This window comes from Salmo salar, chromosome ssa04 (assembly GCF_905237065.1).
Source record: "Salmo salar chromosome ssa04, Ssal_v3.1, whole genome shotgun sequence".
NCBI classification, from domain to species: domain Eukaryota; kingdom Metazoa; phylum Chordata; class Actinopteri; order Salmoniformes; family Salmonidae; genus Salmo; species Salmo salar.
Genome location: NC_059445.1, coordinates 26,193,310 through 26,265,398, shown reverse-complemented (window position 1 = coordinate 26,265,398; position 72,089 = coordinate 26,193,310). Strand labels below are relative to the sequence as shown.

Genomic DNA, 72,089 nt, shown 5'->3' with positions numbered 1-72,089 from the left:
ACACTCTCCCTATGATGTCCATGTTAATTCATGCCTCAGAGATTTTTGGGCTAGATCGGCCCTCTTGATCTTCTAAAGCACTAATTATCAGCTTTTATGAGACTCCCAAAAAGTCTATTAACTCTGGTACAGACAGAGGCATTTCCGGACCGAGGCCAAAGTCATATCGACCCAGACACACCATTCATCTCCAATACTGACTAAGAGGATTTGTTAATTCACTTTTCGAAAAATCAAAGACGAAACTCTACCAAAGAGATTCACCACAGGTAAAACAACTTATTGTGTACTAATTCTACCAAGTTTGATAGAATGATATCTGAATGCTTGGATATACACTACAAGACCAAAAGTATGTGGACACCTGCTCATCGAACATCTCATTCTAAAATGATGGGCACTATATATAGTGTATTATAGCAACAGTAGGACTTACAGGTCTTGCTGAGGTAAGAGTGTTCATTCATAGCCTCGAATTAAACTGCCGTTTTTTGCCATGAGGGTAACACAGTTGTTTAGCAGGCAGGGTACGAACCCCGGTTGGTCACACACTACAACTGCATCAACCACATGTTGAAGTGCACCAAACGCCACCCACAAGGCTATGAAGCCAGGTAAGGCGTTCAGATACTTGTATTGGTACAGCATGTCAACCAAAAGGAGTTTAAAAACAAAATGGAAGGAGAGTTGGCAGTAAATGTGAGGAATTCAACTCTCTCTCCCGCTTTGATTCTGCCTGTAATTTTCATTGAACATAATTAAGAAAAGTGCAGATACTGTTTCCTTATTGTTTCAAATGCTAAGAGTAATTTATTCTGTTTGCGCCCCAAATGACACCTTATTCCCTACATATAGGGAATGGGGTGCCATTTAAGACACAGCCGTTATAGTTTTTTTCGGAAGGTGATGGTGGTTATGGTCATTATGGATGGAAGGGTTCCAGTTCAGAAACGGAATCTGAAGAAATGCCCCATACCTACAGTATTTCTAGACACTCTGTGTGACTCATCTTTTCAAATTAGACATCACACACACACACATATATCCACACACGCACACAGGTTCAGAAGCCGTTGGAGGCACCTGCCAGCCTGTCTGTCTAACTCACTGAGAAGAAGAAAGCTGCATATGAGATTAACTATCACTGCACATTGAGCCGTGTACAGCAGCTGAGCCCAGTCATCCTACAGACAGACAGCGAGAGGCATCCCACAGGGACTGTAAAGCACGCACTCCTCCTCTTCCTCTCTTTTCTCATTCCCTCTGTCAAGGGGATGACCTCAAACAGAAAGTGGCAAGTCCTGCTGTTACTCTTGGTTCTATTAAAGACAAATGTTTTTTTTTTCATTGTCAAGGTGTCAAAGCTTAGTGATGTGAACAAAGCTAATTTGCATACTACTTCCTGAGTAAAAAAAAATGTGCATACTACTTCCTGAGTTCTTTTTCTCTTGGGATGGAGGGCTGGAGGGATGTCGTTAGAGGGATGGAGGAATGGAGCAGCAACACCTGAAGGAATCAGTTCTGTCCTCCGGCACATCAGACCCAACCCGCCCCCCCCAAATGATTAATGAGCAATACACAGTGTACACAGAGCCACATGTGAAGAGAGCAGAGCAATGCAGAGTTCAGCCAGAACAACTTTGATTTCTGTTTGCTAGCCCAACAGTAAGGTTATGTGAACTGGCCCGAGACAAACATTTTCAAACGTAGAAAAAAAAACACAAGGATAACAAAGGTTTTCCCTGGTAAAAGACTCTTCAGGGCATGGGTTTAGGTTGAGTTGTGGGTTTGGTAATTAGATGGTTTGTTATTGTTAATGTTGCTGAAGCAGATAAAGGAAAGCAAAGCTCCGGGGGTTGAAAGTAAAAGGAGAGGGAGGAAGCGCCCCAAATGGCACCCTATTCCCTATACAGTGTAGGGGAGAGTGGGGCAAGTTGAGCAATTTTTTACATTCAGCATCACTACGTCAAAGGATATAGTTTTCTTTCTAACGAAGATATGAAAGTTTAATTCATGGGATGGGAGTGTGGTATACTGTATATCTTAAATGTTTGCCTACATTCAAGTATAGACATCTACGTTCAGCATCACTTACCCTTCCATTTCTTGACCAGTTGCCATATCTTGACCAGTTGTCTGGGTCAGGGATGTTGTTTCGATGTGCCAGTTCCTAGGCAAGTTCACTGCAATTGAGGCTACAGGGCCATGAAAAATTAAGTGGCCAGTGATTCTATGTCTATGTATATAGGGTAGCAGCCTCTAAGATGCAGGGTTGAGTAACTGGGTGGTAGCCAGCTAGTGATGGCTATTTGACAGTCTGATGGCCTTGAGACAGAAGCTGTTTTTCAGTCTCTCGGTCCCAGCTTTGATGCACCTGTACTGACCTCGTCTTCTGGATGACAGTGGGGTGAACAGGCCATGGCTCGGGTGGTTGATGTCCTTGATTATCTTTTTGGTTTTCTTGTGACATTGGGTGCTGTAGGTTTCCTGGAGGGCAGGCAGTGTGCCTCCGGTGATGCATTGTGCAGACCGCACCACCCTCTGGAGAGCCCTACAGTTGCGGGCGGTGCAGTTGCTGTACCAGGCGGTGATACATCCCGACAGGATGCTCTTAATTGTGCATCTGTAAAAGTTTGTGAGGGTCTTAGGGGCCAAGCTGAATTTCTTCAGCCTCATGAGGTTGAAGAGGTGCTGTTGTGCCTTCTTCCCCACACTGTCTGTGTGGGTGGACCATTTCAGATTGTCAGTGATGTGTACGCTGAGGAACTTGAAGCTTTTCACCTTCTCCACTGCTGTCCCGTCGATGTAGATAGGGGCGTGCTCCCTCTGCTGTTTCCTGAAGTCCACGATCAGCTCCTTCATTTTGTTGATGATGAGGGAGAGGTTATTTTCCTGGCACCACTCCGCCAGGGCCCTCACCTCCTCCCTGTAGGCTGTCTCGTCATTGTTGGTAATCAAGCCTACTACTGTTGTGTCGTCTGCAAACTTGATGATTGAGTTGGTGGTATGTGTGGCCACGCAGTCACAGGTGAACAGGGAGTACAGGTGGGGGCTGAGCACACACGCTTGTAGGGGCCCCAGTGTTGAGGATCAGCAAAGTGGAGATGTTGTTTCCTACTTTCACCACCTGGGGTTGGCCCGTCAGGAAGTCCAGGACCCAGCTGGACAGGGCGGGGTTCAGACCCAGGGCCCCGAGCTTCATGATAAGCTTGGAGGGTACTATGGTGTGGAAGGCTGAGCTATAGTCAAATAAGAAACCTTAGGTGCTGGCTTAAAGCCGATAGCAACCACCACAGAATGTCCAGTCAGGACACGAATGAGGCGGATCACCAGGTTAAGGGGGGGGGGGGTTAATGGAAGAAGATATCCACATTCACACTCACATCACAAACATCTGACCACTCATGGTTCAGATAACTGAGAATCGTGTCCAGTGAGAACTGACGTTGACTATGTGCTCCTGAAAGGAAAGAGGAGAAATCAAACATTTAGTCTATAGCACTGCTAGAATATGAATGACATGGCTGTATAAGCTAGCACAGGTAAGTATATAACAGCAAGGGTTATACACTACAGCAGGCATAAGGCCTACTCGCATGACAATAGACTAAACAGCTTGTACACATGAAACTCAGGCAAATAAGTTCAAATAAACACAACAGACAAGTATACGTAATATAATACAATGAGCATGAGCGATATATATATATATATATATATATATATACGCAATAGAAAATAGCCTAGCATCATAAAATGAGCAATGCTGATAAACTGTTAATCAGCTAACAGTCATTCTAAATGCTCATCCATTCCAATGCAAAATGCTAAGACTAGCGGGAGAGCGAACTAGCTAACAATCTCAACTTGTTAGCTGACACACAATAGACCGCACATCTTAGCTCCTCATAATATGACACAGATCTCAAGGCACTTACATTTAGATGCACACACAATTAAACATCAGACAGACCACGGGAGGACAGGTTCAGCAGGAGGAAAAACGGTGTTTTGCTCATCAGGATGGGGAAAGCATGTTTCTGACCACACAGTGTGCTGGGGTCATACACTAACTGAAACTGAAGTCCCGGGAATCAAGGTTGAACGAGATGCGGTGATAAGTAATTGGCATGATCTTAACCAATAGGACACTAACAAAAGTGGGGTCCTCTGAATGGGAAACTAAGCTGCCCCACTAGAACTAACCAGAAGGCACGGCTAGAATCAGCTGGCTGAAGCTGGACATTTTAACAAAGCCTGTAAAACTGGTTCATGAGATTCTTGATATGTTACTGACAGGCATGTGCCCATTAAGAAACGGACTGTTAAAACGGCCAAATCCACATAGATAGATGAGGAATGGAAGAAAAAAAACGGTATGGCTGTGAGGGATGAGGTTTAGGGAATGGCAAATAAGTCAGACAACACATCAGATTGGCAAACATACAGTCAATTAAACAATCACTTAACTAAACTAAACAAAAAGAAGAAGAAACTATACTATGTAGCAAAGATAAATTATAGAAAGAATGATAGAAAGAAAAAGAAAAAGTTCTGGAGTGCATTAAATGAAATTCTAGGCAGAAAAGCTAACAGCTCCAACCTTCACTGAGGATGATTGCTCATTCATAACAAAACCCTTTGATATTGCCAACCTCTTTAATAACTTTTTTGTTGACAAAATTAGCAAACTTAGGTATGACATGCAAACTTCATATTCATGCATAATGGACAAAATAATGAAAGACAAGCACTGTAGCTTTGAATTCAGCAAAGTTAGTGGATGAGATGAACAAAATTATTGCTATCTATAAATAAGGACAAACCAACTGGAACCTACAATCTGGATGGTTAATTATTGAAGTTGGTAGCGGAATATATTGCGACTCCTATTCACCACATCTTCAATCTAAGCCTAGAAGACCGAGTGTGCCCTCAGGCCTGGAGGGAAGCAAGTTCATTCCTTTGCTCCAAAATAGCAATGCACCCTTTAGTGGTTCAAACAGCAGACCGATCACCCTGTTACTGGTGCTTAGCAATCTTTGGGAAAAAATAGTGCTTGAACAAATGCAATGTTATTTTACAGAAAACAAATTAACAACAGACTTTCAGCATGCTTATAGGAAAGGGCACTCAACGTGCTCGGCACTGACACAAATGACTGAGGATTGGCTGAAAGAAATTGATAACAATACGATTGTGGGAGCTGTATTGTTAGACTTCAGTGCAGCCTTCTATATCATTGATCATAATGAATTGCTGAAAAAGAAGTAGGTGTTATGGATTACCATCCTCTGCCTTATCATAGGTGGACAGTTACCTACCCAATACAGCACAGAGGGGTTTCTTTAATGGTAGACTCTCTAATGCAAATTTGGTTGAGTGTGGTATACCGCAGGACAGCTGGCTTGGACAATTATTGTTTTCTATGTTTACTAATGACCTTCCACTAATCTTGAATAAAGACAACTCAACATTATACCCTTTGGCTACAACAGTAAAATAAATAACTGACACCCTGAATAACAGAGAGCGCCAGTCAGTTTTAGAATGGGTAACTAGCAATAGGCTGGTGCTAAATAACAAAAAAATGACTCGCTCAACCCTGAACCTCATCTGGATTTAAAATGGAGTAATGTGGCTATTGAGCAAGTTGAAGAGACAAAACTGCTGGGTGTCACCCTAGATATCAAGCTATCACGGTGAAAACATATAGACTCAATGGTTACTAAAATGGGAAGAAGTATATCCATGAAAAGGCGTTGCTCTGCTTTCTTAATATCTCAGTCAGCAAGACAGGTCCTACAATCCCTAGTTTTGTCCCACCTGGACTAAATCAAATCAAATCAAATGTTATTTGTCACATGTGCCGAATACAACAGGTGTAGTCCTTACAGTGAAATGATTACTTACAAGCCCTTAACCAATAATGCAGTTTTAAGAAAAAATAAGTGTTAAGAAAGTATTTACTAAATAAACTGAAGTAAACAATAAATAAATACAAAGAAAAATTAATTAAAAAAAGAAAATGAAAAAATAACAAATAACTAAAGAGCAGCAATAAAATAACAGTAACGAGGCTATATACAGGGGGTACCGGTACAGAGTCAATGTGTGGGGGCACAGGTTAGTTGAGGTAATTGAGGTAATATGTACATGTAGGTAGAGTTAAAGTGACTATGCATAGATAATAAACAGAGAGTAGCAGCAGCATAAAAATGGGGCGGGGGGGCCAATGCAAATAGTCAGGGTAGCCATTTGGTTAGATGTTCAGGAATCTTATGGCTTGGGGGTAGAAGCTGTTTAGAAGCCTCTTGGACCTAGTCTTGGTGCTCCGGTACCGCTTGCCGTGTGGTAGCAGAGAGAACAGTCTATGACTAGAGTGGCTGGAGTCTTTGGCAATTCTTGGGGTCTTCCTCTGACACCGCCTGGTATAGAGGTCCTGGATGGCAGGAAGCTTGGCCCCAGTGATGTACTGGGCCGTACACACTACCCTCTGTAGTGTCTTGCTGTCGGAGGCCGAGCAGTTGACATACAAGGCGGTGATGGAACCAGTCAATATGCTCTCGATTGTGCAGCTGTAGAACTTTTTGAGGATCTGAGGACCCATGCCAAATCTTTTCAGTCTCCTGAGGGGGAAAAGGCATTGTCATGCCCTCTTCACGACTGTATTGTGTTTGGGCCATGACAGTTCATTGGTGATGTGGACACCAAGGAATTTGAAGCTCTCAACCTACTCCACCACAGAACCGTCGATGAGAACGGGTCATGCTCAGGCCTCATTTTCCTGTAGTCCACAATCATCTCCTTTGTCTTGATCACATTGAGGGAGAAGTTGTTATCCTGGCACCACACTGCCAGGTCTCTGACCTCCTCCCTATAGGCTGTCTCATCATTGTCGGTTATCAGGCATACCACTGTTGTGTCGTTGGCAAACTTAATTATGGTGTTGGAGTCGTGCTTGGCCATGCAGTCATGGGTGAACAGAGAGCACAGGAGGGGACTGAGCATGCACAGGGGCCCCCGTGTTGAGGATCAGTGTGGCAGATGTGTTGTTACCTACACTTACCACTTGGGGCTGCCCGTCAGGAAGTTCAGGATCAAGTTGCAGAGGGAGGTGTTTAGTCCCAAGGTCCTTAGTTTAGTGATGAGCTTTGAGGGCACTATGGTGTTGAACACTGAGCTGTAGTCAATGAATAGCATTCTCATGTAGGTGTACCTTTTGTGGAAAAGGGCAGTGTGGAGTGCAGTGGAGATTGCATTGTCTGTGGATCTGTTGGGGCGGTATGCAAATTGGAGTGGGTCTAGGGTTTCTGGGATAATGGTGTTGATGTGAGCCATGACGAGCCTTTCAAAGCACTGCTATGATTCGGTAGTCATTTAGCATACTGCCCCAACAGATCCACAGACGACACAATCTCAATTGCACTCCACACTGTCCACTCACACCTATAAAATAGGAATACATGATGCTTGCATTTAAATCAAAGTAGATAATTGTAAGATTGTGTAATACATCAGTTGTGGTCTCTATAAGCTAAAACACAAGGTCCTAAACCTGGCGTGAAAGCGCATCCATGTAGCTAGTTCATCGGTGTTGCGAGTTCATCCATGTAGCTAGTTCATCCTTGTTGCTAGTTCATCCATGTAGCTAGTTCATCAGTGTTGCTAGTTCCACCATGTAGCTAGTTCATCCGTGTTGCTAGTTCATCTATATAGCTAGTTCATCCATGTTGCTAGTTCATCTATATAGCTAGTTCATCCATGTTGCTAGTTCATCCATGTAGCTAGTTCATCTGTGTTGCTAGTTCATCCATGTAGCTAGTTCATCTATGTAGCTAGTTCATCTGTGTTGTTAGTTAATCTATGTACCTCGTTGATCTATGTAGCTAGTTAATCCGTGTTGCTAGTACATCCGTGTTGCTAGTTAATCGATGTAGTTTCATTCATCTATGTAGCTAGTACGTCCGTGTTGCTAGTTCATCCATATAGCTAGTTAATCTGTGTTGCTAGTTCATCCATGTAGCTAGTTCATCTATGCAGCTAGTTCATCCATGTTGCTTGTTAATCTATGTACCTCGTTCATCTATGTAGCTAGTTAATCCGTGTTGCTAGTACATCCGTGTTGCTAGTTCATCTATGTAGCTAGTTCATCCGTGTTGCTAGTTCATGCATACGTACTCAATATAGTGTATTTTTATTGTTACAGAGAAGAAATCCTCATGCTCCCTGTATACTGTAAAAACCGTAAAACAAGCAGAGGTATTTGTTACTACGATCCCCAATTAGATGCTGCCGAGGCAGTGGCTACTCTTCCTCATGTCCAAACAAGGAAACAACAACACAAATAAAATACATAATATACAGTGCATTCGGAAAGTATTCAGACCCCCTGACTTTTCCAAAAAATTGTATGTTACAGCCTTATTCTAAAATGGATTCAATTGTTTTCTTTTTTCATCAATATACACACAATACCACATAATGACAAAGCGAAAACTGCTTTTTAGACATTTTTGCAAATGTATTAAAACTAAAAAACAGAAATACCTTATTTACATAAGTATTCAGACCCTTTGCTATGAGACTTGAAATTGAGCTCAGGTGCATCCTGTTTCCATTGATCATCCTTGAGATGTTTCTACAACTTGATTGGAGTCCACTTGTGGTAAATTAAATTGATTGGACATGATTTAGAAAGGCACATACCTGTCTATATAAGGATGGGGAGCGTCGCTGCACAGCTATTTTCAGGTCTCTCCAGAGATGTTCGATCGGGTTCAAGTCCGAGCTTTGGCTGGGCCACTCAAGGGCATTCAGAGTCTTGTCACTCTTGGGTTGTCTTGTGTGTGTGCTTAGGGTCATTGTCCTGTTGGAAGGTGAACCTTCGACCCAGTCTGAGGTCCTGAGCATTCTGGAGCAGGTTTTCATCAAGGATCTCTCTACACTTTGCTCCATTCATCTTTCCCTCTATCCTGACTAGTCTCCCAGTCCCTGCCACTGAAAAACATCCCCACATGATGCTGCCACCACCATGCTTCACCGTAGGGATGGTACCAGGTTTTCTCCAGATGTGACGCTTGGCATTCAGGCTAAAGAGATCAATCTTAGTTTCATCAGATCAGAGAATCTTGTTTCTCATGGTCTGAGAGTCTTTAGGTGTCTTTTGGCAAGCTCCAAGCGGTCTGTCATGTGCCTTTTACTGAGGAGTGGCTTCCGTCTGGCCACTCTACCGTAAAGGCCTGATTGGTGGAGTGCTGCAGAGAATGTTGTCCTTCTGGAAGGTTCTCCCATCTCCACAGAGGAACTCTGGAGGTCTGTCAGAGTGACCATCGGGTTCTTAGTCACCTCCCTGACCAAGGCCCTTCTTCCCCGATTGCTCAGTTTTGCCGGGCGGCCAGCTCTAGGTAGAGTCTTGGTGGTTCCAGAATTTTTCCATTTGAGAATGATGGAGGCCATTGTATTCTTGGGGACCTTCAATGCTGCAGAAATGTGTTGGTACCCTTCCCCAGATCTGTGCCTCAACACAATCCTGTCTCAGAGCTCTACGGACAATTCCTTCGACCTCATGGCTTGGTTTTTGCTCTGACATGCACTGTCAACAGTGGGACCTTATATAGACAGGTGTGTGCCTTTCCTAATCATGTCCAATCAATTGAATTGACCACAATAGAGTTGATGTGTGGCATGACCAGCCTTTCAAGGCACTTCATTATTACAGAAATAATTTCTACAGGGTGGCAGTCAATGTGGCAGAATGCTTTTGAGTTTTTGGGAACAGGAATGATGGTAGTCATCTTGAATCATGGAGATTACAAACTGGGACAAGGAGAGGTTGAAAATGTCTGTGAAGACGCCTGCCAACTGGTCTGCACATGCCCGCACCTGCCCTGGAATACCGTCTGGTCGCACAGCCTTACGAGTGTTGACCCATTTAAAAACCATATGTCAGCTTTGGAGAGAGAGAGATCACCCAGTCCTCCGGATCAGTATGGGCCCTCGTGTTGTTTTTGTTGAAGCGTGCATTAAAGGCATTGAGTTTGTCTGGTAGAGAGGTAATGTTGTGCAGATCACGACTAGGGCTTCCTTTGTAGTCCCTAATGTACTGTAGCCTCTACCACATGCGTTGAGCATTGGAGACAGTATATTATGATTCCACCTTGTTCCGTTAGGTCGTAGCGGGACTTCTGGTACACGTTTGTGTCCTCAGCCATAGCTTCACGGTTGGCTGGGATAGCCCTGTGAGCTGTGTGTGTGTGTGTGTGTGTGTGTGTGTGTGTGTGTGTGTGTGTGTGTGTGTGTGTGTGTGTGTGTGTGTGTGTGTGTGTGTGTGTGTGTGTGTCAGTGTATGATTGGAATCCATGGAACATTCATGCATCTCTCTCCCCTATGGCTGTTTCATCTTTAAACGCTGGGATGCTGGGCGTGCGAGAAAGCAAGCCACGTGTGAGCCATTTAATCTAAGTGCAGACACACTCCAAATCCCAATCCCCTCCCATATCCACCAAGTCTTGCCTAAAGAGGGAGTGGGTCTTGGAGTGAGTGATGGGGTATATTGGGATGGAGAAAAGTTGAATCATAGAAGGACAGAGGGTGCACCCATCTTCTGAAATAACCCATGTATTAGGACACAGACTTTTTCAAACGGATCTTTAAATGAGATTTGCCTGGCTAGACAACATCATAGCCAGCCATGCTGCGATTATCGTGTTGTTTTGTATATTTCAAGCTTTATTGATCGGACCCGCTTCTCATAGATTTGGGGCCCTGACAATCACAGAGCAGGTGTCTAAAAGAGTAAGACAATATTGCTCCGTTCATTTCGGCACGGCTAACAAGTCATTAATGAACCGGGTAGAAATAGCCACCTGTTTTTTTTTTCATTACTGTGAACCTTCGGAATTTGAGTTTATTATTTGTGTGGTGTGCCTTTTCATGGTGCCTCATGTATCTAATTCACCTTTCTTCCTGCTCCAGATGAGACAGATGTGCCACCAGACAAGACTTTTGTAAAAGTCACAAAATGCCACTGCTGATCTTACCATTTCACAGTTGCAAACACAAGTCAGCTTCATAACAACTATATCACGTTGGGGTCATCAAAACCGAGTTCACAATTCTGTATACTGACAGTCACAAATGACGAAAGCGTGACTGGTGGATTCTAATCTTTAAAAAGCATTTGGGTACTCTGATATTAATTCAGTGTTAAAAGAAAGGGAAGGGGAGAAAGGGAAGAAAATAGAGAGGGGATGACTATGGATGAGGAGTTAGACGGAGATCAGTCACTCCTCTCGCTCTCCCCATTTCCGCTCTCAGAAGTTGTTTCTTTATGCCTCCCTCCCTCCTACCCTCACTCTGTCTTCAGCATCCTCAGATAAAACCACAGACAGACTGGATGGATGGACCCTTCTCAGCCTTCGTCCCAAATGGCACCATATTCCCTATGCATTGCACTAACTTGACCAGCCCTATCGACACTGGTGAAAAGTAGTGCACTGTACAGGGAATAGGATACCATTTAGGGTACCGTCCTCAGACTGCTCCAGAGAAATCCCTGTCTTCAGAACCATCAAACGAGGGTGGTTTCCAATGCTTTTTTCTCTTTCTCTCTTCCTCTTTCTTTCTCTCTTTCTCTTTCTTTCTCTCTCTCTCTTTCTTGCTCTCTCGCTCTCTCTCCCGCCCTCTCTCTTGCCCTCTCTTTTAACATATTGCACTTGATCCGACTAGATGCTGACTGCCTCTGAAAACAGACATATTATTTACATCTCACGTTCTGTCACTCCCTCAATCTGTCTCTCTGTATCTCTCTGTCTCTCCCTCTCTTTCTCTCTCTCTCTCTATCTCTCTCTATCTCTCTCTCTCTCTCTCTCTCTGTCTCCCTCCATATATCCATATATCTCTCCATATATCTCCATATAATCTCCACACTGCACTCATCCACCTGGACAAAAGGAATACAAATGTAAGAATTGCTGTTCATTGACTAGAGCTCAGCATTCAACACCACAGTCTCCTGGGCCTGCCAAATAGTGTCCCCCTCTAGGTCACAATGGGATTAGATTCGAGTTCTACAGTTCCTTGCAAAAGTATTCATCCCCCTTGGCGTTTTTCCTATTTTGTTGCATTACAACCTGTAATTTAAATAGATTTTTATTTGGATTTCATGTAATGGACATACTCAAAAAAATAGCTTTTTTCAAAAAAATTCTAAAAAATGAAAAACGGAAAAGTGGTCAGTGAATAGGCAAAAATCCCAATGCCTAGACGTGCCAAGTTTATAGACACATACCCCAAGAGACTTGCAGTTGTAATTGCTGCAAAAGGTGGCTCTACAAAGTATTGACTTTGGGGGTGGGTGGGGGGTGAATAGTTTTGCATGCTATTTTCTGTCTTATTTCCTGTTTGTTTCACAAGAAAAAATATTTTGCATCTTCAAAGTGGTAGGCATGTTGTGTAAATCATATGATACAAACCCCCCAAAAATAAATTTTAATTACAGCTTGTAAAGAAACAAAATAGGAAAAATGCCAAGGGGGTGAATACTTTTGCAAGCCACTGTAGCTTCTGTTGCTAAGGCTGTTGCTAGAACTTGCAACATTCTGACCAGATTACGTAATGAACCAAAGTGTCTGTTGCTATACTGGTTGCTTGGTTACCTCGTAGAGGTCACAAAGGAAGGAGGACGCCGGCAGTCCGCGTAAAATTATTACCTCAGAATTGCTCTCCAATGACGGTGATTTGAACGGTGACAACCTGCTGGAAAGATAACACTATTTCTTAACAGATAGTTGTCTTTATATAAGAAAATATTGTTAAATAGGAATAAACAATTTAATCTGTTTTTAGGTAGATTTTATATTGAAATTGCTAGCTACTTATTTACCTCAGCCAGACAGTTTTATTTAGCTAACGCTATCTAAGTCAGCTAGCTAACTGATATTGTATGTAGCTGCTTTCTGTTTATCTAGCGAGCTAACTGTTATTGTAGCTGCTTAGTGTTTGCTTGTAGCTTGCACTTTAATGCCATCCCTCAACGACATTTTCTTTTATCTTTCCAACCAGGCGAAGTCCTGTGAAGGCACCACTGATCTCAACAAGAGGCGCAACATTCGTATGTGGGCCGAGAAATTCACAATTCAGGGTAACGTTAAGCAGTTAAGATGTGAGAGAAGGTAAGGAGGTGTGGCCCGGTGCAGGAGATGCGGCAAGCATTTTCATGTGTCTTGTTTGTCTCATGTCGTCAATGTGGGTGAATGTGTCTGTCCATCGTGTCCATCGTCCGTCATCTTTTTTGTCTGATGTTTTCTCCACCCTTGTTTTCACTGCTTGGCCGGTTCCCCACCTCAAGACGGTAGTTATTTTACTGCATTTTATCCTGTTGTATATTGTATGTTATTGTAAATAACCTTAATAACTTGTTGTACATTTGTATAAAGATGTGTTTTCTTGCAGACATTGACTGTAAAGTTGGAAGCTAGCTAGCTAATGAAGAACAACAAAGAATATCTAGTTAACAGAAGAAAAGAAAGAGAAAATCAGGACAGAAGAAAAAGGATATCAAAGTGAAACAGTTCTCTAAAGACACAAGAGACAATAATACAAGAAACAACACTTCTGTAGCTTGTCAACTATGTGTCTGTCTATCCCTGTTCTCTCCCCTCTGCACAGGCCATACAAACGCTTCACACCGCGTGGCCGCTGCCACTCTAACCTGGTGGTCCCAGCGCGCACGACCCACGTGGAGTTCCAGGTCTCCGGCAGCCTCTGGAACTGCCGGTCTGCAGCCAACAAGGCTGAGCTCATCTCAGCCTATGCTACCCTCCAGTCCCTAGACTTCCTGGCGCTGACGGAAACATGGATTACCACAGATAACACTGCTACTCCTACTGCTCTCTCTTCGTCTGCCCACGTGTTCTCGCATACCCCTAGAGCATCGAGCCAGCGGGGTGGTGGCACTGGAATCCTCATCTCTCCCAAGTGGACATTCTCTCTTTCTCCCCTGACCCATCTGTCTATCTCCTCATTTGAATTCCATGCTGTCACAGTTACCAACCCTTTCAAGCTTAACATCCTTATCATTTATCGCCCTCCAGGTTCCCTTGGAGAGTTCATCAATGAGCTTGACGCCTTGATAAGTTCCTTTCCTGAGGATGGCTCACCTCTCACAGTTCTGGGTGACTTTAACCTCCCCACGTCTACCTTTGACTCATTCCTCTCTGCCTCCTTCTTTCCACTCCTCTCCTCTTTTGACCTCACCCTCTCACCTTCCCCCCCTACTCACAAGGCAGGCAATACGCTTGACCTCATCTTTACTAGATGCTGTTCTTCCACTAATCTCATTGCAACTCCCCTCCAAATCTCCGACCACTACCTTGTATCCTTTTCCCTCTTGCTCTCATCCAACACTTCTCACTCTGCCCCTACTCGGATGGTATTGCGCCGTCCCAACCTTCGCTCTCTCTCTCCCGCTACTCTCTCCTCTTCCATCCTATCATCTCTTCCCTCTGCTCAAACCTTCTCCAACCTATCTCCTGATTCTGCCTCCTCAACCCTCCTCTCCTCCCTTTCTGCATCCTTTGATTTTCTCTGTCCCCTATCCTCCAGGCCGGCTCGGTCCTCCCCTCCTGCTCCGTGGCTCGACGACTCACTACGAGCTCACAGAACAGGCAGCCGAGCGGAAATGGAGGAAAACTCGCCTTCCTGCGGACCTGGCATCCTTTCACTCCCTCCTCTCTACATTCTCCTCTTCTGTCTCTGCTGCTAAAGCCACTTTCTACCACTCTAAATTCCAAGCATCTGCCTCTAACCCTAGGAAGCTCTTTGCTACCTTCTCCTCCCTCCTGAATCCTCCTCCCCCCCCCCTCCTCCCTCTCTGTGGATGACTTCGTCAACCATTTTGAAAAGAAGGTTGACGATATCCGATCCTCGTTTGCTAAGTCAAACGACACCGCTGGTCCTGCTCACACTGCCCTACCCTGTGCTTTGACCTCTTTCTCCCCTCTCTCTCCAGATGAAATCTCGCGTCTTGTGACGGCCGGCCGCCCAACAACCTGCCCACTTGACCCTATCCCCTCCTCTCTTCTCCAGACCATTTCCGGAGACCTTCTCCCCTTCCTCACCTCGCTCATCAACTCATCCTTGACCGCTGGCTACGTCCCTTCCGTCTTCAAGAGAGCGAGAGTTGCACCCCTTCTGAAAAAAACCTACACTCGATCCCTCCGATGTCAACAACTACAGACCAGTATCCCTTCTTTCTTTTCTCTCCAAAACTCTTGAACGTGCCGTCCTTGGCCAGCTCTCCTGCTATCTCTCTCAGAATGACCTTCTTGATCCTAATCAGTCAGGTTTCAAGACTGGGCATTCAACTGAGACTGCTCTTCTCTGTGTCACGGAGGCTCTCCGCACTGCTAAAGCTAACTCTCTCTCCTCTGCTCTCATCCTTCTAGATCTATCTGCTGCCTTTGATACTGTGAACCATCAGATCCTCCTCTCCACCCTCTCCGAGTTGGGCATCTCCGGCGCGGCCCACGCTTGGATTGCGTCCTACCTGACAGGTCGCTCCTACCAGGTGGCGTGGCGAGAATCTGTCTCCGCACCATGCGCTCTCACCACTGGTGTCCCCCAGGGCTCTGTTCTAGGCCCTCTCCTATTCTCGCTATACACCAAGTCACTTGGCTCTGTCATATCCTCACATGGTCTCTCCTATCATTGCTATGCAGACGACACACAATTAATCTTCTCCTTTCCTCTTCTGATAACCAGGCGGCGAATCGCATCTCTGCATGTCTGTCAGACATATCAGTGTGGATGACGGATCACCAGCTCAAGCTGAACCTCGGCAAGACGGAGCTGCTCTTCCTCCCGGGGAAGGACTGCCCGTTCCATGATCTCGCCATCACGGTTGATAACTCCCTAATGTCCTCGTCCCAGAGTGCTAAGAACCTTGGCGTGATCCTGGACAACACCCTGTCGTTCTCCACTAACATCAAGGCGGTGACCCGATCCTGTAGGTTCATGCTCTACAACATTCGCAGAGTACGACCCTGCCTCACACAGGAAGCAGCGCAGGTCCTAATCCAGGCACTTGTCATCTCCCATCTGGATTACTGCAACTCGCTGTTGGCTGGGCTCCCTGCCTGTGCCATTAAACCCCTACAACTCATCCAGAACGCCGCAGCCCGTCTGGTGTTCAACCTTCCCAAGTTCTCTCACGTCACCCCGCTCCTCCGCTCTCTCCACTGGCTTCCAGTTGAAGCTCGCATCCGCTACAAGACCATGGTGATTGCCTACGGAGTTGTGAAGGGAACAGCACCTCCATACCTTCAGGCTCTGATCAGGCCCTACACCCAAACAAGGGCACTGCGTTCATCCACCTCTGGCCTGCTGGCCCCCCTACCTCTGAGGAAGCACAGTTCCCGCTCAGCCCAGTCAAAACTGTTCGCTGCTCTGGCACCCCAATGGTGGAACAAGCTCCCTCACGACGCCAGGACAGCGGAGTCAATCACCACCTTCCGGAGACACCTGAAACCCCACCTCTTTAAGGAATACCTAGGATAGGATAAAGTAATCCTTCTAACCCCCCCCTTAAAAGATTTAGATGCACTATTGTAAAGTGGTTGTTCCACTGGATATCATAAGGTGAATGCACCAATTTGTAAGTCGCTCTGGATAAGAGCGTCTGCTAAATGACTTAAATGTAATGTAATGTAAATGTAAATGTAAGTTGTTTGGTATGTATACAGCATACGTATCTGTCTTGTACTCAAAGTAACGTTTACAAGCATGTAAATATTAGCATTTTTTTCCATTTGTTTGCTGTTAAATATTTGAAAGTTGCTCAAATTTGCTTGAAATGTATTCATTGCAAGTAAAATGTTCAATTGACTGAAATTGACTGTTCAGTTTCCCAGTTCCTTACTGGTCCTTAACCCCTTCTCCCTAGCCATTCATCTTTTGTTTCCAAATCCAAATCAAGTTTTAGGCCAAGGTTGGTATGGAATTGGACATTCGCTTCTAGTTAGTGTTCGCGTATTTGGAAGTTCTAAATTTGTGTGTAATATCTTAAATATTGGCAGGTTGGTTTTCATAGCTGTTTCATAAGGTGTTCATTACTGTAAGTTGTAAGGTATCCTTTGATGGTATGTATTTGTTCCACATTATTCATTTTTGTATCCTAGGACCAACAATAGATACATTTAAAATCAACCACAAGGGTGTACTAATGAGCTATGAGAGATAGAAAAAAATGAATCATAGAGGACTACTGAAATTATATTATTTCAGTGTAGATAAGGAAAGGGCAGGTTAAAATAAAGACATGACAGCCTGATAAGCCAGTGTATGAATCAAATGGATTTGCATATGAATGGAGTGGGAATTAGCTGACTTCGTGATCTGTAAGGTCACGAAGTCAAGCAGATTACACGTTTTCTTTGCCATTTCCGAAACGTAGCAAAGTTTAAGACATGGATTTCATGTTGTAATGTTAACAATGTACCAAAAAGTAGTTAAAATGTATGTTTTCATTTGATTAGCTAAACAAAACTTGTTTAAACAGCAAAATTGTTGCGATAATCAGCCTGGTTTGCATAACGATGATGAAAAGAACATAATTTAGGCTGTAATGATCTCCAGAATTCTAATCATTAGGTCATCACACCGTTGATATAGCAACGGACGCTAATAGTTTATCGAATCGCATTGTGACGAAAAGGGGGACACTATTTGGCCGGGAGACATTATTTGGCATGACAGGCCCTCAAATCCTCTAAAAGTTCTACAGCTGCACCATTAAGAACATCTTGACTGGCTGCATCACCGCTTGGTACGACAACTGCAAGGCACCCGACCGCAAGGCGCTACAGAGGATGGTGAGTACAGCCCAGTACATCACTCTGGCCGAGCTCCCTGCCGTCCAGGACATGTCTTAAAACGAATGAATGTCAGCCCTGACTGGCGCCTGTTCGTAGTAAAGCCTTACTGCTTAAGTAAAGTAAACAAACAGGAAATACTAGCACCATTATACAACCTGGTCATGATGCTCAATGGATATAGTTATAGATGTTTATGAGTAACTTATAAGCACTTTGTCATACATTATAATGCATTATGTATAGCTCATAAGTTGTTAAAAAAAAATTGTTGATAATGCATTATGAAGATTGTAAACAAAATATCCAAGATTGTTTACCTGTCCCTGATAGTAGTGTGGCAATCAGCACGGTGAGATGACGCGCTGCATAACGAATGGTGCAAGTCACTGGACAAAATGTCACTAGACTAATTGAATTGATTAAATTGAAAGCAGCAGAACAATCACTGGGAGAGTTGACTGAATAGTGTCTAAGTTTGCGTCCCAAATGGCACCGTATTCCCTACGTAGTACACTACGTTTGACCAAAAGTGATAAAAAATAGTGCAGTATTTAGGGAAAAAGGGTGTCATTTGGGAAGCAACTCTATTGTGAACTGTCTCTGTGTTCCCTGCTCTTCCTGGCTTTATCTGGTTTCGACTAATGAAGAAAGCCTAATACACCCTACATGTACAAAACTATTCCCATTGGGTTAATTGGCCATCATTTGTTAAGGCACATTCCTTAAGTGGACATGTCTCTGCATAGGAAATGAGGCAGACAAAGTCTCAATGTGAATGGATTCAAAAGATTCTCCTCATAGAACGCATATTAGAGGGTAATGAATGAGTTACTTAGCAGGACACTACAAAATACTCAAAGTGCTCTTCGTATGTACTATACCTAATTTACTAAATGATAATGTACTTAAAGGCCACATGAGTGCAAATATTCCCTGACCAAAAATATTTTTATTGTCACATACACCGGATCATTACAGTGCATTTTATTGTTTGACAGGGTCAGCCACAGTAGTATGGCACCCCTAGAGCAAATTAAGTGCCTTGCTCACCTTGGGGATTCAAACCAGGAATGGTTTAGTTACTGGCCCAACTCTCTAACCACTAGGCTACCTGCCACCCTAACAGACACATCTGTGTTGCACAAATGCCTGCTAAAACTTCTAGCTCAACTGTTGTGTGCGGCTCTGCTGGTCTCCCATCCAGCCAGAGGCAGTTAACTAATGGTTGTGGTGGTTTCTCTCCATTTGACAGAAACAAAGCGGTCCTTTGGCCATTTCAAAAACTCTCTCCCATTTCAATGCCTCACAGGTTTAAGCAATCCCCTTTACGCATACAGCCCTCACATGGTTAGCGGGGTAATTAGCCCAAAAAGGCTAATTGTAACATTTCATTGTAGCATTACGAGTTAGCGCCCTGCCCTGCCGTGCTTTACAGCATATAGACCACCATAGAAGTCTTTGGGGAGCAGATCTGGGTTCAAATAGAATTTGTTTTTGTTGAAATGCTTAGAGTATTATATTGAGCCTTCCTGGAGTGCCAGATGGGCAGGGTTGACATTTTTGGGACTATTCTGTTGGTTCCATTGCACCAGACAAGCTCAATTAAGCACATCTAAGGTATTTGAAAAAAATATAATATTTGAACCCATGTCTGCACTAATGCTTTCTTGCAAATACTATTGAGTGGGTTTTACAGCAGATGTTTGGACATGAGAATGATCTGCCAAAAGACCTCAGCGGGCGATGCTGTTTTGTATTTATCCAAGTAATGAGAGTTTAAACAAAATGTGGAGGGCGGCAGATCAGCTCAGAGTTGAACTCTGACCCTAGCGAGATTTGCCCGTCAACATTCCCCTCAGAGGCCTGACACCGTGGAATTCAGAGCATTCAGCTGGGAGGCTCCAGACCGTGGCTCCAGATTGCAGTACTGGACCTTCACCCCGTCACTGGGACACATTTTAGTTATAGCTTCATAAGAACACATTCTCTAGAGTTCACTGACTATGAGCAGAAACATGTTGTACTAAAAGGGGCCCATTTGAGGCCACATGTCACATTTTTATTTCATCTCTATAGTACAGTCTGTTCAAGCAATTCATGCAAGTCTACGGCCCGTCATGATGCAGCTTCTGGAACAACCACCTATAACCATCTATGAGATAGATCTGCTGTGGGACTTCACACACACATTCAGACAGAAACACGCAAACACAGACACACACACAGCTATGTCTTACTATATGTGTGAGGTCTTTTTGGAGACCAACAATTGTCGCAATCAAAATCCTATTCTCTAAACCTAACCCTGAAGCTAAACATTAACCTAACCCTAACCTTAATCCCTAAACTTAAACCTAACCCTGACTTCTTACCCTAACCCCTAACCTTAACCCTGACTTCTAACCCTAACCCCTAACCTTAACCCTAATTCTAACCCTAACCCCTAAGCCTAAAATAGCCTTTTTACAAGTGAGGACTGGCAAAATGTCCTCACTTCTCTGAATTTTTGATGGTTTACTATCCTTATGAGGACTTCTGGTACTCATTCGTATGTATAGTAAAACGTGTACACACACACACACACGCACACTGCTATCTACACTAAGTGAGCCACAGAGGACACCAGTTAAGCTGGTGTTGCACCCCAAAGCTATTTATCTAGTGTAGACAAACACATATCACGCACTGAGCTGTGTTCACGGTCCCTGCGCTGCAATAATGCTGATTAGCCATCAAGAGTTTAACCAGTTATGTAACTGTTCATCAAACCGTGCAGTGTAGTAATTACCACGCCTTGGGCTGTTCAAGCCACACACACACTAAACCTGACTTTCCCGCAGTTTGGCAAAGGTTTATATATGTAGCTCTAGAAAAAAAAACAATACATGGCTATTAATTGATTATATAATTGCTTTGGTCCCAGTGATATCCAATGGTGATGGAATTGTACCAGTGTGCAGCAAATGCACAATCTCCCAAGTCAGTTTGGTGACAGTAACTTGGAAGGACAATGAATATTTGAAGTGAAATACTTAATAATTGGATGGCTACCTTGAGAAATGACTAATGCTATAATGGGAACACAAGGGAAAGCTATATCCCTGGTATTCCATGTAATTTTATATTCTTCACAACTGAACTAAATAGAATATGATGTTCTTCTCCCTCACTGTTGCAGACAAAGTGTGCCTGCCTGGTCTCCTAAAATTCGGACTGGCAAGCTGCTTTTCTGAGCCCACTTTCTCTCCATCCTCATTCTCCATCTCCTCCACTTTCCATCATCCTTGTTTTCACTCACTTTTGTCGCTGTCACTTTCCTCTCCTTGCTCTCACTCCCCCTCTCTTACCAACTCCCCCTTCTAGTGTTGGTCCTGTATCCAAAAGGTTGCTGGTTCGAATATTCAAGCAGAAAAGGTGAAAAATCAGTGATTCTGTCCTCGAGCAAGGCACTTTACCCCAATTTTTTGCCAGGGGCACCATACTACTTTGTAGAATTAGTAAAACAAAACATTTCACTGCACCTATCTGGTGTATGTGACAGTAAAACATCCTCTCGCATGAACCATCATGAGATCATAATAAATGCCGCTGCAAAAGATTTGCATTAAAACACTTTGAAACGGCAACCTATGATTGGAACGTAAATTTTTTTACTTTCATATTAAATTGTCGTTGTTTGAATCCCAGATTGCCCCTTTAACTGAGATGACGTAATACCCCTATCATATCGTTTTTTTTTTCCTTTTCTTTTTTATTTAACTAGGCAAGTCGGTTAGGAACAAACTCTCTTATTTACAATGACGGCCTACGAACAGTGGGTTACTGCTTGTTCAGGGGCAGAATGACAGATTTTTACCTTGTCAGCTCGGGTATTCGATCAAGCATCCTTTCGGTTACTGGCCCAACGCTCTAACCACAAGGCAACCTGCCGCCCCAAAAACATCTTTATGTTTTCAAGTCAAATCAAATCAAATCACATTTTATTGGTCACATACACATGGTTAGCAGATGTTATTGCGAGTGTAGTGAAATGCTAGTGCTTCTAGTTCTGACAGTGCAGCAATATTTAACATTAATCTAACAATTCCACAACAACTAATACACACAAATCTAAGTAAAGGAATGGAATAAGAATATAATAATATAAATATATGGATGAGCAATGACAGAGCGGCATAACCAAGATGCAATAGATAGTAAAAAATACAGTATATACATATGAGATGAGTAATGCAAGATATGTAAACATTATGGAATGTTGGAATGTATTAAAGTGACTAGTGATCCATTTATTTAAGTGGCCAGTGATTTCAAGTCTGTATGTAGGTAGCAGCCTCTTTATGTTAATTATCTCTGTTTAATGGCCTTGAGATAGAAACTGTTTTTCAGTCTCTCGGTCCCAGCTTTGATGCACCTGTACTGACCTCACCTTCTGGATGGTAGCAGGGTGAACAGGCAGTGGCCCGGGTGGTTGTTATCCTTGATGAACTTTGTGGCCTTCCTGTGACATCAGGTGCTGTAGGTGTCCTGGAGGGCAGGTAGTTTTCCGCCGGTGATGTGTTGTGCAGACCTCATCACCCTCTGGAGAGCCTTACGGTTGTTTGCGGTGCAGTTGCCGTACCAGGGGTGATACAGCCCGACAGGATGCTCTCAATTGTGCATCTGTAAAAGTTTGAAGGTTTTGGCTGACAAGCCAAATTTCTTCAGCCTCCTGAGGTTGAAGAGGCGCTGATGCGCCTTCTTCACCACACTGTCTGTGTGGGTGGACCATTTCAGTTTGTCCGTGATGTGTAAGCCGAGGAACTTAAAACTTTCCACCTTCTCCACTGCTGTCCCGTCGATGTGGATAGGGGGGTGTTCCCTCTGCTGTTTCCTGAAGTCCACGATCATCTCCTTTGTTTTGTTGACGTTGAATGAGAGGTAGTTTTCCTGACACCACACTCCATGTTACGTTGTTGGTAATCAAGCCTACTACTGTTGTGTCATCTGCAAACTTGATGATTGAGTTGGAGGCCTGCATGGCCACGCAGTCATGGGTGAACAGGGAGTACAGGAGGGGGCTGAGCACGTACCCTTGTGGGGATCAGCGAAGTGGAGATGTTGTTTCCTACCTTCACCACCTGCGAGCGGCCAGTCAGGAAGGCTTCAAGCTTAATGATGAGCTTGGAGGGTACTATGGTGTTGAATGCTGAGCTATAGTCAATGAACAGCATTCTTACATAGGTATTCCTCTTGTCCAGATGGGATAGGGCAGTGTGCAGTATGATGGCGATTGCATCGTCTGCGGACCTAGTGGGGCGGTAAGGAAATTGAAGTGGGTCTAGGGTGACAGGTAAGATGGAGGTGATATGATCCTTGACTAGTCTCTCAAAGCACTTCATGATGACAGAAGTGAGTGCTACGGGGCAATAGTCATTTAGTTCAGTTACCTTCGCATTCTTGGGTACAGGAACAATGATGGCCATCTTGAAGCATGTGCGGACAGCAGACTGGGATAGGGAGAGATTGATTATGTCGTAAACCCGCCTTGCGAGGGTTAACACGTTTAAATGTCATACTCACGTCGGCTACGAAGAAGGAAAGCCCACAGTCCTTGGTAGCGGGCCATGTCGGTGGCACTGTATTATCCTCAAAGCGGGCAAAGAAGGTCTGGAAGCAAGATGTCGGTGTCCGTGACGTGTCTGGTTTTCCTTTTGTAGTCCGTAATATTATTGTTTGTAGACCCTGCCACATACGTTGTGTGTCTGAGCCGTTGAATTGCGACTACGCTTTGTTTTTATACTGGCATTTGGCTTGTTTGATCGGCTTACGGAGGAAATAACTACACTGTTTGTATCGACCATATTCCCAGTCACCTTTCCATGGTAAAATGCGATGGTTCGCGCAGTGGAAATTGACATGTTCAAATCTGAGTGGGCGTAGAACCAGCAAGCAGGGTAGAACGTGTAAAATGGTATTTCCACAGCTTATTTTCAGTGCTAGCTAGCTGACTTGTCAGTTATAGTGTGGAGGAGAAATTATAACTATTCACAATGACACCAGGAAAAGGGGATATTGAATTAAAAACGGTTTCTCAAGGTGGAAAGTGAAACAGTCTACAATCCTGTCAGTGTAAATGGATTTTTCAGATTCAGAAGGAAATACTTGAATATGACGGGTGAGCAAAAAGTGACCCTGAGTAAAGTGACTGTCAGTGAGAGCGGTTAAGAGGACAATCTATACAGTGATTAAAAACAAATCAGTGTCACAGTGTGTCACACACACACACAATCACTAGACTAGAAGGGGAGTGGGAAGCACAGAGACGTTGTTTCCTCTCAATTGTCTTTCCTTGATTCCTCTCATCCTCACTCACCTCCCTCACAAAACGCATTGGAGGTCCAAGGTCCCTCCTCTCCGAACTTCTCCAATGCGTTTCGAAAGGAGCTGAGGACATTATGAGAGACAATTGAGAAACATCCACTGGCCCTCAGAATGGGTGTTCTTTTAGAGTATGGACGTGTCCAGCGTGAGAAAAGGAGCCGTCCAGGCCCCTCGCGATCCTCCGAGGACACAGAGTACACAGAGTGGGCCCCAGGAGATTTCCTCTCTGTAAACTGGGATCCCGGTCCACAATCAACTGGGAATTACACACGGTGTCAACTAGGGGCCAAAGGATGCAGTGTGTGTGTGTGTGTGTGTGTGTGTGTGTGTGTGTGTGTGTGTGTGTGTGTGTGTGTGTGTGTGTGTGTGTGTGTGTGTGTGTGTGTGTGTGTGTGTGTGTGTGTGTGTGTGTGTGTGTGTGTGTGTGTGTGGTGCATACGTTTTTCCATACAGCTGTGAGGGGAAAAAAAAACATAATCACCAAGTCTCCTTTCTCGGACTTCCACTCGGCAATCACTCATGTGATTTAAAAACACATTCGGACATCTTCTATCAAACTGAATGATGACTCATGGCTTCCAGCTAATTCCAGTAATTTTTTATCCTCATCTACTCCAAATTTCTGATCAATCGGTGTCTCAATTCCATCCCAGTTAGTTACCAGCTATAAGTGCAGTAGTCTAGTCGTCCACAATCAGATAGGGGACAGACACAGTAGCCACATCTCACACAGTAAACGTCTCCTCAGTCGCTTACTAGGGAGAGAGACCGACATCAATATTCAAATTAACATTTTCACAGTATACAGGGTCCTACACCCCGTTAACATAGTGGCAGGTGAGCAGGAAAACCAAAATGTGTATTTTACTGCGTATGCTGGAGGCCACAGTGCTAATCTAGATGGAAAATCTCTCTACCTGACTGGCTGATGTAGCAGAAAGCAGCAGTGTTGACATTCAGAGGGTCAGGGGGAATCCACAGAGCGGTGGCGGTGGAGTGTGTACTGTGTGTGTGCGTGCGTATCACCATATATAATTTATGGAGGAAAAATCATTATTTGATCACTGGATGTGATATTGCTTTCTACAGTGCCTTCAGAAAGTATTCACACCCCTTGACCTTTCCAATTTTTGTTGTGTTACAGACTGAATTTAAAATGGACTAAATTTAGATTTTATGTCACTGGCCTACACACAATACCCCATAATGTTAAAGTGTGAATGATGTTTTAAGAACCGTTTCCAAATTAACTAAAAATGAAAAGCTGAAATGTCTTGTGTCCAAGCCTAAATAAGATCAGTAGTAAACATTTGCTTATCAAGTCACATAATAAGTTGCATGGACTCTGTGCAAAAATAGTGTTTAACATTATTTTTTTATTGACTATCTCATCTCTGTACTTCACACATACAATTATCTGTAAGGTCCTTCAGTCGAGCAGTACATTTCAAACACAGATTCAACCACAAAGACCAGGGAGACTTTCCAAAGAAGGATGGCTATTGGTAGATGAGTAAAAAAAGCAGACATTGACTAGCCCTTTGAGCATGATGAAGTTATTAGTTACACTTTGGATGGTGTATCAATAAACCCAGTCACTACAAAGATACAGGCATACTTCCAAATTCAGTTGCCGGAGAGGAAGGAAACCGCTCAGGGATTTCACCATGATGATAATGGTGACTTTAAAACAGTTACAGAGTTTAATGTCAATGATTGGAGAAAACGTAGGATGGCTCAACAACATTGTAGTTACTCCACAATGCTAACCTAGTAAATTACAAAGTGAAAAGAAAGAAGCCTGTATAAGAAGGAGCCAAATATTCCAAAACATGCATTCTGTTTGCAATAAGGCACTGAAGTAAAACTGCAGAAAAATTGGCAAATTAACTTAATGTCCTGAATAAAAAAAGCATTATGTTTGGGGCAAATCCAACACAACACATCAGTGATTACTGTACCACTCTTCATATTTTCAAGCATGGTGGTGGCTGCATCATGTTATGGGTATGCTTGTCATCGGCAAGGTCTAGGGAGGTTTTTGGGGATAAAAATAAATGTAATAGAGCTAAGCACAGGCATAATCCTAGAGGAAAACCTGCTTCAGTCTGCTTTCCAACAGACTGGGAGACAAATTCACCTTTCAGCAGGACAATAACCTAAAACACAAGGCCAAATATACACTGAAGTTGCTTACCAAGACGACATTGAATGTTGTTGGTATTGTGTGTAGATGGGTGAATTTTTTATTTTTTTTAATCAATTTTGAATTCTGGCTGTAACACAATGTGAAGAAGGAAAAAGAAAACTGCACACTGCTCTTGATAGTATCACTGATATTTAATAAGCTTACGTGTCGGCCTCACGGCCTTCGTCAGAGCTTTTGCGCTCTGACGAAGGCCGTGAGGCCGATACGTAAGCTTATTAAATATCAGTGATACTATCAAGAGCAGTGTGCGGTTTCCTTTTTCCTTCATCCTGTTTCAACTGTTGCCATGCACCTGCAAAAAGATTGCTCAGATGTGCGAGTGCGTTTTTAATTTTGTATGGCTGTAACACAACGAAATGTGGAATAAGTCAAGGGGTATGAATAATTTCTGAAGTTACTGCATGTTCTGTCCAATATAGAAATGTGGAGGGAGTCTAATGTACATAATCTTTCCGGCTGATAATGTGTTTTCACATATAATGTGTTTACATATAGCTTTTAACCAGTTTGTCGGTTTTGTGCCCTCTGTGTGTTTATGTGTGATGAAACTTAATAAGCTTGGGCTACACTTAGAGATAGTATTCTCTGATGGGAGTTCTGCACATTCTGCATGTTATGAATGTATTCAATGGTTTATTAATCTCTCTAATGCACATAAAATGATTTGAATGAAGGACAAGGTCACTCACTGCTGGTGTTTGGGTGAATAAAAATCTTCTCTTTCCTTCCATTCCATCCTTAATTACAACGCAACCTCCAAAAGAAAGTATGGGACAGTTTCGGGTGAGATTTGAATAGAATATCTGAATAAAAAATGCTTGCTATTGTCTGGTTCAGCCACCTGGGTGTTTTAAGGTTTGGTTAAACCAACAAAATGCACAAACAAATAGATTCCCAGGCTTGACTTCCCAGGCCTGGTGGATCCAGAACATAGCGTTCATTCTGGATCCCCCAGGCTTCCCAAAACCATCTCTCGCAAGCAAAAACAAGCTTTGTTCCCAGTATTGTGAGACGATTAGCTCTTTGATATGGGTATCTGGTAGCGGTGGACTACTGAACTGTTGTTTCGATGTTCACCATCTGCTGAGCGCTGCCCCCACACAGCTGCTTGGGACATAACTGCAGTCTGTCAAACATATGAAGCAGGAGAATTAAGTGTGTGTAAATGTTGCATCAAGGCCTTTATAGCCATCATGAGAGATGGAGACCAAGGAGGCCAAGGTAATTTACAGCTACCGGCGATGGCGAGTCATTTGCTGTAAAGCGGTCAGAAGGGGTAACATAATGCTCCTCGCTTTTATGCCCCCTCAGTGTTGCTGTTTGTTTGTGTTTGTGTGTGTGTATGTTTGTGCGTGGGATGTGTGTGTGACGTGTGTGTGTGCGTGCGTGCGTGCGTGCATGTACAAATAAACCCCCTCAGTGTTGCTGTAACCTTGGAGAAGAATTACTTATTTTTTCCATGGCCCTTAGTCATCACCTTGCAGAGGGTTTCCAAATACCCTGAAAAACAATATGCTATTGGAAGTCAATCTCCACATTATAGTGCATTTTCTTCCTGCCTCTGACAGCGTAATTGAAGATCTTGAGGATGTCTAATTAAGGCGGAGGGAGAGTGTGTGAGCGTGTTTTGGTGGGTGGATAATACTGCTTGAAGGAGGAAGGATACACAGATAAAAGACCAAAGGACACCTCAGCTAGGAATATCAATCACTACATTCCAAGTCATTGTTGCTTTTGTTATATGTCTCTTTTTCCGTACTAGTCATTAAGACGGTGGCGCTGAACAGGGCGCGCGTCTTGCCGGTTCCTTACTGAGCCATTGACGTTATGTTCGTATTCTTATCTTTTATTATTTCCCATCGTTGTTGCATTGTTGAGAAGTAAGCATTTCGTTGGGCGGTGTATACCATGTGTATCCTGTACATACCACCAATAGAAGTTGAAACTGAGACTTTCATATTTTCTAATCCACAGAACAACCTTAGCAAATGTCGGCCCAAATGCATGTCTGCCAATTCGATGTTGTCAACAGGTTTGGCTTGTTGTCAGGTATGAATGCATACTGTAGTTCGCCTGTGGTTTTTATTAACCCATCCACCCCTCCCCCCCCCTCCCCCTCGGAGGACACATTTCTTGTTTGTTTTTTACCGTTTTTTGCTACATATACATACATTTTACATAGACATTTTACATAGACATTTTGCCTAGACATTTTGCATACACATTTTACATACATGGTACTTTTATATAAAGTAGTCACATAACAATAACACATTACCAAACATAAACTCTTTAATACCAACCCTCAGCCCATCCCACCTATCACCATGGACCACCCTGGTTTGTATATTTTTCAATTGTGATGTGATGTTTTAAATAAATTGGTTTGCCTGTGTTTGTATGTAAGAGAAAGAGTGCAATGCCCAACCTTAATCATTTTCAAATCCACCAACCTCAACCAACGTCGAGCCAAATGCCTCTGTGTGCCAATTGTGTTATTTAAACACCTAATTGTTGTTGTTATAAGATGTGCTGCAATTTGTACATATTTCCTCCAACAAATGTCATCCCAAATGTCACTGTGTGCAAGGTCATATTTTGTAAACAACTTATTATTATTGTGCTGCAACCTCTACTTTTTCCTCGTCCATGTATGGCAGGTTAGCATTTTTTGTTGTTGTCATGAGTCTTGTTCTGGAGGTAGCTATGCAGAGTAGTCACTAGCTGGCACAGCCATAAAGTCATAGAATCTGATTTTAAACCTAACCCTAACCTTAACCTTAACCACGCTGCCTAACTCTAACCTTAAATTAAGACCAAAAAGTCATGACCGTGAACATCAACCTGCTTCCACCACACTCCCTCCTCGGAGTGTTGTTCTAGCAGGGGGAGTCTCTCTTTTTGTGGTAGTAGGAGGGCCCAGTAAATAGTCAGTGCTGCTGCCTGCTTAACTAACTAGCCCCTTTGGCGTGTCTGCCTCTGCCACTGCCCAGACACAAGTCCCCTCTGTCTCTCTCTCTCTCTCTCCCTCTCCCTTCTCCTATCTCTCTGTCTCTGTCTTTCTCTCTCCCTCCTTCTCTCTATCTCTCTGTCTTTCTCTCCCGCTCTCTCTCTTTCTCTCTCTCACTCTCTCCCTCTCCCTCCTCTCGTTGTCTCTCTCGCTCGCTCTGTCTCTCTCTCCCTCACTCCTCTCTCTGTCTCTGACTCTCTCTTTTTTTCTCTCTCTCTCTCAGTGGCTGCTGAGTGTGTGTCTGTGTGTGGGTATAGGCAGGCTCACAGCATGCGTTCTGCAAGCTGCTGGCACTTCCTATCCACAACTTAAACTCTCATTCCAACCGAGGGCCATAGTGAGTAGGGACTGTCTTCATAATTGTTGTTGGTGGCCAGAGAAACAGAGAGTTTTCCGTAGCTGTCCCCCTGCACCGTATCGCCCCTTAGGAATCAGTGTGTATGTGTATTTTGGCAGGTCATTATCTGATGTGAGTGCAGTGTGTGTGTGTGTGTGTGTGTGTGTGTGTGTGTGTGTGTGTGTGTGTGTGTGTGTGTGTGTGTGTGTGTGTGTGTGTGTGTGTGTGTGTGTGTGTGTGTGTGTGTGTGTGTGTGAGAGAGAGAGAGAGAGACAGTGTGTTCTAATAAATAGTGTGTTCTAATTAAGATTATAAACTGGGTGGTTCGAGCCCTGAATGCTGATTGACTGAAAGCCGTGGTATATTTAAGCAATAAGGCCCGAGGGGGTGTGGTATATGTCCAATATAACACGGCTAACTCCCGAGGTGCCTTATTGCTATTATAAACTGGTTACCAACATATGTAATTAGAACAGTAAAAATGCATGTTTTGTCATACCCGTGGTATACGGTCTGATTATACCATGGCTGTCAGCCAATCAGCATTCAGGGCTCGAGCCACCCAGTTTATAACAGACTGTATACCAAGGGGATGACAAAACATGTATTTTTATTACTCTAATTATGTTGGTAACCAATTTATAATAGAAATAAGGCACCTCGGGGTTTTGTGATATATTGCCAATATACCACGGCTAAGGGCTGTGTCTTAGCACTACATGTTGCGTTGTGCATAAGAACAGCCCTTAGCCGTAGTATATTTGCCATATACCACACCTCCTCGGGCCTTATTGCTTAAGTATGTTCTAATAAACAGTGTGCTGTAATAAATAAATAATAAATAGTGTGCTCCCATAAACAGTGTGCTCCCATAAACAGTGTGCTGTAATAAACAGTGTGCTCCCATAAACAGTGTGCTCCCATAAACAGTGTGCTCCCATAAACAGTGTGCTCCCATAAACAGTGTGCTCACATAAACAGTGTGCTCCCATAAACAGTGTGCTTTAATAAACAGTGTGCTCCCATAAACAGTGTGCTGTAATAAACAGTGTGCTTTAATAAACAGTGTGCTCCCATAAACTGTGTGCTGTAATAAACAGTGTGCTCCCATAAACTGTGTGCTGTAATAAACAGTGTGCTCACATAAACAGTGTGCTCCCATAAACAGTGTGCTTTAATAAACAGTGTGCTCCCATAAACAGTGTGCTGTAATAAACAGTGTGCTTTAATAAACAGTGTGCTCCCATAAACTGTGTGCTGTAATAAACAGTGTGCTCCCATAAACTGTGTGCTGTAATAAACAGTGTGCTCCCATAAACAGTGTGCTCCCATAAACAGTGTGCTTTAATAAACAGTGTGCTCCCATAAACTGTGTGCTGTAATAAACAGTGTGCTCCCATAAACAGTGTGCTCCCATAAACAGTGTGCTCCCATAAACAGTGTGCTTTAATAAACAGTGTGCTCCCATAAACTGTGTGCTGTAATAAACAGTGTGCTCCCATAAACAGTGTGCTCCCATAAACAGTGTGCTTTAATAAACAGTGTGCTCCCATAAACTGTGTGCTGTAATAAACAGTGTGCTCCCATAAACAGTGTGCTTTAATAAACAGTGTGCTCCCATAAACAGCGTGTTCTAATAAACCCTAACAAGCACACACTGATTCCCTGGCCACCTGTCTCCATCAGAGATCCTCTACATCTCAATCGTTCAAAAACAATCACCATCGTCTCAGCCCTGTGTTGTCTCTGTGTGAAAAGGACATTTGCGCCAAAATCCTCTTTCTCCCCTGTTCTCTCCTCTCTCTCCCCGAACCTTCTCTCTCCAAACTCCACCTCAACCTCCCAACCCCTTATCTCTTAGCTCCCACCTGACTGTTACTGGTGGGCTCCTGGGGGAAAGGTACATGTCTGTTCCTACCAGCCTCTGTAGCCATTTTGGCTCGAACATGACTTGTGCCAGGGGGCTGCCGTCTTATACATACCTCTTCTAATGCTCCACTGTGTGTTATCTATGCTGGTCACCCAGACAGACCAGGAATAAACTCCCTCTGGCATGTCTCAAGCCAGTCCTAAACTCCTTAAGCTCCTTACACAAACACAATAATCTAGGAACGTGCCAATCCAGCCCAAACAACATCAAAATGGTTTACATTCTTCAGGCGCCATTATGAGCAAATGCTTATTTTTTTGTTTGCTGAGTTTCAAGCCTGCCATAACAAGGCACAAGATACCATAAAGACAAACATCTGAACGCCATGCATAGAAGGTTTACAAGAATGTTTACAAGAATAGGCTATGTGATCATCCTAGCTACTCATGTCAGTTCATTATGCATGAAGATGTCCTATGCATTTACTAAATGCCGATATTCCAGGTTTGGACAAATACATTAGGATAACATTACAATGAGCCTGCATTATAATAGTTCTGTACAAACAGTAATGATGTACTGTACACATACGCACACCTTTGTTGTCCACTCCACCACTAACTCACAGGCGTTAATGGCGCACCGGGGAAGCGAGTGATATATGCATTAATTTACACATGTATAAAGCATGGCCAGGGCTGTGAATACAAACAGGTTTTCTCCCTTGATAAGACGGTACTTAGAGTAACGAGTGCTCTTAGAGGGAGAAGATGGCCGATCCATAAATCAATGTCTGCCTTCCAAATGAAACCCTATTCCCTATATAGTGCACTACTTTTGGTTAAATGTAGTCCACTATATAGGGAATAGGTGCCATTTGGATTTTTATAAAATGCTTTCATAGTGCGGATGATGCTGCCTCTAGCACCTTCCCTTAAGACTGATGTTCAAATAAACATTTGCATTAAATAATCAACAAGCGTAATTTACTTTCCCCATTTCTGCTTCCAAGCGAGCTAACCTTTCCTTATAGGGGATGTGCTCTTCCTGCAGAAGAGTCTGGAAAATATGCAAATAATAGCAAGAATGATACAGCATGTTTGAATCGGCTTTGGAGTCTGCATACATGTCATCAGGTTCAAAGTCTTCAAAGCGTGTGCGTGTGTTTGTGCGTACAAGAGTGCACGTGTGCATGCGCATGTGCATGCGTGCGTGCGTACTGTACGTGCATGTGTGCATGTCTGTATATTCGGATGCAGCTGAGAAAAGATTGTTTAAAATACGTGAGCGTGTGTGTGTGTGTGTAACCGGTGTAAAATGGCTAGCTAGTTAGCGCTGCGCACTAGTAGTGTTTGAATCAGTGACCCCAGTTGCTCTGAGGTCACTGATTGAACGTGGCTTTTGTAGAGCGATAGGTAACGATGCTTCGAGGGTGACTGTTGTCCAAGTGTTCAGAGAGTCCCTGGTTTGAGCCCAGGTTGGGGCAAAGAGAGAGAGGGACGGAAGCAACAGTGGTGTGTGTGTTTGAAGTGTGAAGCCCAACTCCGCCCCTAACTCGTGCACATAAACATGCTGCAGACCAGCGGATACGATAGGCCAGAGGCAGATCTGTGAAAAGCCTGACCCTGTGGACCACAACATTCTATGGAGAGCTTCCCCACCAACCCCCAGAGAGACAGGAGACAGCCAGCTGCACATCTGAAGAGAAGACGACAGCTCTGCCGGGTGATGTCACCACAGTGCAGACACGCACATGCACCCAAGCGCACACAAACACACATACACACATACACACACACACACACACACACACACACACACCTGATATGTGTCCAGCGGAAGCCCTAACCTGCACCCTGCAGAGAAGCTGATAAGACCGGAGGCTGGAGCAGAGAAAGCCATGGTGAGAGACAGTCTGAGGGTGTGTGCAGTGGTGTAAAGTACTAGTTTAGTCGTTTTTTGGGGGTATCTGTACTTTACTTTACTATTTATATTTTTGACAACTTTTACTTTTACTTCACTACATTCCTAAAGAAAATGATGTACTTTTACTCCATATGTTTTCCCATCCAAAAGTACTTGTTACATTTCAAATGCTTAGCAGGACAGGAAAAGGGTCCAATCCACACACGTATCAAGAGAACATCCCTGGTCCCTCTTACTGCCTCTGATCTGGCAGAGTCACTAAACACACATGATTTGTTTGTAAATGATGACTGAGTGTTGCCCTAAGCGTGCCCCCCGGCCAGCCATGAATTTTAAAAACACAAAAATCGTGCTGTCTGGTTTACTAAATATACGGGACGTGAAACGATTTATACTTTCCAATAGGCTACTTGCTTAGTCTTATAACGAATCACATGTGAGGTATTTATCATACATGATAAATATTATGCCCACTACAACACTGTCGCTGTAAGATCACAACATACGACTGTATGTAAAAGTGTCATATACTGTTGCAGATGATATCAAAGAGACTTGACGGGTAATCCACACGTGTGACAATATTCAACCAAAATTCCCTGTTTACTTGAAGAGTTATGTCTTTGCCTCATTACAATCCCTCTCAGATGCCTCTGTTGCCATGATGAACACATGATATCGTGTAAAAATAAACATTGTATTGTGTGTAAATGTTGTATTACGCCACAGTCATTCATATTGAGTGGCAGGGGTTTAGGATAACCTCATGATCTGTGAGAATCAGACTTGGGTTCAAAAAGTATTTGGAATGTAAGAGTTAGATTGAGCCTGCCTGGAGTACCAGATGTGGTGCTGGATTTGAAAATGTGGAACTATTCCCTTGGTTCCAAGGCGCCAGGCTCAATCAACCCCAGCTAAATGTGAACCCAGTTCTGATATGGAGTGTGGTGCTTGTTTAACCAGGCTATTGTTTCAGCTGAACAGTGGCACAGACAGGTGCACTGTGCCAGTATTGATATCTTCATGGCAGGCAGACAAATGTAGTGTTTTCACACGAGGAGGACAGGATTGCGGTTAACGGACCACTTCGTCCCAAATGGCACCCACTTCCCTATACAGTACACTACTTTTGACAAGGGCCCAAAGGGGGGAATAGGTTTCCATTTTGGACGCAACCCATGAGTGGGTCCATTCCTTCCAACACCAGAGTGATGATAACAGCATTAAAATCAGTTGCCAATAAAAGCATGCCGTTTCAATTGTCTTTGTAATAGCTGTGAGAAATAGGAAACATCAATCGTTGGAGCGAGGTGCTTTGAAAAGGAAACAAAGAGCTTTCGATCTTCTTTATCTGCCTGCGCCAGTCAGCCCTGCAACACCTCCTTACCCCTAGAATAGATCAAAACAAAAATAAAACAGCCGCCATTTTTCAAATGACTATCAAAGCATAACAACAAAAATATCTGTCAAATGTTTCCGTTGTCTGACCGACATATATCAAACCACGAGGACACATTGTCTGTAATCGAATACAATGTCCAGAGCTCCACAGGGCAGGCAGGGAGAGGATTCTTCATACACAAAAATGAAATCCAAATTGCTGAGATTCTTATTTCCTTGGGTGTATGTCAAAGCAGATTATCAAAGGAAATACCAGACATTTATTACAGAGCACAAAGGGGACAGACCAGAGTACACCTTATAAAGGGCTGGCAAAACGCAGCCAGCCAACACAGGAAATGACACGTGATGTTACTAATTTACGTGTCAGTGAATAGCAAGGACACTTCATAACTTGATTCTGCATGCCGTCCTATTTTCTGGTTATTATGAGTCCGAAAATGACCAAACCAGATGCATCAAAGTCATGCCTATAGCAATGGTTCCCTGGTCTCTACAATACTATGTCTGCCAGTATGTTGTCATTGTAATGTAAACGTGACCGAGAACCAGAGGTGGAAAAAGTATCGAATTGTCATACTTGACTAAAAGTGAAGATACCTTAATAGAAAATGACTCAAGTAAAAGTGAAAGAAATCTCAGTAAAATACTACTTAAAAGTGTAAAGGTATTTGGTTTTAAACATACTTAAGTATCATAAGTAAATATACTTAAGTATCAAAAGTAAAAGTATAAATAATTTCACGTTCCTTAAAATAAGCAAACCAGACGGCAAGATGTTCTTGTTTTTTAATTGAAGGATAGCCAGGGCCACACTCCAACACTCAGACGTCATTTACAAATGACGCATTTGTGTTTAGTGAATCGGCCAGATCAGAGGCAGTAGGGATGACCAGGATTGTTCTCTTGATAAGTGCGTGAATAGGACAATTTTCCTGTCCTGTTAAGCATTCAAAATGTAAAGAGTACTTTTGGGTGTCAGGGAGTAAAAAGTACATTCTTTTCTTTAGGAATGTAGTGAAGTAAAAGTTGTAAAAACTATCAATTGTTAAGTAAGTACAGATACCAACAAAAATGACTTAATCAGTACTTTAAAGTATTTTTAAGTAACCACTGCCAAGAACATGAAAGTGTTGCACTTGTGTGCTGTGTGAACGAGAGCACTATGGAAGTGTGCATGTTTAGGTAACGACATAGTGAAGCTGCTGTTACCACAGAAGTTCCTGGACATGTGATATTATTTAAACCCAGGTCTGAATGGGATGGAACGGGAAGGGACAGAACGTTTTAACAGGACAGGAGCCCGTGTTGCACATAAAGGTTTCTGACTTGGAACTGTAACGAGGCAGTGGCTGTGACAGCTGAGCGTCCTCCACGCTACATAGAAAAAGCAGAACAATGATGGAGGTTTCCACGCTACATAGGAAAGTGCTGGACACAGGGTTCAATTTCAGACACTCTTACCAGTTTGGACAGGGTGGGATATCCACTATCCAGCGTGTATTTAAAATCTAAAAAAGTAATAACATTTGATTTAGTGACAGGAGGAAAACAGATGATGGGGAAATGTACCTCATTTGTTTTTCATTCCTCTTTTACATGTTTCAAACGTAGTGCAGTGTTAAGATATACCGAAGCGAGTCGGCTGGATAATTGGATTTGGATATAGACTGTACAACTGTGCCCTTTGGCCAATGAGTTCTCCTAAATAGCATTAGTCTATATCCTCCTTGAATAATGGATAACATGTCAAATATGAACTTTGTAAGTGCCTTGTATGGCCAAGGGTGTCTGCAACAAAAAAGCAGAACAATGATGGAGGTTGGTTTCACCTAGACCTGTCAATTGCGCTACACAGTCACATCACAGACCATGTTAATTGAATGAATTTCCTCGTTTTAAAGTTGTTGTTTACCGAAGGAGACTAGACTCATTATTCCTTAAAGCACCTCACAGAAAAGTTACATTTGGCAACAAGAAAATTAAATGTCTGTTTGTGTCAGGTGTCCAAAAGTGGAATAATAAACTTGAAAAAAAAAGTTCTGTTGGATTGGATAATAACAGTAGTGTTCTGCTGTCACAGTACACTAGTAAATACATTCCCTCACATGTTCTGTAGTGACTGACATTGTGTAGTTAGTTACTGCATTATTCTGCATCGGCAGAAAATCATCCAGCATCATTGAGTCATTTGCTCACAAAAACAGGGGGCTGCATCCAATCAGACGGTGCCGCAACTCTTGGCATATTTTGACTATTGATTACTGACGTATGGAAAAGGTTGATGAGGTGGCGTGCTTCTAACAGATATTACTTAGTGAATAGGTACTAAACATGCAATTGTCATATGGGTGAGAAGGGGGGTATAATCATGCACGTTGTAATTTGCGCACACAAAATATCGAACCCCCTTCTCACCCATACGACACAATGAATCAGAAAGGAATGAAAAGGGAAATATTTTCAACTTGTTTTGAAGAATAACCCTGGATGAGTAGCCTAAGGAGTGATTATTTGGAATCAGATATTATTAAACCATGTCCAGTGATGAGATGTAGGCCTGTGCTCATTCAGCTCCTCCCTAAACTTGACATACTTGTCATACGTCCCATGCAATATGCATAGAAATATATAATTCAACCCTCTTTTTAAGGCAATATCACGGCTAGCCTATACTCCTCTGCCAAGCATCCTGCCCTATGCTTTTGTGTGTTTTTCTCCGTTTAGGTATCTTTTGAAATGCAACGCAAAAAAGAGGGAGTGCAGATTGAAGAGCAGCATGTGTGTTGCCCCTTGTGAGTCCGGCAGCGACTCTGCATTCTGCCTCGCACCATTTTCCCAGAGCTTGTGTCCCCTCCGCTGCTCTCCCCCTGAGCTCCCTGGTGACTCGTAACGACCAATCGCCCCCTCCGTCCCTCCTTGGGGGACGGCAGCAGCTGCACAGAGTCACTGGGGACTTAGAACTTTACAGCTAGGCCCCATAAGGCCAATTTCACTCAAACTAACAGCTCTGGGTTGGGGCCATGACTGACAGTGTTTTTGTTGCAGTGGTCATTTCAACTCACTTGTGGTTTTGATTTTGCTATGTTTCAAAAATCTCTGCCCCCCAAAAAAATAATACAAACACATTTAGCATTATGTACCAGAGTTACAAAATGCACAATTAAGTATCTATTCCATTCTATTATAGTGTGTACTCTACAAGGCCAAAAGAATGTGGACCCCCCTTCAAATGACTGGATTCAAATCTTTCTGCCACACCCGTTGCTGACAGATGTGTGAAAAAAGGGGACACAGCCATGCAATCTCCAAAGAAAAACATTGGCAGTAGAATGGCCCGTACTGAAGCACTCAGTGACTTTCAGCGTGGCACCATCATAGGATGCTACCTTTCCAACAAGTCAGTTCGTCAAATTTCTGCCCTGCTAGAGCTGCCCCGGTCAACTCTAAGCGCTGTTATTGTGAAGTGAAAATGTATAGCATACAAATCGTCTGTCCCAGGTTGCAACACTCACTACCGAGTTCCAAACTGTCTCTGGAAGCAACGTCAGCCCAAGAACTGTTCGTCGGGAGCTTCATGAAATGGGTTTCCATGGCCGAGCAGCCTAAGATCACCATGCGCAATGCCAAGCGTCGGCTGGAGTGGTGTAAAGCTTGCAGCCATTGGACTCTAGAGCAGTGGAAACGCGTTCTCTGGAGTGATGAATCACGCTTCACCATCTGGCAGTCCAACGGACTAATCTGGGTTTGGCGGATGCCAGGAGAAAGCTACCTGCCCCATTGTATAGTGCCAACTGTAAAGTTTGATGGAAGAGGAATAGTGGTCTGGGGCTGTTTTTCATGGTTCAGGCTAGGCCTCTTAGTTCCAGTGAAGGGAAATCTTAACGCTACAGCATACAATGACATTCTAGACGATTATGTGCTTCTGACTTTGTGCCAACAGTTTGGGGAAGGCCCTTTTCTGTTTCAACATGACAAAGACCCTGTGCACAAGGCGAGGTCCATACAGAAATGGTTTGTTGAGATCAGTGTGAAATAACTTGACTGGCCTGCACAGAGCCCTGACTTCAACCCCATCGAACACCATAGGGATGAATTGGAATGCCGACTGCGAGCCAGGCCTAATCTCCGAACATCAGTGCCCGACCTCGCTAATGCTCTTGTGCCTGAATGGAAGCAAGTCCCCACAGCAGAGTGGAGACTGTTATAGCAGCAAAGGGCAGACCAACTCCATATTAATGCCCATGTTTTTGAATGAGATGTAGTGTATTATATTCTACTGAAGGGTTTAGTTTGCATGTAGTCTGGCTTCAGGTTGTATATGTCAGTGATGTAATACTGAAGTAGTCTAAACATCAACTGAATATTAGGCTATGGGTCAAATCTATACACTACCGGCTACATTGGAATGCCTGTTGAGTGTGTAGAGACGGGCGCGACTCCCTCTTGTGGCATCGCAGTTATTATGCGACGTCTCACTTAATACACTTGCTAGGGAGGAGTGCAGGGCTCAGATGCTGGGGTCCTAGGCAGGCTGCGACTCTGGTTTGGTTTGGACTTCTCACTAAAAGAATGCCGCCAGTGGAATAGAATCAGACCATCCGGTGCTACTGAGCAACAAAAATATTTTTACAGATACTTCATTTGAGATTTTCTGACAGTTTTACAATCTCAAGGAACTCCAAGAAAATCCATGGCTGGAGCGGTCTTCAGTTTAAAAAAAAAAAAAGGAATAGTTGATCCTGCATTTTCAGACAGAGGGATGGTGCTGTTATTGCGCATCAGTTTTATTTTTGTTGGGGAACAAAATACGCATTTAATAGATGAAACAATCTAGATACCACTGGAGCTTTTTATAAATTGAAGACAATTCACATGTGTGAGAAGAATGTTCCATTTCATCTCGTTTTCTTTTAATATTGGAAACAAACAACACTGAACAAAAACATTATGAATAACACTTTGTTTTGCCTTGGAATCCAACTATAAAGTTTTCTTTATGGAGTTTCAAAATGACATATTCTAATTTGATGAACGAAAGCAATGATGGAATATATTTTGAAAAAGCTCTCAACGAATCTTTCCTGGACCAAATCTTATTCACAGACAACAGCACCAACTCCACCAGCTGCACGAACATCACACTGGACCCCCAGGTCATTGCAGTCGGGGTCTTTCTATCCATGTTCATCTTGGTGGCTATCGTTGGGAACATTTTGGTTATCCTCTCGGTGCTATGCAATAGACACTTACAGACCGTAACGAACTTCTTTATAGTCAACCTGGCCATAGCGGACTTGCTATTGAGCATTATTGTGCTTCCTTTCTCCGCTTCTTTGGAAGTGCTGGGATGCTGGGTGTTCGGCAGGGTCTTCTGCAACATCTGGGCAGCGGTGGATGTTCTCTGCTGCACCGCGTCCATCCTCAGCCTCTGTATCATCTCCATAGACAGGTACATCGGGGTCAAACACTGCCTCAAATACCCCACCATCATGACGGAGAAGAAAGCCGCCGTCATTCTGGTGTTGGTCTGGGTCTCATCCATGGTCATCTCCATAGGACCGCTGCTGGGATGGAAGGAACCGCCGCCGACCGACGAGAGTGTCTGCAGCATCACCGAAGAACCGGGCTATGCCCTCTTCTCCTCGCTCTTTTCCTTCTACCTCCCGCTTATGGTCATCCTAGTGATGTATTTCAGGGTCTACGTGGTGGCCCGGAGGACTACCAAGAGTTTAGAAGCGGGGGTCAAACGGGAAAGAAATAAGTCGATAGAAGTGGTGCTTAGGATACACTGTAGGAGCATGCTGGAGGATACTTCCAAGAGTAAAAACCACCCGTTCCGGAGTTCGCTGTCCGTGCGCTTGATGAAGTTCTCCCGGGAGAAGAAAGCTGCCAAAACCCTGGCGATTGTCGTCGGGATGTTCATCCTGTGTTGGCTACCGTTTTTCTTTGTTTTACCACTGGGTAAGTGTTGGTTTGATTATCAACGTTTAAAGTGCAATTTATTGAGGCTACATTTGAATTGTTTCTGTGTTTTTTTTAACCATATGTAAAATATGTGTCACAGATTCTGTAAATATGTGTGTGCGCTCGCGTGTGTAATCAGTAGGATTCTCTGTAATGCTTGACGAGTGTGCACTTCACTGCTGCCAGGATGTAGCCTATCCAACGTGTCCATATAACTCAAATACGATTAAATTACTTTTAAGTTCTATCTTGTTCACTGTGCTTATGTTTACATATTGAATTGCACTATTTAGAATATGGAACGTTAAACAAGGATGTTTAGAAATTCCTCCAAGTGCATCATTATTATGAGAAGGTTGCGGGCAGCGTGCAAACTGCCAATACAATACGCTCTTTTTAAATCTGGAATTGTAAGGTTTTGGTTTTTATTTTTTGCCCCTACTGTAAACGTACGGAGATGACCACTATTGTCTCTGGAAGATAAACGTAGCAGACTGAGTAAATTCACAATTACTCACAATTACGCACGACATATGCTCTGTAATACTGTACTTAAACCAATCATGAATAGTTCTAATTGTGGCATCCGGCATCATCAAACATAACTACAAGTCCGATATTTCATATGCCTATATACATGTGCAATTCATCTATTTATTGTTTGCAGTCCATAGACATAAAATATCCTTCAATGGCGTCATCAGTTGTGCTTATAGCCCTACTGTTTTGTAGCAGTATGTTGAAGAGCAAAAACAAGCCATTGTAATTCTGTCTTGACATAAAAGTACACTCAAGAAAAACGGTTTTATTTATCATAGTGATTAAGGAGTCACATTAAAATATATAATATGCCCCACCAACATTAGACAACTATACAGAAAAAATGTAATTGCTTAAATAAGTAAATGAAATCAATGATGAGAGAATAGTCAGATGAACTGATAGCTGACACAGACATGGTGGCATAACAGGAAGATTGGCATGTCATGAACCAAGCGGTGGTGAGGACATGTTGAATCATAATTACTGTATAAATGAACATGCACCATTTAATCAACTAAATTGAAAATATTTCATGTTAAAAGCTGTGTGTAATCAGTTGCACAGCCCTTTTAAGTTAAGATTCCCAAATAATAGTTTCTAGTTGAATGAACGTATGAGAACGACAAAGTTTTCTCAAGTTGGCGCTTGGTTTGGACCAACTAAATGATTTTTGTTCAGGTAACACTTGAACAGACAACTTGAGGAAACAGAAAAAAGGCTGTGTAACCAGTTACTTAATAATAATTCGTTGAAATAACTAGAGTTGTGGGTGTTTTTTTTACAGTGAATTTCTCTACAACAACAGCTCAATAGAAAAAGGAGTCGAAAGGGAGTAGAAGGTGTAAATACACAACACATAGATACACAACACAATATACTATACAGATAATCAAACAGCAATAAAAACAATGTGTTAGAACCTTTGGCTGATGATGATTTGAGAAACAAACAGGTGTCTTGCTCACAGAGCAGCAGACGGTCAATAAAATGCTAATGAATAGAAAGGTGCTTTAACGGTGAAATGGGGTCAGGTGTAGAGATGAGAGGCATAACAGGAGGAAATCAAATGCCACTAATTATGTCAGGTAATAGGTTTTATAAGGAGCATCAATGGGAAAGACTGGGGCATAGCGGAGCCATTTAGGATAACATCCCACTGGGCAAAAACTAGTTGAATCAACATTGTTTCCACGTAATTTCAACCCCACAAAATTATGTGATGACATTGAATCAACATGGAAAACTGATTGGATCAACTTAAGAGCATTTCATATTATCTTCACCCAAATTTTTACCGAAATCCAATGACATGGTGACATTTTTTTGTTGAATTCACGTTAGTTGAGAACTCATGGCTCCTGAGTGGCGCAGTGGTATAAAGGCACTGCATCTCAATGCAAGAGGTGTCACTACAGTCCCTGGTTCGAATCCAGGCTGTATCACATCTGGCCGCGATTGGGAGTCCCGTAGGGCTGCGCACAATTAGCTAAACGTCGACCAGGGTAGGTCGTCATTGTAAATACAAATTTGTTCTTAACTGACTTGCCTAATTAAATACATGTTACATTTAAAAAAAACAATTACATTTAAAGTAATCTAAACTATATGTTGATCTGACGTCTCTGCCCAGTGTGATGTCAAGTAAGAAAGACACACACATTGTACACACCAATGGCGGTCAGTGCCATTTAAGATGAGGGAGGACACATCTTTTTTTTCATGAGCATGGCCTTATTTCTCTTACAGCATATTGGATGGCTTTCATTCACATTCCATTCACCCAGTTCAATGTAACATCGATAGGTTTAGGTTACTACATGATACTAAAAATGTCCCTATACCCATCATGAGGTTGCTACAACCTAGCCTAGGAATGAAAGTTTACAATGTAGGTGCACACTGGTCGAGAGAACATTTTAAGGTGACAGAAAATGACACATGGACAGACAGTGACTCATTCAATACTGCCTTGCACACTTGCCTGCATCTAGCTGATCTAGGGTGTAATCATTAGTCCAACAGTTGCAAACAGAGAGTTTCTATTAGTCAAATTCAGGAAAGTTTGTCCCTGTTTTGTTCTGTTTGCTTCCGTTTAAGAAACGTTTTTCAACTGAATTTTGCTAAATGAATACACCCCTGATCACACGTAAACACAGTTCCCTTTCAAAGCAGCCACGTTGTATTCCTTCTCGCATCTATGCGCTCTCCTCTTCTTACCTTTTCACTTCGCTTGTGGAGTTCAATCCACAACACACTGCCAAAGTCTAAGACATTCAAATGCCTATTTACTCTGTTCCATCTGACTGCGCAATCCACTGTGTCATCAGCCTTGCCAGGGAATGTATGAACTTGATCTCCACTATAAAAAGCATCTAGACATTATCTCACATATCTTTTAGACTAACATTTAGTTTTCAACGTCGGAAATGTGTATAAACATTGCTGTCTGTCTATGACATTTGCAACATTGTTTCAATATTCAAATTCGATCTCCAGCTGTCCCATAGTAATGAACGTGTCAGGAGTCAGAACGAGACAGATAGGCAGGCAGTGTTTCTCAGCCAGTCAAAATCATGAATCAGCATAATTTTTATGGACATACAGTGCATTCGGAAAGTATTCAGACCACACTTTTTCCACATGTTGTAATGCTACAGCCTTATTCTAAAATTTATTAAATTGTTTTTTCCTCTCATCAATCTACACACAATACCCCATAACGACATAGTAAACACAGGTTTTTAAACATTTTTGCAAATGTATCCCCCCAAAAAACAGAAATATCACATTTACATAAGTATTCAGACCCTTTAACCTGTCTGGGCTAGGGGGCAGTATTTTCACGGCCGGATGAAAAACATCCCCAATTTAAACAGGTTACTACTCTGGCCCAGAAAATAGAATATGCATATTATTAGTAGATTTGCATAGAAAACACTCTGAAGTTTCTAAAACTGTGTGAATGGTGTCTGTGAGTATAACAGAACTCATATGGCAGGCAAAAACCTGAGAAAAAGTCAACCAGGAAGTGGAGAATCTGAGAATTGTAGTTCTTCTTTCTAATCCCTTTCGAAACTACAGTATCTGTGGGGTTACGTTGCACTTCCTAAGGCTTCCATTGGCTGTCAAAAGCCTTCAGAAAGTTGTTTCAGCCTTCTCCTGTTACTGGGCAGATAATAGGAGCTCAGTTACTGAGTGGACTGCCTGTGGACAAAGGGATTGGATATGCGTGGTCACGCGAGTGTGCCGTTCGTTCTTTTTCTCCTTGAATGAATACGCTATTGTCCGGTTGGAATATTATCGCAATTTTACGTTAAAAATAACATAAAGATTGAACATTTAGACTTTTCGTCTCCTGTACCACGCTCGCGCGTTTTGCCTTTGGATAGTGCTCTGAACGCACGAATAAAACGGAGGTATTTGGACATAAATATGGATTATTTGGAACAAAAACAACATTTCTTGTGGAAGTAGCAGTCCTGGGAGTGCATTCTGATGAAGATCAGCAAAGGTAAGAGAATATTTCTAATACTAATTCTAAGTTTAGGTTGCCCTGAACTTGGCGGGTGTCTGTATAATGTTCTGTGATGGCTGAGCTATGTACTCAGAATATTGAAAAATGTGCTTTCTCCATAAAGCTATTTTAAAATCTGACAAAGCGGTTGCAACCAGGAGTAGTCTATCTATAATTCTTTAAATAATTGTTATATATTTTGTCAACGTTTATGATAAGTATTTTTGTAAATTGATGTGCACATTCACCGGGAGTTTTGGTGGGAATACATTTTCTGAACATCACGCGCTAGTGTAAAATACAGTTTTTGGATATAAATATGAACGTTATCGAACAAAACATACATGTGTTGTGTAACATAATGTCCTAGGAGTGTCATCTGATGAAGATCGTCAAAGGTTAGTGCTTCATTTAGCTGTGTTTTGGGTTTTATAGACACATGTCCTTGCTTGGAAAATGGCTGTGTCATTATTTTTGTCTATGTACTCTCCTAACATAATGTAATGTTTTTCTTTCGCTGTAAAGCCTTTTTGAAAAAAGCCTTTTTGAAATCGGACAATGTGGTTACATCAAGGAGAAGTGTATCGTTAAAATGGTTTAAAATAGTTGTATGTTTGAGAAAGTTGAATTATGGCGTTTTGTTGTTTTTGAATTTGCAGCCCTGATATTTCACTGGCTGTGTCCCGCAGGTGGGATGCTAGCATCCCACGTAGCCCATAGAAGTTAATCAGCACTTTGTTAAAGCACCTTTGGCAGTGATTACAGCCTCAAGTCTTCTTCGGTAAGATGCTACAAGCTTGGCACACCTGTATTTGGGGAGTTTCTCCCATTCTTCTCTGCAGATCCTCTCAAAAAAGGTTCAGGTTGGATGGGAAGCGTCGCTGCCCAGCTATTTTCAAGTTTCTCCAGAGATGTTCGATCTGGTTCAAGTCCGAGCTCTGGCTGGGCCACTCAATGACATTTAGATACTTGTCCCGAAGCAACTCCCGCGTTGTCTTGGCTGCGTGCTTAGGGTTGTTGTCCTGTTGGAAAGTAAACCACCCCAGTCTGAGGTCCTGAGCGCTCTGGAGCAAGTTTTCATCAAGGATCTCTTGGTACTTTTCTCTATTCATCTTTCCCTCAATCCTGACTAGTCTCCCAGTCCCTGCTGTTGAAAAACCTCCCTGCAGCATGATGATGCCACCACCATGCTTCACCAAAGGGATGGTGCCAAGTTTCCTCCAAGTGCATAATTATTATGAGAAGGTTGCGGGCAGCGTGCAAACTGCCAATACAATACGGTCTTTTTAAATCTGGAATTCTGAGATTTTGGTTTTTATTTTTTGCCCCTACTGTAAACGTACGGAGATGACCACTATTGTCTCTGGAAGATAAACGTAGCAGACTGAGTAAATTCACAATTACTCACAATTACGCACGACATATGCTAAACCTGTAAGTTAGCCATAGTTAGCTTGCTAGCAAGCAAGGGATAAGAACATTGCCAGCCAGTATGGCAATGGAACATTTAGAACGAATGACTGGGTCGCGTCCATAGACACAGAACAATAAGACTGAACGACTTGGTCATGTCTCTGGTAACCGAACCGATAGAACGTACGACCAACCGGCTTGGGTAGCCACCTTAGATTTGTGTCGGAACTATATCTTGTGGAAGGATGAAATAGTATGAATAAATTAATCAAAATAACGTTTTTAAGGAAAATATGTCAATTGTTAATTGAATATGTTGGTAACTCATTTTAAAAAAGTGATAATGCCCTTGAAGCCAGTGTTTGGACCTCAACTTTGTCTCGGGTCTAACAACACCGTGCCAATATATCCTCCAAACACTGGCTTCTCGGGCATTATCACTTAAATTAGCTAAAGTAAAGTCATAGTAAACATAGTTATTAGAACTAAAGCGTTTGTAAACACGCTACAATCATGCAGTAAAGTTACAGTGTACAGTCAGTAAGCAGTTCAGCACTTACACCTTCGGGCCCCGGAGGCATTAAATTAGTAAAACCAAGCTTACTTTGACTTGGAAGAGTTCCAGTGTAACCAGATAGCTAATATAGCATCCCTCTGTTTGAGCAGGGCGTTTGAGTAGGTTAAACTAGCTAGCTGCATTTGCTAGCAAAGTAATTGAAATTGAAAGTGAAAAATAAATAGAAAAGATGAAATCTGTCTCTATCTCTCTCTTGCTTCTCCTTTATTTTGGAAGAAATGTACTGTATGTGTTCAAAACTGGTCAACTATTGTCTTTCTCTCTCTTTGAGTCAACTACTCACCACATGTTACACACTGCAGTGCTAGCTAGCAGTAGCTTATTCTTTCAGTACTAGATTCAAATCAAATCAAATCTTATTAGTCACATGCGCCGAATACAACAGGTTCAGACCTTATAGTGAAATGCTTACTTACAAGACCCTAACCGACAGTGCAGTTTAAAAAAATATGGATAAGAATAAGAGATAAAAGTAACAAGTAATTAAGGAGCAGCAGTAAAAAATAACAATATATACGGGGGGTGACGGTACAGAGTCAATGTGCGGGGGCACAGGTTAGTTGAGGTAGTATGTACATGTAGGTAGAGTTAATTAAAGTGACTATGCATTGTTGACAACAGAGAGTGGCAGTGGTGTGGAGAGAGCGGGGGGGGCAATGCGAATAGTCTGGGTAGCCATTTGACTAGCAGTACAGGAGTCTTATGGCTTGGGGGTAGAAGCCGTTTAGAAGCCTCTTGGACCTAGACTTGGTGCTCCGGTACCCCTTGCCGTATGGTAGCAGGGAGAACAGTCTATGACTAGGGTGGCTGGAGTCTTTGACCATTTTTTGGGCCTTCCTCTGACACGCCTGGTATAGAGATCCTGGATGGCAGGAAGCTTGGCCCCAGTGATGTACTGGGCTGTTCCCACTACCCTCTGTAGTGCCTTGCTGTCAGAGGCCGAGCAGTTACCATACCAGGCAGTGATGCAACCAGTCAGGATGCTCTCGATGGTGCAGTTGTAGAACCTTTTGAGGATCGGAGGACCCATGCCAAATCTTTTCCGTATCCTGAGGGGGAATAGGTTTTGCCGTGCCCGCTTCACGACTGTCATGGTGTGCTTGGACCATGTTAGTTTGTTGGTGATGTGGACACCAAGGTACTTGAAGCTCTCAACCTGCTCCCCTGCAGCCCCGTCGATGAGAATGGGGGCATGCTCGGTCCTCTTTTTCCTGTAGTCCACAATCATTTCCTTTGTCTTGATCACGCTGAGGGAGAGGTTGTTGTCCTGGTTCCACACGGCCATGTTCTGACCTCCTCCCTATAGGCTGTCTCGTTGTTGTCGGTGATCAGGCTTACCACTGTTGTGTAAACAGCAAACTTAATGACGGTGTTGGAGTCATGCCTGGCCGTGCAGTCATGAGTGAACAGGGAGTACAGGAGGGGGCTGAGCACGCACCCCTGAGGGGCCCACATGTTGAGGATCAGCGTGGCGGTAGTGTTGTTACCTACCCTTACCAACTGGGGGCAGCCCGTCAGGAAGTCCAGGATCCAGTTGCAGAGGGAGGTGTTTTGTCCCAGGGTCCTTTGCTATGATGTTGAACACAGAGCTGTAGTCAATTAATTGCATTCTCACATAGGTGTTCCTTTTGTCCAGGTGGGAAAGGGCGTGTAGAGCGCAGTACAATAGAGACTGCATCATCTGTGGATCTGTTGGGGCGGTATGCAAATTGGAGTGGGTCTAGGGTTTCTGGGAAAATGGTGTTGATGTGAACCATGACCAGCCTTTCAAAGCACTTCATGGCTACAGATGTGAGTGCTACGGGTTGGTAGTAATTTAGGCCGGTTACCTTAGTGTTCTTGGGCACAGGCACTATGGTGGTCTGCTTAAAACATGTTGGTATTACAGACTCGGACAGGGAGAGGTTGAAAATGTAAGTGAAGACACTTGCTAGTTGGTCAGCACATGCTTTGAGTACACGTTCTGGTAATCCGTCTGGCCCTGCGGCCTTGTCTAAAGGTCTTACTCTCATCGGCTGCAGAGAGCGTTATCACACAGTCTTCCGGTACAGCTGGTGCTTTCATGCATGTTTCAGTGTTATTTGCCTCGAAGCGAGGATAGAATTAGTTTAGCTCGTCCGGTAGGCTCGTGTCACTGGGCAGCTCTCGGCTGTGCTTCCATTTGTAGTCTGTAATGGTTTGCAGGCCCTGCCACATCCGACGAGCGTCAGAGCCGGTGTAGTACGACTCGATCTTAGTCCTGTTTTGACGCTTTGCCTGTTTGATGGTTCGTCGGAGGGCATAGTGAGATTTCTTATAAGCTTCCGGGTTAGAGTCCAGCTCCTTGAAAGCGGCAGCTCTAGCCTTAATCTCATTCATTCTCTGATCCTTTGATTGGGTGGAAAACATGTCAGTTCATGCTGCAAGAGCTCTGATAGGTTGGAGGATGTATAGTTTTATCTAAAAAGGAAAACTTTTAAAATCTTTTAACATTTTCATTTTTATGAAATTCACTGAGGAGTACGGTCCTCCCCGTCCTCCTCCGAGGAGTCTCCACTGATACACGCACGCACGCACGCACGTACACACACACACACACACACACACACACACACACACACACACACACACACACACACACACACACACACACACTCTATACATCATCCCTTCTCATCCATTGTTTACAGCATGTATCAGGAAAATGATTCAAAGCACTTCATTAGAAAACCAGTTCCACCCAGCGCTCAATTTTTTGGCCTCAGTTCTAAACTCTTATTAACAGAACAATAGAACAAATGGACTTTGCCCCCAAGACAGACAAAAGATTTTAGAGATGGGTAATTCTAATAGCAATATTCTGGCAAGCATTGCTTTTGGAACAATGGGGGAGTTGAGTCAGGCACCATATAGTTTAGAGAGGGAGGCATCTTTTAGAGGACAGCTACTAACTTTGCAATTGGGCTTTCTTTTAATGGGAAATCCTTTTTCGCACCACAGGTGTTAGGTTTAGCCAGAAAAGTGTGTTTAAAACCATTGGGGATTTCCGTGTCAATGGACCATTGTTTGTAACATTCTTCTCATATAGAGCAAGCCACCACAGCCTTGTTTTGTATAAGCCTACACATAACATACTATACCTACTAATCAACTTGAGTTCCTTAGATTTAATTTCCTCCAATCCCCCGGAATGTTATTGTGCATACTTTGCTGTTGGTTGGCTGATAGCATCTGCTGGCTCGGCCCCAGCCAGCACGCTCTGCTACTTGTGCCAGGCTAGCTGTGCCCCCCCAGCCCTCCAGCACCAGCCTTCCAACCACCCAGCCTCTCAGTCCTCCAGCCCTCCAACTTCCAGTCCCTCAGTCCCCAGCTCCCCAACGCTGATTCAATTACTTTTAAGTTACATATCTCTTTCACTGTGCTTATGTTTACGTATTCCAAGAGCACTATTTAGAAAGTGAAATGATGTTTAAATTTCATCGGCACGAAAGAGAGTCTATTAAGAGAGATGGGTAACTCTAATTGTGGTATTCAGGCCGCTGACCCCAAGAACTTAACGGTCCACTGCCATTAGGACAGCTGTAATTGAACTTCATTAGAGTGGGGGGTTTGCCCCCCCCCTCTTCCTCACACGCCCAACAGCCAGGATGGGGGGAAGAAAAAGGATGGGGGGGAAGGGAGGAGGTAAAGATGGCACCATTCCACACGTACAATACCCCTCTTGTTTTTTTGTTCTCTCCCCCTTCTCTCTCAAAACCTGCCTTTCCTCTCTGCCTTTCCTCTCCATGTCTCTGAGCTAGCCTTTGCATGCAATGGCTTGGTAGAATGAAGTGAGAAACATGGCTTGGTAACCTCTTGACAGTGGACATAGCGAGGAAGGCAATGACCAAGACAGGGCGCAACAATAAATCCACAATAAGCAACCATTGAAGGCATTGTCATTATCTTAGGCTAAAGAAATGTGACACTGATGATGCTCATAACTACGTTTCTGTGGCTCCAGTCCGCATGACATATCTATTTGTGTTGGAACACAAGCTTCAGAATTTGTCCGAACACACAAACGCACACAAACGCAAACGCAAACGCACACGCACACACACACACACACACACACACACACACACACACACACACACACACACACACACACACACACACACACACACACACACACACAGCCTCAGTTACCAAAGTCTTTCAAATGTCATCACCTCACCACTCAAATGTTGAGTGACCCTCGAATTCTAGGAATAGAGAGCAGTTCAAAAGAGATCATGTTTTACACTTCTTCCACGAGCCTTATCGCTGTAGGAATGTCAGTGTTAATGTGGTGGAGAATCTGCGACAGACTGACAGCAAGAGAAAATAATTTAAACAGTCAGCCCAACGTTTGACTTTTTCCTATAAACAAAATGTCAGTGCTGTCCATATGTCTAATCTAAAACTGAGAAAATATCAACTTTGTGTGCTGTTAAAGTCGAGGAACAAAACAAACAAGACATTTTGAGGCCAAATGTCTCTACCTTAAGGAGATAAACTAGTCATATACTATATGCAGTATCCAATGTGTACAGTAATGTAACAAAAACCTTGATAAAGGATACACATTACAAACATTAGTAATACAACTCTAACCCTATTCTGTAGATATGCAAACTCAATTCTTTAACAAACTGAACAGATGTTGTAAGGAAGGAGGCCTTTGACTCCAAGCAAAACGAGACTACTGTATAGATTAGTCCCAAATGACACCCCATTTCCTACATAGTGCATTACTTTGACCAGAGCCATATGGGCCAAACGTAGTACGCTGTATAGGAAATAGGGTGCAATTTGGGACATACCCCATGACTAATATGTTGTTGTGCTTTTTTCCCATGATGCCACTCAGAATATCCCCATACCCGTGGTGGGGGAGAGGTGGGAGGTGGGAGGGAGCTCTGCTTTGCCAAAGGAAATAATTAGCTCAGGAAAAATAGGCCTGCCCGATATTATCTTTGAGGGGATTTTTTTAAATTTCACATTCTTGATAGGTCTTGAGAATACTTTGGCCAATAGCGAGAGGGGCTTTGCCATTTGTTTCTCTCATCATCTATTTGAAAGAAGACATTGTGAGGGCTTGTCCAATTTAGCAGGTTGTGTCCACCAATAGACTACCTCTGTAAGCATAGTTTTACCCTTCACCCTTGGCTATATATATATAATGATAAATGTTGGTCTAATTTTCCATGGTATTTCCTTTTCGCCAATGTTGGTCCAATTTTCAACCTGCTGTAGGCCTGTCAGACGCAATAACAATTATTCTTCCATACATTGTCTTGTACGGCCACATTTTTTGTACGGTTACACTTAGAGGATATCTGTCCGTTTGTACAGAGAAGGATGTTTCTTAGCACTTCTAAGCACTTTTGCAATCAACCCCTTTCTCCGTTGCACTGATCCGTTCACTCTGATTCATAATGGGCCACTATTGCCACAAACCATCTGAGTGAAAAGAGAATGTTGAATCAGAGTGTGTCCTACTATGTCCTCTTGTGCTTTTCTCAGCCACATCTTTATAGGACATCCAACGTCATTAGTCTGGACCAAGCATCTTATAACTCACCTTTAACACAACCTAAGACAGACTTAAAGGGATCCTTCATCCAAATTACGAAATGACACATTGGTTTCCCTACCCTATTTAAGTGGTCTATGGACATGGAGTGCTGTGTTACCTTGTTCATAGGCTACTCACAGGGGTAAGAAAAACAATGTCATTTTTGGGGGGGTTGAACTATACCTGTAATGCTCTCTCTTGAAACTCACTCCTGTGTTCCAATGGCATGTTGTGTTAGCTAATCCACGTTTATCATTTTAAAAGGCTAATTGATCATTAGAAAACCCTTTTACAATTATGTCAGCACAGCTGAAAACTGTTGTCCTGATTAAAGAAGCAATAAAACTGGCCTTCTTTAGACTATTTGAGAATCTGGAGCATCAGCATTTGTGCGTTCGATTACAGGCTCAAAATGACCAGAAACAAATACATTTCTTCTGAAACTCATCAGTCTATTCTTGTTCTAAGAAATGAAGGCTTTTCCATGAGAGAAATTGCCAAGAAACTGAAAATCTCGTACAACACTGTGTACTACTCCCTTCCCAGAACAGCGCAAACTGGCTCTAATCAGAAATGAAAGAGGAGTGGGAGGCCCCGGTGCACAACTGAGCAAGAGGACAAGTACATTAGAGTGTCTAGTTTGAGAAACAGATGCCTCACAAGTCCTCAACTGGCAGCTTCATTAAATAGTACCTGCAAAACACCAGTCACAATGTCAACAGTGAAGAGGCGACTCCGGGATGCTGGCCTTCTAGGCAGAGTTGCAAAGAAAAAGCCATATCTCAGACTGGCCAATAAAAAGAGAATGTTAAGATGTGCTAAAGAACACAGACACTGGACAGAGGAAAATTGGAAACAAGTGTTATGGACAGACAAATCTAAGTTTGAGGTGTTCGGATCACAAAAAATAACATTCGTGAGACGCAGAAAAAATTAAGATGCTGAAGGAGTTTCTTGACACCATCTGTCAAGCATGGTGGTGGCAATGTGATGGTCTGGGGGTGCTTTGGTGGTGGTAAAGTGGGAGATTTGTACAGGGTAAAAGAGCTCTTGAAGAAGGAAGGCTATCACTCCATGTTGCAACGCCATGCCATGCCCTTTGGACGGCGCTTAATTGGAGCCAATCTCCACCTTCAACAGGACAATGACCCAAAGCACAGCTCCAAACTATGCAATAACTATTTAGGGAAGATGCAGTCAGCTGGTATTCTGTCTATAATGGAGTGGCCAGCACAGTCACCGGATCTCAAACCTATTGAGCTGTTGTGGGAGCAGCTTGACCTTATGGTATGTAAGAAGTGCCCATCAAGCCAATCCAACTTGTGGGAGGTGATTCAAGAAGCATGGGGTGAAATCACTTCAGATTACCTCAACAAATTGACAACTAGAATGCCAAATGTCTGCAAGGCTGCAATTGCTGCAAATGGAGGATTCTTTGACGAAAACAAAGTTTGAAGGACACAATTATTATTTCAATTAAAAATCATTATTTATAACCTTGTCAACATCTTGACAATATTTCCTATTCATTTTGCAACTCATTTCATGCATGTTTTCATGGAAAACAAGGACATTTCTAAGTGACTCCAAACTTTTGAATGGTGGTGTATATAACTGGAACATTTCAATTTTGGAGAATCTCTTATAAAATGGGTTAAAATCATGTATAGTAACCCTAGGTGTAAAATCATACATAATGGCTATTTCTCATACAGTTTTAAACTGTCAAGAGGAGTAAAACAAGGTTGTCCACTATCGGCATATCTATCTTTTATGGCCATCGAAATGTTAGCTATTAAAATCATATCCAACAATAATATCAAGGGATTTAGAAATACAGGGCTTAAACACAAAGGTATCATTGTATGATGATGATTCACGTATTCTTTTAAATACACAATTTGGATCCCTCCACAGCCTCATAGAGGATCTAGTTATTTGTTCTAACTTCACTGGATTACCAAATTATGAGAAGTGTACTATGTTATGTATTGGATCACAAAAAAATACAACTTTTACATTGCCATGTGGTTTACCAATAAAATGGTCTGATGGTGATGTGGATATACTCGGTATACATATCCCGAAATAAATAAATAATCTCACTCCAATACATTTTAATAGAAAGTTAGCAAAAATAGACAAGATCTTGCTACCATAGATCTTGCTACCATGGAAAGGTAAATACCTTTATATGTGTGGAAAATCACCCTGATTAACTTTTAGTCATATCCCAGTTTACCTATTTGCTTATGGTCTTGCCTAAAACTAGCAAACTGTTTTTTTTATTATTATATGAGAAAAAAATATTACACTTTATTTGGAATGGCAAGCCAGACAAAATTATATATATAATGAATATGAATTCGGAGGGCAGAAATGATAAAATATTAAAGAATTAGACCTCTCACTAAAGGCTTCAGTTATACAAAAGTTATACTTAAAACCCGAACTGATTCTCTAGCAAATTAGTAAGAATGTCTCACCCTATGTTCAAGAAAGGCCTTTTTCCCTTTATTCAGATTACAACCTCTCACTTTCAGTTATTTGGAAAGGAATTAATCTCCCAAATGTCGCTATTTTTGAAACAAGACATAGAAAGTTGGTTGCAATTTCAATTTAATCCACCAGAAAAGACAGAACAAATACTTCCACAAATATTGTGGTTAAACTCAAATATACTAATTGATAAAAAATGTAATAAAAAAAAGGTATATTCTTCATAAATTATATCATAAATAGGACTGGTAGAGTTATCTCCGGACGACTGTGTGATCCCACTCTCCGTAGCCAATGTGAGTAAGTCCTTTGACCTCTACAGGATCGGTCCCCCCGCGGGACGGTTGAGCTAACGTAGGCTAATGTGATTAGCATGAGGTTGTAGATAACAAGATCATTTCCCAGGACAAAGACCTATCTGATATGGGCAGAAAGCTTAAATTCTTTTTAATCTAACTGCACTGTCCAATGTACAGTAGCTATTACAGTGAAATAATACCATGCTATTGTTTGAGGAGAGTGCACAGTTATGAACTTGAAAATGTATTAAACAGGTCAACATTCACAAGGCCGCAGGGCCAGACGCATTAACAGGACGTGTACTCTGAGCATGCGCTGACCAACTGGCAAGTGTCTTCACTGACATGTTCAACCTCTTCCTGTCTGAGTCTGTAATACCAACATGTTTCAAGCAGACCACCACAGTCCCCGTGCCAAAGAACACTAAGGTAATCTGCCTAAATGACTACCGACCCGTAGCACTCACATCTGTAGCCATGAAGTGCTTTGAAAGGCTGGTCATGGCCCACATCAACACCATTATCCCAGTAACCCTAGACCCACTCCAATTCGCATACCACCCCAACAGATCCACAGATGATGCAATCTCTATTGCAATCCACACTGCCCTTTGCCACCTGGACAAAAGGAACACCTATGTGAGAATTCTATTCATTGACTACAGTACATCTCAGCGTTCAACACCATAGCTAAGGATCCTGGGACTAAACACCTCCCTCTGGCACATGGTCTATGAACTGAAACGCAAAACGACGCCGGATTCAAAACATAGAATTGTTCAATTTAAATTATTGTACAAAATTCTTGCAACCAATAGAATGTTATTTATATGGGGGATACAACCTTCCCAGCTCTGCAGATTTTGCTGCGAAGAGGCAGAATCATTACATCATTTGTTTTAGTACTGTCCACATGTAACTTGTTTTTGGTCACAGGTCCAGGAATGGCTGAAGAATTGCAACATTTACCTGGAGCTAACCCTGCAGATAGCAATACTGGGCTTTCTGAAAAGTCATAGTCAATCGATCAATAATATAGGAATACTTTTAGCAAAATAAAATATTTTCAATTTACATTCTCTAGAGAAATGAGAATAGAAAGGTTCAGAACTTTTGTGAAACATCACAGCACAGTTGAAAAATATATGGCAAATAGAAATCCAATATGGATGGTGTTAACCTCTTGACGTTACCCTACGATAAGGGGCGCCACAGCGCATTTTGGAAAAAAATCGTGCCCATTGTCAACGGCCTACTAATCAGACTCAGAAGCTAGGATATGCATATAATTAATACCTGTGGATAGAAAACACCCCAAAGTTTCTAAAACTGTTTGAATGGTGTCTGTGAGTATAACAGAACTCATATGGCAGTCAAAACCCCGAGACCGATTGAACCAGGAAGTGGAATTCTGAATTGTGGACTCAACTTCACGTCGTTGCCTATTATTCACACTGTGAGATATCGTTCATTGAGCACTTCCTATTGCTTCCACAAGATGTCGCCAGTCTTTACAAAGTGTTTTGAGCCTTCTACTGTCGAAACTCAGTGAATGAGACGCGTTGGAAATTGGTCACAGGGGGAGGGCCATCACCATTATGACGCCGGCGGCCCTGTCTACCCCCACCTTTGGAAACGTTTTGAAACACAATGAAATCATCCCCCTCGAATCTTATTGGCTCTCTTGTTGAAACAGGCCCTGAAGATTTATGTTATACAACGTTTGACATGTTTGAACGAACCTAAATGGGAAAAAAATATAAAAAATTGAAACGGCTGTGGCGCGCACGGCAGAGTAGTTGGATACACCATTCAAACGTGCTAACAACAGCAAGCTAATGGAACATAAAGGATGGACTTTTTCGACCGAAAATACATCTGTTGTGGACCTGGGATCCTGGAAGTGCTTTCTGATGAAGACAACTAAAGGTAAGGGATTATTGACAATATTATACAACATTAGATGTGATATGCGATTGTTCCAAGATGGCGCCGAGCTGTATTTACTAGCTCATTTTCTGAGTATCGCATCCCCTTTTATCGCTAAGTGTGATTACCCAGTAAAGTTATTTTTAAATCTGGTATGACAGGTGCTTTCAAGAGATATTCATCTATAAATCTTAGAATGACAATATTACATTTTAAACATGTTTTCGAATAGTAATTCAGTAAATTGTAGCTCTGTTTCCCCGGATTGCATTTGACGGGAAAATAGTTAGTCAACGTCAGACGCCGATGTAAAATGCTGTTTTCATATATAAATATGAACTTTATTGAACAAAAGAATGCATGCATTGTGTAACATGATGTCCTAGGTGTGTCATCTGATGAAGTTTGTAAAAGGTTAGTGCTGCATTTAGCTGTTTTTTTGGTTATTTGTGATGCATGTGGTTGGTCGGAAAATGGCTATGTTGCTGCTTTTACGATGGACTCCTCTAACATAATCTAATGATTTGCTTTTCCTGTAAAACCTTTTTGAAATCGGACGACGTGGGTCGATTCAGGAGAGGTGTATCTATAAAACGATATGAGACAGTCCTATATTTGAAAAAAATATATATTAAATTTCGTTATGCTAATGTCGCTAGGAGTTTTCCCTGGATTTTGATCCCGCTGACGGGACGAGACGCTGAAGAGAGATAGATGCTAGGGGTTGGATGGAGCTAAAGGTTGGGACAACTAATAATAACAAGATAACTAATATAAAACATACTGTGCCCGTAAAGTGTATATAGGTTAAGAACTTTTTTGAAAGAACACAGTTTGAAAGATATGGCAAATAGAAATCAAACCGGATGGACATCAGAAATAGAATGGGAGAGGTTGAGGGTAGAGGAAGGAAAGAAGTAAAAACAAACAAAGTAGAACTATTGTAAAATAGACTGTATCCATAAAATTTATATAGTATGTATAAGCTGGAAATACAGGCTTAAGCGTTGTTGTTCACTAGGGTTGGTAGGTTTGGAGGGTAATAAAGGAAATATATATATTTTTAAAGTTATGTAAATATATGTATGTACTGTATATGTATTTATATGTATGAATGTATGTGTAAATGTATTTATTTATATGTATGTATATGTATGTATATGTATGTGTATGTATGTATGTATGTATGTATGTATGTATGTATGTATGTATGTATGTATGTGTAAATGTATGTATGTGTAAATGTATGTATGTATGTATGTATGTATGTATGTATGTATGTATGTATGTATGTATGTATGCATGTATGTATATATATTTGCAAAAAAAGATATTGGGGATTGGAAGTGATGCAGACAATTACATTGATGGAAGCTACAATCTATCTGCAATATTAAAGCTGATCTACCCCCTAAAATAAATGTTTTCTATCCAAAGTATCTAAGTATCATATGGCCCAGCAAGATCCATCAGCCAGACCTGTAGGTGACTCACCCCTAGTGAGTGGCGTCTGTCAAAGCTTGCACAACACTCACACAACACTCATTACACTGTTGCACAGTCCTTTGTAGCCCTCTCCACTCAAGGTTTCAATTACAAGGCATAGATTCATAGAACAATGACCTTTACTTTGAGTGTCGTCTTCAATAAAGTGATCCTCTCCCCCAACACTACACCACAGTTGATTGACAGGTAGCATATTAGAAATGGCTGACATACAGAGTAGCATCCGGTAACACTTAACTTAAAGCCTGCCATTATAATGCTTTATAACCTTTTATAAGCATGTACTGTATGATCCATTATAAGTCTTACTATGCATTATAACTGTATCATAATGCATTATATCTGCTGGTTTTAAGTATTACAGAGATTCTCCTGGAAGTAGGAATATTACCGCTGAGACATCACCAGCTCCTCACACACTTAGAAGTTTAATAACCTACATTTTTCAAAGCATTCAATTTGTCGCTTTACAGTGCCTTCAGAAAGTATTCACACCCTTGACTTTTTCTGCATTTTGCTGTGTTACCGCCTGTATTTAAAATGGATTCAATTGTGATTACTTTTGTCACTGGCCTACACATTATACCCCATAATGTCCAAGTGGAATTATATTTTTAGAAATGTCAGTAAGTATACAACCCCTTTGTTGTGGCAAGCTTAAATAAATTCAGTAGTAAACATTTGCTTAACAAGTTAGATAAATTGCATGGACTCACTCTGTGTGCAATAACAGTGTTGAACATAATTTTTGAATGACTACCTCATCTCTGTACCCCACACATACAATTATCTGTAAGGTCCATCAGTTGAGCAGTGAATTTCAAACACAGATTCAACCACAAAGACAAAAGAGGTTATCCAAAAGAGGTTATCCAGGTTATCCACAAAGAGGTTATCCAATGCATAGCAAAGGAAGGTGCCTATTCGTAGATGGGTAAAAATAAAAAAGCAGACATGAAATATCCCTTTGAACATAGTGAAGTTACTAAATACACTTGGGATGGTGTATCAATACACCCAGTCACTACAAAGATACAGGCATTCTTCCTAACTCAGTTGGAAAAACCGCTCAGGGATTTCACCATGACTTTAAAACAGTTACAGTTTAATGGCTATGATAGGAGAAAATGGAGGATAGATCAACAACATTGTAGTTACTCCACTATACAAACCTAAATGACAGATTGAAAAGAAGGAAGCCTGTATAGAATAAAAGTATTCCAAAACATGCATCCTGTTTGCAATAAGGCAATAAAGTAAATTCAAATTCACCTTTCAGCAGGACAATAACCTAAAACACATAGCCAAATATACACTGGAGTTGCTTACCAAGACGACTTTGAATGTTCCTGAGTGGCCTAGTTACAGTTTTGACTTAGACTTAAAATCTATGTCAAGGCTTGAAAATGGCTGTCTAGCAATGATCAACAACCAACTTGACAGAACTTGAAGAATTTTTTTAAATAATTGACAAATGATGGAGTCATTCATGATTCACCAAACTATATTTTGAAAGAGGAAGCAACGTACTTTAAGCATATTTTTTTATTTCAGTTCCTCCATCTCCACTAACTGAAGTTAATTGAAAGGATTATTTTTTTTATTAATAGTGAAAAATGAACAGCTATACAGAAAGACTCACTGATGCCTAATCACAGAGGAGGAACTTCTAGATGCAATTAAAGCGTTCAAGTCCGGGAAAACTCCAGGGCTGGATGGCATACTGTACCAGTTGAGGTACAATACCAGTCAAAAGTTTGGACACACCTAGAAACCAGATATTGTACAATCCAGGTGTGCAAAGCTCTGCCAAAACTGATTCTAATATGTATTGACTCAGGGGTGTGAATACTTATGTAAATGTGATATTTCATATTTCATTTCATTTTCAATAAATGTGCAAAAATTTCTAAAAGCATGTTTTCACTTTGTCATTATGGGGTATTGTGTGTAGATGGGCAAAAAAATCATAATATTTAATCAATTTTGAATTCAGATTGTAAGACAAAATGTGCAATAAGTCAAGGAGTATGACTACTTTCTGAAGGAACTGTAGGGCTGGGACTATGTGAACTCTTTTAAACTGTCACGACTGAACTTTTCAAAACCATATCCTCACAAAAGACTAAAACAAAAGAAGCTCCACATAAAAGAGACTCCACAATCTCCTAAAAGCAGCTGAAGTACTATAAAGTAGTTCATCATCTCCCGCTGCTGATGTGGTCATGGCAACAGCGGCGATGTGTCAAGGCAACAAGCCAAATCAACCCAGGCATTTCCTAAGCAGCATATGACTTGTGACTACAATCGGAAGTCTTCGCTCAAAGTTGTCATTTTGCCAATTAGAATCAATACACAACAACTTTTTTCCATGATGCGTTGCGTCTGATAGTTCATTTTAATGCTGTGTTGTTGTGCTGAACCAGTCAGCAGTGAAGCCTTTGGGACGAACAGGACCAAAGGGACATAAAGCTCTCCTTCTGGCAAATGTAAATTGGCGTGACTCATTCTTGAAACACGATTCCTAGCTCCACACCAGATGAAAGCCAATCTCAAACTGGGCAGATGAGGGCAGACTAGGGGAAGGGTGGTATGGAGTTGTTTATATGATTACATACCCCCTGCGGCAAAGTTAGAAGTGTGTGCATGTGAGTGTGAATAATGCATCTGTGTGTGCTGTATACACAACAGACCTGGGTCAGAAATCTTTTCAAATACTTTGAACGTTCTCTTGAATCTGCCTGGAGTGCCAGATGGGCACACTTCAGGAACTATTTCATTGGATCCATTGCGCCAGGCAAGCTCAATAACAGCAAGTAATAGATTTGAAAGATTTTAAACAGTCTTCGAACTATTGTATATTTCCCCAAAACTGGCAGAAAAGAGGATGTACTGTATACAACACACTGACATTTGTATCTTTGTTTCAACATCAGCCTTCTACATAAAGTACACAACACTAATAACGAGGAAAAACACAGCAAGCCTCAAACAATGAACCACCAGTTAGTTTCACTCTGTCTACATCACCCACCTAATGATACCGTGGCTTCCTGTGAGGCCTCTCTAACAACAGTACAGTAGTAGCCTAATGGGCCTCATACATCTAACAACAGTACAGTAGTCTATAATGGTGTCATCAGTCAGATCCCACACAGGGGGTCACAGGGGGTCTTCTGGTTCTTTTAAGGAATATTTATGTACAGTAATGCCCCAAACACCCTACTTGGTGGTGGTGGGTTCCTCAGTGCAACACTAGCACACCAATTACCCATTGCACACAAGCACATGCAAACACACCAATTACCCATTGCACACACGCACACACACACACACACGCACACGTATTCACACACACACCCATCTTGTCCAAAGGAACGCGCTTTCATCTCAGAGACCTGATTACCCCCAAATTACCGCCATACTGGCCAAGAGAGGGGGCCTGTTGTGACCCTATGTCAGGTTGTTAAAGCTACTCCAGTGGGTGACGATGGGTGACAATAACCTCTCCTCTCCTCCCTCACTGCGCTACCTCCCTTCATCTCTACTTGCAAGTGTCCCTCTCTTTCGTTATTTATAGCTTTGCTACTGATATAGTGCCTGTGAAGCCGGAGCAACTCTGACAATATCTCACTTGCGTCTGAGGGAGTGTGTGTGTGTGTGTTTCCTCACAAGGATAGTAAAACAAGGAACATTTGGCCAACATTTCACCTGTCCCCACAAGTAAAAAGGCTATTTTAGGCTTAGGGGTTAGGTTTAGGGTTATATTTAGGGTTAAGGTCAGGGGTAAAAGTAAGGCGGTATGGTCCGGTACAGCGTCCCGGCAAAATAAATTGTGTGGTTACGCCGTACCGGGTAAAACACAATTTAACAATGGCGCCGGAGAAGAAGTGTCACGGTTGTCGTAGGGTAGAGTGGACCAAAACGCAGCAGGAATATGTGCACTCATCTTCTTTTATTAAATGGACAAAGAAGGTAAACCAAAACAAACACGTACACAAAAAACACAATGACGAATAACAGGCCGGTAAGGCAACAAAGCTATACCCAGCACAATCTCCCACAAAAAAAATCCCATGAAAACAAACTAATTATAGGACCTTCAATCAGAAGCAACGATAACCAGCTGCTTCCAATTGAAGGTCCAACCCCAATAAACTAAACATAGAAATAGACTAGACTAGACAGAATATAGAAATACACTAACATAGAACAGTGCCCAAAAACACCGGAATACATCAATCAAACACCCCTCTACATAGACACACACCCCGAACCACATAAACCAAATACCCCCTGCCACGTCCTGACCAAACTACAATAACAAATAACCCCTATACTGGTCAGGACGTGACAAGAAGGCTGACGTTTTACGTGTCCCCAACCGATTGTGTTTTTTTGTTTGTTTATTTGCGTTGTTTGTAACTTATTTTTTAACTTATTTTGTATATATTGTTGCTGCTACTTATAACCGATAATAACTTAGGGACATCAGGACTGCGATAACTCACCATGGATTGGCAGAATCCTTTTTTCCTCTAACGAGTCTGATGAGTAGGACACGAATGATATACTGCTTTCTTGGGAATAGGCCCAGATCCCAGGGATTTGCGTGAAGAGGAGGAGGAGAAAAAGGGGCCAGAGGGCGGGCTGCCTTCTGAGAATTCGTAGGCGATCGAATAAACCCCCACTTCCTTCCATTCTGCTAACAAACGCGCAATCTTTGGAGAATAAAATCGATGACCTACACGGAAGATTGAACTACCAACGGGACATTCAAAACTGTAATATGTTATGCTTCACGGAGTCATGGCTGAATGACGACAATATCAACATACCGCTAGCGGGCTGATTATATGCTGTACCGGCAGGATAGAACAGCGGCTTCTGGTAAGACAAGGGGTGGCGGACTATGTATTTTTGTAAATAACAGCTGGTGCACAATATCTAAGGAAGTCTCGAGCTATTGCTCGCCTGAGGTAGAGTATCTCATGATTATCTGTAGATCACACTATCTACCTAGAGAGTTTTCATCTGTATTTTTCGTAGCTGTTTACATATCACCACAGACTGAGGCTGGCATTTAAGACAGCATTGAATGAGCTGTATTCCGCCATAAGCAAACAAGAAAACGCTCACCCAGAGGCGGCACTCCTAGTGGCCAGGGACTTTAATGCAGGGAAATTGAAATCCGTTTTACCAAATTTCTATCAACATGTTAAATGTGCAACCAGAGGGGGAAAAAAACTCTGGACCACCTTTACTCCACACACAGAGACGCGTAAAAAGTTCTCCCTCGCCCTCCATTTGGCAAATCTGACCATAATTCTATCCTCCTGATTCCTGCTTACAAGCAAAGATTTAAGCAGGAAGCACCAGTGACAAGATCAATAAAAAAGTGGTCAGATGAAGCAGATGCTAAGCTACAGGACTGTTTTGCTAGCACAGACTGGAATATGTTCTGGGATTCTTCAGATGGCATTGAGGAGTACACCACATCAGCCATTGGATTCATCAATAAGTGCATTGATGATGTCGTCCTCACAGTGACCATACGTACATATGCCAACCAGAAGCCATGGATTACAGGCAACATCTGCACTGAGCTAAAGGCTAGAGCTGTTGCTTTCAAGGATCGGGTCTCTATCCCGGAAGCTTATAAGAAATCTCGCTATGCCCTCGGACGAACCATCAAACAGGCAAAGCGAGTCAAAGCGGGCATAGCGGGATTTCTTACACAGGACTAAGATCGAATTGTACTACACCGGCTCTGACGCTCATCGAATGTGGCAGGGCTTGCAAACCATTACAGACTACAAATGGAATCTCATCCGAGAGCTGTTCAGTGACACAAGCCTACCAGACGAGCTAAACTACTTATATGCTCGCTTCGAGGCAAATAACACTGAAACATGCATGAAAGCACCAGCTGTTGTGGAATACTGTGTGATCACGCTCTTCGCAGGCGATGTGAGTAAGACCTTTAAACAGGTCAACATTCACAAGGCCGCAGGGCCAGACGGATTACCAGGATGTGTACTGCGAGCATGTGCTGACCAACTGGCAAGTGTCTCCACAGACATGTTTAACCTCTCCCTGTCCGAGTCTGTAATACCAACATGTTTCAAGCAGACCACCATAGTCCCTGTTGATTCTGTACCGGTACCCCCTGTATATAGTCTCGCTATTGTAATTTTACTAATGCTATTTAATTACTTGTTACTTTTATTTCTTATTCTTATCCGTATTTTTTTAAACTGCATTGTTGGTTAGGGGCTCGTAAGTAAGCATTTCACTGTAAGGTCTACACCTGTTGTATTCGGTGCATGTGACTAATAAAATTTCATTTGATTTTACATCACAATAATGAAATCAAAATGACAAGAAAACTGTAGGCTATTACGCCAATGTACTTGGAACATGGTTCGATGAGAACACTGAAATTTCGCAAAGGCAGGGACAAGTAGCCGACACCAAGGCATGCGCGGACAGCAGTGGACTTGTAAATTCTGGCCTAATGACAATCGCCAAATGTCATTACACTTTTTGGTGTTTTGTTTAACCGCTGTCTCTTTCCATTGACCACTGTTTATGATGCTAGTAATATGTTGCGAGTGGATGAACGTGCGCGGGTAGCATAGTAAAGGAGCCATTTGAAGTGATTATTTGACAATCATATGAAACCATGACTGGTTGTGTTTATGCCACAATAAAAGGTCATACATGTTGATGAGGCCCACAGAGATCCTTTTGAATTAATACGGATTCTATATAAAATTATATGATTAGGAGTATAAAAAGAAACATGCAAGTGTGTGCACATAGGAGGTCCCATTCCGCGAAGAAATAAATTCAACTTTCACCCCTGGTTAGGGTTAAAACTAGGGTTAGGGGTTAGGTTTACAGTTAGGATTTAAGGTTAGGGGTTTGGTGTTGAGGTTTAAAGGACATTTTAACCCCCGCAACATCAACATATGTTCAAATGGGGCGTTTCTATGTTTTGTAGTAAAAAAGATAGAGGGAGACAAGTGTTTCCAATGACATGGTGTGCCTTATGTGATTTTAACCAATTATGAGTAGGCATTGCCTACTAATTAATTGCCTACTAGTTGGTTTATGATGTCATTGTAAACACTTATCTTCCTCTATCTTTTTTAGTACTAAACATAGAAAAGCGCCATTTTCACATATATTGATGTTGGGGTGGTGCTGGAGAGGACGAATATGAAATTTAAAAAAATGATATTTCCCTTAAAGGTTAAGGTTAAGCGTTAGAGTTTGGTTCAGGGTTAGGGGTTAGAGAAAATTGGACTTTGAATGGGAATCAATTGTTTGGTCCCCACAAGGATAGTAAAAACAAACGTGTGTGTGTGTGTCCGTGTGTGCGTGTGTGCCACGTCAGCTCCAATCTAAACTAAACTGCCCACAGGTCCCTAAGGAGAGGGCTCAAGCCAGGGCAAGGAGAGATGAGGGAAAGGAGGGCCGGTCAACACCGTGGCGGAGATGAGATGAGATTAGGGATGTGGGGGCTGTACAAAGCATTCCTCTCCACTGAAACATCACTACCAAGAGAGTTTTCATCTATATTCTTCGTAGCTGTCTATTTAACACCACAAACCGATGCTGGCACCAAGACCGCAGTCAACAAGCTATATAAGGCCAAAAGCAAACAAGAAAATGCAGTTCCAGAAGCGGCGTTCCTAGTAGCCGGGGACTTTAATGCAGGAAAACTTAAATCTGTTTTTACCTCATTTCTACCAGCACGTTACATGTGCAACCAGAGGAAAAAAATCTAGACCACCTTGACTCCACACACAGAGATGTGTACAAAGCTCCCCCACCATTTGGCAAATCTGACCATAACTCTATCCTCCTGATTCCTGCTTAGAAGGAAAAACTAAAGCAGGAAGTACCAGTGACTCGCCCAATACGGAAGTGGTCAGATGACACGGATCCTTCAGGACTGTTTTGCTAGCACAGACTGGATTATGTTCCGGGATACATCAAATGGTGGGATTTATCCGGCTTCATCAATAAGTGCATAGATAACGTCATCCCCACAGTGACCATATGTACGTATGCTGCCCACCAGAAGCTATGGATTACAGGCAACATCTGCACCGAGCTAAAGGCTAGAACTGCCAATTTCAAGGAGCAGGACACTAAGCCGGACGCCTATAAGAGGTTTTGCTATGCCCTCTGACAAACCATCAAACAGGCAAAGCGTCAATACAGGACTAAGATTGAATCCTACTACACCGGCTCTGATGCATGTCGGATGTGGCAGGTCTTGCAAACTATTACAGATTACAAAGGGAAACCCAGCCGCAAACTGCCCAGTGACACGAGCCTACCAGACGAGCTAAATGCCTTCTATGCTAGCTTCGAGGCAAGCAACACTGAAGCATGCATGACAGCACCAGCTGTTCCAGACAACTGTGTGATCATGCTCTCCGTAGCCATTGTGAGTAAGACCTTTACACAGGTCATGGGGCGTGTACTCAGAGCACACCCGGACCAACTGGCAAGTGTCTTCACAGAAATGTTCAACCTCTCCCTGACCTAGTCTGTAATACCAACATGTTTCAAGCAGACCACCATAGTCTCTGTGCCCAAGAACACTAAGGCAATCTGCCTGAATGACTACTGACCCGTAGCACTCACGTCTGTAGTCATGAAGTGCTTTGAATTGCTGGTCATGCATCACATCAGCACCATCATCCCAGAAACCCTAGACCCACTCCAATTTGCATACCGCCCCAACAGATCCACAGATGATGCAATCTCTATTCAACTCCACACTGCCCTTTCCAACCTGGACAAAAGAAACACCTATGTGAGAATGCTATTCATTGACAACAGCGCGTACGGCCCTGTACATCACTGGGGCCAAGCATCCTGCCATCCAGGACCTCTTTACCAGGCGGTGTCAGAGGAAGGCCCCTAAAGATTGTCAAAGGCTCCAGCCACCCAAGTCCTAAACATTTCTCTCTACTACCGCATGGCAAGTGGTACTAGAGCGCCAAGTCTAGGTCCAGAAGGCTCCTTAACAGCTTCTACCCCCAAGCCATAAGACTGCTGAACAATTAATCAAATGGCTACCCGGACTATTTGCATTGACCCCCTTTTTTAACTCTGCTGCTACTCGCTGTTTATTATCTATGCCTAGCCACTGTACATATTACCTCAATTACATTGACTAACCTGTACCCCAGCACATTGACTCGTTTCTGGTACCCCCTATATATACTGTAGCCTCGTTATTGTTATTCTATTGTGTTACTTTATTTTACTTGAGTTTATTTCGTAATTCTTTTCTTAAAACTGCATTGTTGGATAAGGGCTTGTAAGTAAGCATTTCACTGTAAGGTATTTCACTGTTGTATTCGGGCTCATGTGACAAATACAATTTTATTTGATTATTCTCGACTGTGTTGGTATGTGTGGAAACATGATAATTCCTTAGTGATGTGGACACCGCGGAACTTGAAGCTCTTGATCCACTCCGCTACAGCCCTGTCGATGTGAATGGGGGCGTCCTCGGCCCTCCGTTTCCTGTGACTTTGAGGAAGAAGTTCTTGTCGTGGCACCACACTGCCAGGTCACTGACCTCCTCCATATAGGCTGTCTCATCACCGCCGGTGATCAGGCCAACCACCATTGTGTCGTCAGCAAACTCAATGATGGTGTTGGAGTCGTGTGTGGCAATGCATTTGTGGGTGAACAGGGAGTACAGGGGGACTCTGTAGGCACTCCTGAGGGGCCCCTGTTTTTAGGGTCAGCGTGGCGGATGTGTTGTTGCTCACCTTCACCACCTGGGAGCAGCCCGTCAGAAAGTCTAGGATCAAGTTGCAGAGGGAGGTGTTAAATCCCAGTTTCCTGAGCTTAGCGATGAGCTTGGAGGGCAATACGCTGAGCTATAGTCAATGAACAGCATTCTCATGTAGGTGTTCCTCTTGTCCAGGTAGGCAAGGGCAGTGAGGAGTGCAATAAAGATGGAGTCATCTTTGGATCTGTTGGGGCTGTATGCAAATTGAAGTGGGTCCATGGGTCTGGGATGATGGTGTTGATGTGGGCCATGGCCAGGCTTTCAAAGCATTTCATGGCTACAGATGTGAGTGCTACAGGCCTTTAGTAATTTAGACAGGTTTCCTTGGCGTTCTTGGGCACAGGGACTATGTTGGTCTGCTTGAAACATGTAGGCATTACAGACTGGGTCAGGGAGAGTTTGAAAATGTCAGTGAAGACACTTGCCAGCTGGTCAGCACATGCTCTGAGTATACTCCTGGTAATCTGTCTGGCCCCGCGGCCTTGTGAATGTTAACCTGTTTAAGGGTCTTACTCACATCAGCTATAGAGAGCGAGATCACACTGTCATCCAGAACAGCTGGTGCTCTCAGGAATGGTTCACTGTTGCTTGTCTCTACGCGAGCATAGAAGGAATTTAGCTCGTCTGGTAGGCTTGTGTCACTGAGCAGCTAGTGGCTGGGTTTCCCTTTGTAATCCATGATAGTTTGCAACCCCTGCCACATCTGACAAGCATCAGAACCGGCGCAGTAGGATTCGATCTTAGTTCTGTATTGACATTTTGTCTGTTTGATGGCTTGTCAGAGATTGTAGTGGGATTTCTTATAAGCACACGGATTAGTGTCCCGCTCCTTGAAAGTGGCAGTTTATGGCCATATACAGCTGTTTATGGCCCTATACAGCTTGTTGAGTGCAGTCCTAGTGCCAGTATCGGTTTGAGGTAGTAAATAGACAGCTACGAAAAATATAGATGAAAACTCACAGGGTAAATAGTTTGGTCTGCAGCTTATTATGAGGTATTCTAACTGAAGTGAGCAAAACCTAGAGACTTTCTTAACATTAGAGATTGCGCACCAGCTGTTGTTAACAAAGAAACACACACCTCCCCCTTAACCTTACCCGAAGAAGCTGCCGTTCGGTCTTGACGATGCATAGAAAAACCAGCTAGATGTCTCATTTCAGGCCAATTCTTGTCTTACACACAAAAAGTCAAAGTTTAAAAATGAAGAGAGATGAAAATGTCTAGCACATAAGTTATCTTAAAGATTATCACAGATCCTAACGCCTCTCTCCTCTGTCCCCTCCCAGGCTCCTTCTTCCCGGCACTGAAGCCATCTGACATGGTCTTTAAGGTCATCTTCTGGCTGGGCTACTTCAATAGCTGCATTAACCCTGTCATCTACCCATGCTCCAGCAAAGAGTTCCAGCGCGCCTTCACCCGCCTCCTCCGCTGCCAGTGCCACCGCCGCCGCCGGGTCCTGCGGCGCTTCTACAACCAGCGCTGGCGCACGGCCGTCAAGGGCCACCACCACCAGGGCATAGGTGGCAGGGAAATGGATACTATGGGTATCGGCAATGCCAGGGTAACAGACTGCCGACCGGGGTACACCATCAACCACGAGTCGTGCGGGAGCTCGCACTACTACAAGGGTACTAAAGGACCTTCACTGAGTTTTAAAGGGTGGAGCCTGTTCCCGCCGCTACAAAAGTCATCGTTCCAGCTCAAAGAGAAGATGAACAATCTGTCGAATAAGATTAAGGGAGGTCCGGGCGGGAAGGGAGGCGTTACAGCCCCCGCCCTGGCGAGGACTGAGCTAGACACGGTTTCCATGGGGATTCACAACGATGTCGCCGAGCAGAGCTGCTATCAGATCTATGACCTCACAGAGCGCTACGGCCTGAAGGAGACAGACATCTAGATTCTTGAGGGACAGACAAAGGGAGTGGCTAATATGGATGGCTACTGTCATAAAATTGCTTAACCTTCTTCAATGACATTTGCAGTGACGCTGCAAGTGAAAGCGCTTGATGGTTGCCATTGGGGTATCAACATGGGGAATAACCAATATAATTCCGCCATAAAACACCTAGATGGGGTTTGCCGTTGCAAACCAGAAAGAGGTAAAAGGAAAGTGCTCTTTTCCAATTGCGCCATGGAATGGAATGCGGAAATTCCCCAAAAGGTAAGATCGGAACATGGTTATCATGGGAACATTTGACCAGCAAACAAACAGGACTGAAGGAACATTTGTCTGCAGAGAGTTGTTTGGACATCGATCAAAGGATTGAGTTAATTTGGTCTGGAAATGGCCCACTTTGATCCAAGCACAAATTGCTCCAAAATATGATATCAAACCTTAATGATTGTATCGTGTTTGTTTCATTTTGTTGGATGGAGATTGAAGTGAAGTGGAATGGAACGTTATTTCTTGGAGCTGCGTTAAAAAGACAAATACAGAACAATAAATGGGTATGGAAAAGTCACTTTCTGGACAGGTGGCAAGATGTCAAACTGACTTCTCAATGATAGGCTGGGTTCATCGGCAGCCGGTCACTATGTCCTTTGAGCATTCTCACGCTCAACTCCAAACAGCTCAACCCCTACAACCAGCAGTAACATGGAGACACTATGAACCTCCATTTTACCATAACCTACAGACAAACACCTCTTTTCTAGGGTATCAGACCATCCAGCTTAACTTAACACAATGTAGCTGGGCACAGATGTGTGTTGTCTTAACAGAGCAAACACATATAACAAAGTGAAAGCCACTGACTTGAATGACGAAACCATTGCACAGGACAATTTCGGGATGATATGGGTAAACATAGGGTAATGTATGGGTAATTATAATTGTATCTGATTATTTTGCTAAGTGAATGAGTGAAGTGAACTGTGAATAACTGACATGAGCAGACCTCTGTGAAATCGCATTATAAAAGTGATAGGTCACGTTCAGACTGAAAACAATGTTTGGACCAGTTGAATAAGTATCGTGGTGTATTTACCTTAACTGCATTCAGAGCCAGAGAGAAGAGAGGTCATTTATCTTTTGAAAGGACAAGGATTGACAGAATCAAAGCCTTGAACCCATTGATTACAGTATTTGTCTGTTCTTTGCATTGCCAAAAAGACGCTTTGGTTTTGTTTGTATTTGCTGATGGTTCAATGACGTCTGTCAATGTCAAGCTAATAAAATGGGGAAAAATACCACTTTTTTTATTTTATGTCAGTTCTGGAGGGTGGCCATGGTCGGTGCAGGCTTTTGTTCCAGCAATAACGATTCAACTGAGGAACTAGCGAAACCTTAACTGACTGTATCAGGTACATTATACGGTAGCTAGGTTTGGACAAACTACACAAGACCAGTAGTGGCGAATCTTGGTGGGGCAAAAAAAAAACAATGTGGGATGCATGCCAGCCAAGCCACTAACAACACATCACAACACTAAACAATACAT

General features: G+C 42.7%; 1 protein-coding gene across 1 annotated transcript; it reads left to right on the top strand.

Annotated features, from left to right (window-relative positions):
- The first annotated feature begins 39,453 nt into the window (after positions 1-39,453).
- LOC106602762 (alpha-1D adrenergic receptor) lies at positions 39,454-71,838 on the top strand. The gene is made up of 2 exons (XM_014195602.2): positions 39,454-40,956; positions 69,936-71,838. The coding sequence occupies exons 1-2, from the start codon at positions 40,005-40,007 to the stop codon at positions 70,544-70,546; spliced, it is 1,563 nt and encodes a 520-aa protein (XP_014051077.1). The 5' UTR covers positions 39,454-40,004; the 3' UTR covers positions 70,547-71,838.
- Positions 71,839-72,089: the final 251 nt, after the last annotated feature.

Bases quoted from the DNA above. Each gene is read 5' to 3' on its own strand.
- LOC106602762 (XM_014195602.2), top strand. From the start codon at position 40,005: ATGACATATTCTAATTTGATGAACGAAAGCAATGATGGAATATATTTT. The intron at 40,957-69,935 runs GTAAGTGTTGGT...GTCCCCTCCCAG, and splicing joins TTTCTTTGTTTTACCACTGG to GCTCCTTCTTCCCGGCACTG.